This window comes from Pan paniscus, chromosome X (genome assembly GCF_029289425.2).
Source record: "Pan paniscus chromosome X, NHGRI_mPanPan1-v2.0_pri, whole genome shotgun sequence".
Classification (NCBI taxonomy): Eukaryota; Metazoa; Chordata; class Mammalia; order Primates; family Hominidae; genus Pan; species Pan paniscus.
The window spans coordinates 51,107,285-51,179,373 of NC_073272.2; the positions used below are offsets into that span (position 1 = coordinate 51,107,285).

At 41.1% G+C, this 72,089-nt stretch overlaps 1 protein-coding gene and 1 pseudogene across 3 annotated transcripts; both read right to left on the minus strand.

Moving 5' to 3' along the window:
• Nucleotides 1-1,135, minus strand: part of LOC100979861 (sal-like protein 1) — a 16,683-nt pseudogene extending 15,548 nt beyond the window's left edge.
• A 5,199-nt stretch (nt 1,136-6,334) lies between these two features.
• PAGE1 (PAGE family member 1) lies at nt 6,335-15,079 on the minus strand. 3 transcript variants are annotated; one of them, XM_055106451.1, is made up of 7 exons: nt 14,963-15,078; nt 14,752-14,798; nt 13,800-13,870; nt 13,194-13,296; nt 10,310-10,456; nt 9,023-9,148; nt 6,335-7,168 (listed from the first exon to the last, which is right to left on the minus strand). In XM_055106451.1, exons 3-7 carry the CDS (start codon nt 13,860-13,862, stop codon nt 7,146-7,148), a joined length of 462 nt encoding a protein of 153 aa, XP_054962426.1. In that variant the 5' UTR covers nt 13,863-13,870; nt 14,752-14,798; nt 14,963-15,078; the 3' UTR covers nt 6,335-7,145. The 3 variants fall into 3 exon arrangements, with proteins under 3 accessions (XP_054962426.1, XP_054962427.1, XP_054962425.1); XM_055106452.1 differs by lacking the exon at nt 14,752-14,798 and having other exon boundaries at nt 14,963-15,079; XM_055106450.1 differs by lacking the exon at nt 14,752-14,798 and having other exon boundaries at nt 6,335-9,148; nt 14,963-15,079.
• Between the last annotated feature and the right edge of the window lie 57,010 nt (nt 15,080-72,089).

Here is a 72,089-nt window from a genome sequence, read left to right on the forward strand (position 1 = left end):
TCTGCTACCTCATAAGCAGGGCACAAAATCTAGTGGGTCCCACCATGATTTGCCTCTTTGGAGCAGCCAAGATACCTGAGTCTCTGTACTTTGACATCAAATTCCACTTACATAAGGCAGCTCTGAAAAGTCAGAGGGTAGTGGGCCTGGGTCAACACTGTCTGCTTTCATCAGTCATATGCCTGAGACCCAGGGTGGGGAGATTCACAGTGCCACCATTCAGGCATGTACAGAAGGCTTCATTAACATGTGCTTCTTGAGTACAGGAAAGAATGGGGCAGGGACCCTTATGAGTCTTTAAAACATTTTTTTTCTAATTTTTAATTTTTATGCACACACAATAGGTGTATATACTTATGGGGTACATGTGATGTTTTGATAAAGGCATACTATGTATGGTAATCACATCAAGGTAATTGGGGTATCCATCACTTCAAGCATTTATCATCTCTTTGTGTTAGGAACATTCTAATCCAACTCTTTTAGCGATTTTAAAATATAAAATAAATTATTGTTGACTATAGTCACCCTGTTGTGCTATTAAATGCTAGATCTTATTCATTCTAACTATATTCTTTTACCCTCATCCCCACATTATCCTCCCTCCACTTGCTCCCCTATCCCTGCTACCCTTCCCAGCCTCTGGCAACAATCATTCTACTATCTCCTTGAGTTCAATTGTTTTAGCTTTTAGCTCCCACATATGAGTGAGAACATGTGACATTTGTCTTTCAGTGCCTGGCTTATGGTGCTTAACATAATGACCTCTAGTTCTATCCATGTTATTGCAAATGACAAGATTTCATTTTTTTTATGATTGAATAATATTCCATTATGTATATTTACCACATTTTCTTTATCCATTCATCTGTTGATGGACACTTAGGTTGATTTCAAATCCTGGCTATTGTGAATAGTGCTGCAATAAACATAAGAATGCAGATATCTCTTTGATATACTGATTTCCTTTCTTTTGGGTATGTATCTAGCAGTGGGATTGCTGGATCATATGGTAGCTCTATTGTTAATTTTTTGAGGAACTCCCAAACCTTTCTCCATAGTGGTTGTACTTATTCACATTGCCATCAACAGTGTACGAGGGTTGCCTTTTCTGTACATCCCCTCCAGCATTCATTATTGCCTGTCTTTTGGATAAAAGCCATTTTAACTGAGGAGAGATGATATCTCATTTTAGTTTTGATTTGCATTTCTCTGATGATCAATGATGTTGAGCACCTTTTCATATACCTGTGTGTCATTTGTAGGTCTTCTTTTCAGAAATGTCTATTGAGATCTTTTGCCCATTTTAAGGTCAGATTATTAGACTTTTTCCTGTTGAGTTGTTTGAGCTACTTATATATTCTGGTTATTAACAACTTGTCGGATGGGTAGTTTGCAAATGTTTTCTCCCATTCTGTGGGTTGTCTCTTCACTTTGTTGATTGTTTCCTTTGCTGTGCAGAAGATTTTGAACTTGATGTGATCCTACTTATCCATTTTTTGATTTGGATGCTTGTGCGTTTGAAGTATTACTGAAGCAATCTTTGTCCACACCAATGCTCTGGAGAGTTTTCCCAATGTTTTCTAGTAGTAGTTTCATAGTTTGAGGTCTTAGATTTAAGTCTTTAATCCATCTTGAGTTGATTTTTGTAATGGCAAGAGGTAGGGGCCTAGTTTCATTCTTTGCATATGGATATCCAGTTTTCCCAGCACCATTTATTGAAGAGACTGTCTATTCCCCAATGTATATTCTTGCTACCTTTGTTGAAAATGAGTTCACCAAAGATGTGTGGATTTATTTCTGGGTTCTCTATTCTGTTCTATTTCTACCATTTTAAGAAAACTACATTTGTGTGTGTGTGTGTGTGTGTGTGTGTAGTTCTGTGCCACTATCACAATCAAGATATAGAGCTGGCTCATCACCACAGAAGAATCCCTTCATGTTATCTCTTTTTATTCATTCCCCCACTCTTTTCTAGAGTCGCCACACCATTTTTCATTCCTATCAGCAATGCATCCTTCTGTGCATCCTCACCAACATTTGGTATTACCACTTTTTAACTGTTCTAATAGGTGCATAATGATATCTCCTCGTACTCTTATTTTACATTTATCTAATGGCTACTGATGTTGAACATCCTTTCATGTGCTCATTTGCCATTCACATCTTCTCTTTGGTGAAATATATGTTCATGTCTTTTGCCCAGTTTCTAATTGGATTGTTTGCTTTTTTATTGTTGAGTTCTGAGAGTTCTTTATATATTCTAGCTATAGGGCCCTTGACAGATATGTGGTTGGCAATTATTTTATTCCAGTCTGTGATATGGCTTGCCTTTTCATCTTCTTAACAGGGGTCTTTCACAGAACAAATGTCTTTGATTTTGATAAAGTCCAATTCATCAATTTTTCCTTTTAAGGATTGGGCTTTTGGTGTCAAATCTAAGAACTCTTCATCTAGTCCTAGGACCCAAAGATTTTTCTCTTATGATTTGTTTCTAAAGGTCTTAGAGTTTTACATTTTGCATTAAGTCCATGATTCATTTTGCACTAATTTTTGTATAAGGTATGAGGTTTAGGTCAAGGTTTAATTTTTTTTTGCTTATGGATGTCCAATTGTTCCAGCACAATTTGTTGAAAAGGCTCTCCTTTTTAAATTGGATTGCATTTCCATCTTTGTCAAGAATCAGTTGAAAAGCTAGATGTGGTGGTGCATGCCTGTAATCCTAGTTACATGGAAGGCTAAGGTGGGAGGATCACTTGAGCCAAGGAGTTCAAGTCCAGTGTGGGTAACATAGCAAGACCCCATCAAAAAAAGAATCAGTTGTGTGGGTCTATTTATGGGTTTTCAATTCTGTTCCATTGATGTATGTCTATCTCTTGGACAATGTGATAATTTCTTTGGTTACTATAGCTAGATGGCAAGTCATCAGGTAGAGCAATTCCTCCCAATATATTCTTCTTTTCAAAATTGTTTTAGCTATTCTAGGGTTTGTGCCTTTCCATATGAATTTTAGAATAAGCTTGTCTATGTCTACAAAAAACTTGATGGGAATTGCATTAAACTTAAAGATCTATTTGGGGAGATTTGACATCTCCACTATTTTGAGTCTTCCAATCCACAGACACAGTATGTCACTCCATTTACTTAGGTCTTTAATTTCTTTTATCAGTCTCTTGCAAATTTCAGCACACAGATCTTGTACATGCTTTTAGATTTATACCTAAGTATTTCATTTTCTTTAATGCAATTGTAAATGGTATTATGTTTTTAATTTCCAGTTTCCACAAGTTTGTTGTTAATATATAGAAGTGCAATTGATTTTTGTGTATTTATCATCTTGTATCCTGCATCCTTGCTGAACTCACATGTTAGTTATAGAGGGGATTTTTTGGGTATATTCTTCGGGATTTTCTATATAGCCATCTGCAAACAGGGATAGTTTAATTTCTTCTATTTCCATCTGTATCCCTTATTTTCTTTCTCTTCTTTTTTCTTTTTTTTGTCTTATTCCTCCGCTAGAACTTCCAGTAGTATGTTGAATAACAGTGGTGAGATACATACATCTTTGCCTTTTTCCTGGCGTTGGGGGAAAACATTCAGTCTTTCACAATTAAATATGATTTTTAGTTTTTTTGTAGATGAACTGTATCAAATTGAAGAAATTCCACTCTATTCATGGTTTGCTGAGAGTGTTTTTTTTAAAATCATGAGTGGGTGTGGGATTTTGCAGATGCTTTTTCTGCCTCAATTGATATCATTATTTCTTCTTGGTGGATTGATCTTTTTATTATGTGATGTCCCTCTTCATTTCTAGTAATTCGCTTTGCTCTGAAGTCTACTTTACCTAATATTAATGCAGTCACTCCCAGTTTTTTTTTTTTTTTTTTTGAGATGGAGTCTCGCTCTGTCACCCAGGCTGGAGTGCAGTGGCATGATCTTGGCTCACTGCAACCTCTGCCTCCCGGGTTCAAGCAATTCTTCTGCCTCAGCCTCCTGAGTAGCTGGGAGTACAGGTGCGTGCCACCACGCCCAGCTAATTTTGTATTTTTAGTAGAGACAGGGTTTCTCCATGTTGGTCAGGCTGGTCTCAAACTCCTGACCTCGTGATCCGCCCACTTTGGCCTCCAAAAGTGCTGGGATTACAGGCATGAGCCACCACGCCTGGCCCACTCCTAGTTTTTTAAAAATTAATGTTTGCATTGAACATGTTTTTCCATTCTTTTAGTTTCTATCTACCTATGTGGTCATATGTGAAATGAGTTTCTTGTATATGGCATATGGTTTGATTATTTTTTATCCACTCTGTTAATCTCTTTTAATTGGCCCAGGAATGAATATTTAAATTTTTTCAGTACTTATTAATTTTTTAAAAAATTAACAGACTTTTTTTAAAGAGAAGTTTTAGGACCACATCAAAATTGAGAGGAAGGTATAGAGATATCCTATATACTCCTGGGCCCAACACATGCACAATTCTCCCCATTATCAACATCCCCCAAAGGAGTGGTACATTTGTTACAATTGAGCCTGCAATGACACATCATTATCACCCACAGTCCATAGTTTACATTAGGATTCACTCTTGGTGTTGTACATTTAATAAGTTTGGACAAAGGTATAATGACATGTACCCACCATTATAGTATCATACAGAGTAGATTCACTGCTCTAAAAATCCTCCATGCTCCACCTATTCATCCCTTCCTGCTCTATAACCCTGGCAACCACTGATCTTTTTATTTTCTCCATAGTTTTGCCCTACCCATAATATCATATAGTTGGAATCATACAGCATGTAATCATAGCCAAGTAAGCCTTTTTAGACTGGCTACCTTCACTTAGTAATAGAAATTAAAGTTTCTTCCATGTCTTTTCATGGCTTGATAGTCCATTTCACTTTACAGCTGAATAATATTCCACTGGCTATCTGTAGACAGTTTATTAGTCCATTCACTTACTGAAGGACACTTTGCTTTCTGCCAAGTTTTGGCAATTATGAATAAAGGTGCTTAAACAAGCAATCATGCACACTTTTGCAACAAGAAAAAACAGAAAGTCCCGCCACAAAAAAAGAATATTTAAAGAAGAAACAAATGGAAATTTTAGAAGTGGAAGATATGATAACCAAGGAAAAAATTCCCACTGAATGGGTTCAATAGCAGAATGGAGACAAGCAAAGAGTTAGTGAACACAAAGATAGATAAAAAGAAATTGTTCTATCTGGCCAAGAGCTGTGACTTACACCAGTAGTCCTAGCGCTTTTGCAGGCTGAAGTAAGACAACAGATGGCTGGATGCTAGCAGTTTGAGACCAGCCTGGGCAACATAGTGAGACCTCATCTTTATAAAAAACAATTAAAAATAGCTTGAGTGTGATGGCATGTGCCTGTAGTCAGCTACTGTGAAGGCTGAGGGAGGAGGATCCCTTGAGCCCAGGAGTTCAAGGCTGCAGTGAGCTATGATCTCACCACTGCTCTCCAGCTTGGGCAATAGAGTGAGACCCTGTGTCTAAAACAAAACAAAAAGAAATTGTTCAGTATGAACAAGTCAGAGAAAGAAACTGAAAGAAAAAGGAATACAACCTCGTGGACCTGTAAGAAAATACTAAAACATCTATCATTTGTAGCATCAGAATCACAGAAGAAGTGAAAATATTAGGGAAACAGGAGCCTAGGACAGCCAGAGTGAAACCACTTGAAAATCAACTCCATCTTGAAATTAACAAGGCACATTCCTTGCCAGTCACAACCCATGGTCCTAGGATGTTTGCAGTTGAGAAAACAGAATAAAGATACCTACAAGGACATACTCCCACAGCAGCGGAAAGTGCAGGGGTCCCAACACCCATAACAATATATGCGTTCAAAATAATTATAGTTATGCTTTGATGTACTTACACATTAGAAAGTCAAGGATAGTTTTCTTTAAATCAATAGAACGATAAATTTCATCATGCTGTTAGCCCACCCACACAAACGTACAGGTAAGTTGAGTCTTTACATAGACAAGACCCTTATGTAAGAAAAACGTGGCCAGGCCAAGGCTCACACCTGTAATCCTAGCACTTTGGGAGGCTGAGGTGAGCAGATCACCTGAGCTCAGAAGTTCCAGAGCAGCCTGGGCAACATGACAAAATCTTATCTGTACAAAACAATAGAAAAACTAGCTGGACATGGTGGCATGTGCCTATAGTCCTATTCAGGAGGCTGAGGTGGGAGGATCCCTTGTGCCCCGGAGGTCAAGGCTGAAGTGAGCTGTGATAACACCACAGCACTCCAGCCTGGGTGACAGAGTGACACTCTGTCTCAATTTTTAAAAATATAAAACAAAAAAGTACAAATTTATCAATCTAATTCACTACTTTAACAGATTAATGAAAAAGTGCGGTGATAATCACAATAGATGCAGTGTTTGATGAAACTCAACATATATCCAAAATGAATACTCTCAGCAAACTAGAGCAGAGTGGAATGACTGACTGTTGAAGTCAATCTACAAAAAAAGTACGGTAAATATTATGTTGAAATGTTGAAATTTTTCCATTTCTGATCAGGGATAAGACAGGGATGTCCACTATCACCATTATACCAGTGGGTCTGCCCAATGCCCCTAAAATCAGAAAAGGAAATAAAAGTGTTTAAAATGGCAGCAACAGGCCGGGCGCAGTGGCTCATGCCTGCAATCCCAGCACTTTGGGAGGCCGAGGTGGGTGGATCACTTGAGCTCAGGAGTTCAAGAACAAACTGGGCAACATGGCAAAACCACGTGTCTACAAAAAATACAAAAGAAAACAGAAAAAAAAAGTGGCAGAAACAAAATTGTTCTTATTCAAAGACGATATGATTCTGTATGTTGAAAACTGAAAAGGATCTAGAAGTAAACTTTTAGAATTAATAAGCATATTTAACAAGGTTGCTGGATAGAAACTCAATATGTAGGAATTATGCCTCTACATACCAGCTCAAACAGCTAGCATATAAAATGTCAAAGAATGATACACATTTCAGAGCATCAAACACCTGGAAATAAAATTAACAAAAGATGCACAAGACTTCTTTGCAGAAGGCTGTAAAGCTTTATTGGGAGAATTTTAATGGTCAAATTTCCAACACAGGAGCAGCCTGCACCATTTCAGCGTGTCTTCTTTTAAGGCTGTGATTGCCCTTCATCTGTAACAGAAACATAACTGTTAGGAACATGATTTAGCAGCAGATTATTTAGATGACCCTAAAGGCACACAAAGGACACTACAATTTGGGTTTTATAAAATGGACTAAAAATAGAACTCTAAGGGAGATCCTGTGTCTTATAGCCAACTAAACCTCTGTATAAACTTTGAGGGTAGACCTGTAGAATTTAAAGGTAATTAATTCCGTAAACATCAGGTGCTTCCTTTAAATCCAGAAGCACTTATAATTAACAGTCAGCAATTTGGAAAACACATGTGTAAAACATACTTCGGTGGATTACTCAGAAAGTACTGGAGTCATGGTCTTTGAACTTCAAATCTTACCAACTGATGCCTCAAAATCTGAAACCTACATGCAACATTTGATATGGTTAGAGATCATGTATGTGTCTACAGTCTTACTAGAAATAGTGGCTCATGAAGACTGACAGTGGGGCAGGGAGTGTGCGTAGCACAGGCATCTTACTCACACCCATGCTGAGCATCACTGACCTACATCCCACAGAAAATAGAAACTAAATGGTCTCTCACCATTTGATTATTCACTCACTCAAGGTTTCCTTGGAGAAAGATTTAAAAAGCACTTATTCATTAAGGGCCAGAGAATCCCAGCCTGGGCAACACAGTGAGACCTCATCTGTATAAAAAATTTTTTTTAACAAAACAACATCAGTCAGGCATGGCAGCTTGTGCCTGTAGTTCCAGCTGCTCAGGAGGCTAAGTTGGGAGGATCACTTGAGCCTGGGAGGCTGAGGTTGCAGTGAGCTGAAATCGCACCACAGCACCCCAGTCTGGGTGACAGAGTGAGACTCGTCACTCTGTCAGAGCGACAATTCAAAAATTGACAGTACCTAAGAATAGGCATTCAGGTCTCCACACAGAAAAACTAACATGAAGCAGAGTGCCCGCTCCCTTTCTTAGTAGCAATGAAATCTCAATTCAGAGGTTTTCAGATGACTCAGGCCAGGGTTTCATGATTTATGATAAATAAATCATGTAAAACAGATGATCTCTGTATCCTATGCATTCTATGCAACAGGATCAGAGTATGAAAGAACCAGAATGGAAAAGGATTTTAAAATATCTGACTTAAACTCACTATTTTTATAAGACCAAAGATAGGTTTAGAAGGTAAGGGATTTGCTCAGAATCTCACCAATGCTGTAAGAGCTGGTATTAGAACCTGCATCCGTGCTTCAGCATATTTCACACCAACTGATGGGTGTTACAAATGTGTTATGTATTGATTAAAAGCAGACCTTTACAAAAGCATCTGAAAATCATGAGCTATTGGTTTAAGGATTTATACTCAAAAGTTATAATTCAATATGGCTTTGACTCAGTTTGTTTCTGTATCTGACAGTCTATAAGTTGGCTGCTGGGACCTGAACTACGTTTCAAATAACCTTTATATAAGAATTCTATTATTAAGGAGGCAGTATTGTTACCCCTGTGTTATTAAAAACATAATACTGGGTCAGGTGCAGTGGCTCATGCCTGTAATCCTGGCACTTTAGGAGGCTGAGGTGGGTGGATCACCTGAGATCAGGAGTTTGAGACCAGCTTATGCAAAATGGCGAAACCTCATCTCTACTAAAAATACAAAAATTAGCTGGGCGTGGTGGAGCATGCCTGTAATCCCAGCTACTTGGGAGGCTGAGGGAGGAGAATCACTTGAACCTGGGAGGCAGAAGCTCCAGTGAGCCAAGATGGCACCACTGCACTCCAGCCTGGTTGACAGAGCGAGACTCTGTCTCAAAAAAATAATAATTATTATAATATGATACTGTGGAAACAGACACCCTACAATTTGCATGCCTAATGGATTGCCTACCTTCCTCAGGTGTTTTCATCTCCTCTGGATTTGGCAGGCCCAACTCCTGGACATCAGGACCATCTCCGTGCTCACACCCAGTCTTCGGGTGAACCTGTTCCTGGCTATCCGCTTCAGGCTCTGGCCCTTAAAAAAAAAAAAAAAAAAAAAAAAAAAAAAAAAAAAATATATATATATATATATATATATATATAATCAATTTAAGCAGTAAAACATGAAATATGAACAAGAAAATAATATTCATGCTCTCAGTGTTATTAAATAAAAGCTTTCACTAGTGTAATAATAAATGTGTTGATAAGAATCCCAAGAACATGATTTCAGGAGTCTGTTGGCAGAAAACAGGAAAACAGGGTTTTCCAAATATTACCCTCTTCCTTTCCGAAGACTGCCCTCAGACAACTTTGTTGCTGCCTTTGCACTTCTTTGTTATTCTACTTCTGATTGTCCTTATCATATTAAATGACTCAAGACTGAAACCCTGTCTCTCACAGCACTTACACTCCTGGCACTTAGACTCCTACATGGCATGAGTAGCCACCAATAAACGCTGAGTGAAAAAAGTTCTTTAAAAAATACATGAAAAATCCCCCCAAATCCTGAACATTCTGCACACCAACTTGTCTATCCTCTTCAAAAATGTCCGTATCCTGAATGACAAAGAAAAATTAAGGAAACATTCCAGATTAAAGGAAACTAGAAACACATGACAAGCACATGCAAGACGTGATCTTGAACTGGACTCTGGATCAGAAAAAGAAATTCTATAAAGGAAATTATCTGGGCCAGGCATGGTGGCTCACACCTTTAATGCCAACATTTTGGGATGCCAAGGTGGGCAGATCACTTGAGGTCGGGAGTTCAAGGCCAGCCTGGCTAATGTGGTGAAATCCCGTCTCTACTAAAATACAAAAAAAAAAAAAGAAACATTTATTTGTCAGGCACTGTGGCAGGGCTGTAACCTCAGGACTTTGGGAGGCTAAGCTGGGTGGATCATCTGAGGTCAGGAGTTCGACACCAGCCTGTGCAACATGACAAAACCCTGTCTCTACTAAAATTACAAAAATTAGGTGCCTGTGGTGGCATACGCCTGTAATCCTAGCTGCTCGGGAGGCTGAGGCAGGAGAATCACTTAAACCCAGCAGGTGGATGTTGCAGTGAGCCAAGATTGAGCCACTGCACTCCAGCCTGGGTGACAGAGTGAGACTCCATCTCAGAAAAAAAAAGAAAATTATAATACTGTGGAAACAGACACCCTACAATTTGCATGCTTAATGGACTACCTACCTTCTGCGGGCAGTTTCATCTGCTCTTCATTTCGCAGGCACACCCTCTTGGTATCAGGACCATCTCCAAGCTCACACCCAGTCTGTGGCTGAACCAGTTCCTGGCTATCAGCTTCAGGCTCCTGCCCATCAGCTTCAGGCTCCTGCCCTTAAAGATAAAACAAAATTATCATTTTAAGCAGCAACACATGAAATATGAATAAGAAAATAATATTCATGCTCTTGGTCTTATTAAATAAAAGCTTTAGGTACTGTAATAATAAATGTGTTGATAAGAATCCCAAGAACATTATTTCAGGAGTCTGTTGGCAGAAGACAGGAAAACAGGGTTTTCCAAATATTACCCTCTTCCTTTCTGAAGACTGCCCTCAGACAACTTTGTTGCCTCCTTTGCACTTATCTATTATTGTATTTCTGATGGTCCTTATCATATTAAATGACTCAAGGCTGACATCCTGTCTCTCATTAGCATTTAGACTACTAGCACCTAGCAAGTTATATGGCATGAGTAGGCACCAATAAATGGTGAGTGAAAAAACAGTCTTTAGAAACTACACAAAAAAGCCCAAAGTGCTAAACGTTCCGCAAACCAACTGGTCTATCCTCTTGAAAAATGTCAGTATCAGCCAGCCGGGCGTGGTGGCTCACACCTGGAATCCCAGCACTTTGGGAGACCGAGGTGGGCGGATCATCTGAGGTCAGGAGTTAGAGACCAGCCTGGCCAACATGGTGAAACCCAGGCTCTGCTAAAAATACAAAAGAAAAAATAAATTAGGCAGGTGCGGTGGCCATTGCCTGTAGTCCCAACTACTCAGGAGGCTGAGGCATGAGAATCTCTTGAGCCTGGGAGGCAGAGTTTAGAGAGAGCCGAGATCTTGCCACTGCACTCCAACCTGGGCAACAGAGTGAGACTCCGTCTGAAAAAAAAAAAAAAAAAGAAAGAAAAAAGAAAATTATCTGGATAACTGGCAAAATCTGAGTATACTCTGTATATTAAATGACTGCAGGTTCTCATTGTTAAATGTCCTGAGTTTGATCATTGTGCAGTGATTATCCAAGGAATGACTTTTTCTTTGTTCTGAGGATATATCAACACTCTCAAGTACTTAGGGTAAAGGGCCATAATAGCTGAAACCTTATCTGAACAATGCAGCATTAATAAGAGTAAACATAATATCCGTAAGTGTGTGTGTGAGTGTGTGGGCAGCAGGGTAAGAGAGGGAGGGAAGAGATATGAAAACAATGGAGCAGAAGCTATTAACAATTGGTGAATCTAGGTGAAAAGTATATGAGTTCATTGTACTATTCTTGCAAGTTTTCTACAAATGTTATGTCTTGAAAATATATAAAGTAAAAACTTGTAAGAATATATGACAACTACACTGAACTTTAGGAAGACAGAAGTTTTTTTTTTTAATTGTGGTAAAAAATACACATAACATAAAATTTACCATGGTAACTAATTTTAAGTGTTATGGTTCAGTAAGGAGTTATGGTTGCAACATTACCAGCAGCTAAGAACAAACTTTACATGTTTGTTTTCCTATATAATGAAACATTTATTTATTTATTATTTATTTATTTATTTATTTATTTATTTATTTGCGATGAGGTCTCCCTATGTTTCCCAGGCTGGTCTTGAACCCTAGGCTCAAGCGATCCTCTCACCTCAGCCTCCCAAGTAGCTGGGACTATGATTGCACAGCACTAAGCCCAGTTTGAGACCTTTCTACTAAATGACAATCTAAGGATAAACCACAGGACATGTATAATACTTATATTCGGCCATAGAGTACCAACAGCAGTGTGCATCAGCTGAGAAATCTGAAGTCTACATCATGGATAGGATTTCAGTTACAATTACAATGTCAGTTTCTGAAGGATTGAGTAGCTGGATGGATTTGAGGACTATGGAAAATCTTACAGTCACGACACCCATTGTCTACTGGGGTAAACAGAAACTTAACTTTGTTCAAATAAAGTTATATTTAGGTCCAAAGGTCCTAAATGTAATATTCCATAAATGAACCCCATGTAGAACAAAGCACCAAAAATAACACTATTTGTGAATTACAGCAAATATACTGTCTCACGCTGAGAACAAAGGAATGGGTGGACAGCAATTAATGGGCATTGTTGTCAGTCTTATTCTAGATACCTTTAACAGTGAATCCTTAGAATAATCCATGACCTGAGTTAGGTAATTGTTTTGCTTCAAAATATTTTATCTCGGAGAAATTATTTCCATCTCATGTTAATCTCAGGATAATTCCTTTTTTTTGGTTTTTCTAACCATAAAAGGATTTAATCACCTCCTAAAAGCCACTTAAAAAATCATACTACACCAGCTACCTGTATGGCAGTATCCTGAATTCTCCAGCTTTCAACAAACTTACCACATAAAAATATCAAAGGAAATGGTGGCCAGCAATCAGCAACTCAGTTTTTGGAGTTGCTCCTGCTCCTCTGAACTGGGTCTATTCCTGGGCCAGTACTAAGCTACATTACAGTAAAGCATTTGAGTTTTAAGCACTTTCAGCAAAATCATTTACTATTGTTACAGCAACATAGATGGTAGGAAGACACAAACTTTGGAACAAAACACAAATTTTGTATTCACCAGTCAAGTGTTCTTGGACAAAACACAATCCCCGGGCCTCCATTCTCTCATTCATAAAGTGGAGAAATTTTATCATAGTGAGGGATTTATTTCCCCAAGGTAAGCTGCAAACTATATCCTCTTCACTTTTCCAGTCAATTTCTAGGCATCGTTTGCATGGCTTTCATTCCTCCTGTTCCTGGTATGTGACAATGCATGAGACACACACACACACACACACACACACACACACCCCAACAGGCATTCTTCTTCCCTTTCCCTTCACCTTGAGCTGCAGATGCTCCCTCATCCTCTCTCTCTTCAGCAGGTGTAGAATCCTGACTTTGAGTTGGTGATTCCACTTCGTCAGGTTGCTCATCACTGGACTCCTTGTGGTAGGGAATATGTGTGTGAGTGTGCAAAGACAAAAAGTTTTGTTATTAATACATGTCAAAAAATATATACATATACACACAGAGAATGCATAGATGTTTCTGATCATAACTAAACCTAAAAATATTTCTCCAACTTTATTCTATATGGTTAATAAGGCTACTCTACCCACAGAAAGGTTACTGCGAGAAAAGTTACCCACAAGGACTTTGGAAGCTATTGCACTCTATGTTGGAATAGATGTGTATAATCTATGTGTCATTCACAAGCAAAGCATGAGAAGGAAGTCATGGCCAAAAGTTGGAGAACACAAGAGAAAAAAAAATCCTCCTGAATCAATATTTCCTTCATGAGATGCCAGAATCTTTTTTTTTATCAGCATGAACTACCTTTATTAGTGTATCTATACTAATGCAACAACACTATCACAAAAATTAATTTCTGCTAATAGAAAACATCGAATTAACGTTAAAGCACTCAACAGCATAGGCCCAATTACCTCAGAAGATTCTACATAGATCATTGGTCTACGCCGATAGATTAATCTTCTTAGAAAACCCATATTTCACACTGAAAAGAGAAAATTGTGATTGGGAACATGCACTTGAGAGGACAGCTATATTCGATCACTTCCATGGCTAAATGTTAACTTGTCATTTTAATTTTGAAAATACTCTCAAAATAAGTCCCAGAGTTAAGTGCAAGTGTGTACGTTTTCTGAGTGCTTGCAAAGCCACTTATGCTCCCCAAGCTGGCAGAGCAGTCATCTTAAGGCATGTGGCAAAAGGCAGAGGACATTATTTTAAAATTTCTTTTAGACACAGAATCTCGCTCTGTTGCTCACGCTGGAATGCAGTGGCGTGATCACACTTCACTGCAGCCTCGACCTCCCGCTCACGCGATCCTCCTGCCTCGTCCGGAGTAGCTGGGACTACAGGCGCGCACCACTGCGCCCCTCTGACAGAGGACGTTTCTGATGAGGTTTAGTTTCACAAGCGGACTCCACATGAAAACACTAGTGAATCACAATTCCCGTGACTGCTGCTTTTGGCACACTCCCACTTACTAGAGCCATTCACCCCCCTCAAATCAAGTTTGGTTGGGCCACACAGCCTCTCCCAGTCCTTCCCATTGTTTCCGGACCTTCTATGGCAGAGGTGAGACCTTGCCACGCTTCTCACTCGGGTGTTTCTCACTCGGGCACTCCCCACTCCACACCGCTGGGGGGCGCTCACCAGCCCACAGCCTTCCCAGGTTCCAGGCCCCTTCTTTACCGCCATCTTCACCACCCACCTCCCGCCTCGGGGCCGCATTCAGGACTCAGGAATGTGCCCTGTGTCATGGGTTCCTACCACCTCGGGACTTTGACCCCTCCAACAGCACCCGCACAGCACTCGCCTCATTTTCACCTGAGCCCCTGACCGCTTCCCCTTCATGGCCCACTTTCCTACCTGTCCTGGCCCCTTCACGACCACAAAGCCAATGGCGGCGTCGCAGCCTGTGAGGAGAAGGAGAACGAGCTCGAGGCCCTTCTCTTTTGGAGGCCACTGAGGCCCTTCTCCCTCAAAAGCCACACACCACCAGACCGAGGGGCCCACCGAACCTGCCCGAAGCCCACTGGCTCCGCCTGAAGCCCATTCGCTCCTCCTCACCCTCACTCACACTTCAGCCCCTGGGAGGACTGGCCTGCGGATCTGCCAGATGAGTCTCAGTAGAGGAAAAAAGTGTCCGGACAGCAGGAACGCGACTGCACACTCTCACAGCTCCCTGGCGTTCTCCACGTGGGCGAAGGGGCCGACGGGAAGGCACCCAGTGAACATGCGCACTGAGGCTAGCATCCAAAGGTGGGGAGGGCTGCAGTTCCCAGCCCCACACCCCACACCCCCGATTTTCATCCCCGTGAAGATAATGGAATCCGACCTCCCTCTGCTGTTTCATATGCCTCGGGTACTCAAATACCTCAAATAGTGCTCCCCTCAAAACTCATTCCATCTTCAACTGAGCCCCCCTCTCCTCCAGGGCCCTCTCTTGCTCTGGCCCTGCCATAGGGACAAGGACCATGGTGGCTGCCTGTGAAGTGAGGTAGACGACCTGCTAAAACAGAAATAGTAACATACCTCATAGCATTATACAAGACTAAGAGTCTCATAACTAAATATTAAAAATGTCTAGCATATAATTCAAAATTACTCAGAATATGAAGAACCAGGAACATAGGGCCACTGAAATAGGGAAAGACAATCAGCAGACATCACTGCTAAGATAGAGATGTTGGGATTATGTGGGAAAGCCTTTAAAGATGCTATTTTATAAACGCTTAGGCTGGGCGCGGTTGCTCATGCCTGTAATCCCAGCACTTTGGGAGGCCGAGGCGGGTGGATCACTTGAGGTCAGGAGTTCGAGACCAGCCTGACCAACATGGTGAAACCCCGTCTTTACTAAAAATGCAAAAAATTAGCTGGGCATGGTGGTGCGCACCTGTAGTCTTAGCTACTCGGGAGTCTGAAACAGGAGAATTGCTTGAACCCAGGAGGCAGAGGTTGCAGTGAACCGAGATCACGCGACTGCACTCCGGCCTGGGCAACAGTGAGACTCCATCTAAAAAAAAAAATGCTTAAACAAGCAATCATGAACACTGTTGAAACAAGTAAAAACAAAGTCCTGGCACACACACACACAAAGAATATTTAAAGAAGAAGCAAATGGAAATTTTAGAAGTGGAAAATATGATAACGAAGGAAAATAATTCTCACCAAATGGATTCAATAGCAGAATGGAGACAAGAAAAGAGTTTGTGAACTCAAAGATAGAGAAATAGAAATTGTTCTGTGTGGCCAAGAGCAGTGACTTACACCAATAATCCTAGCACTTTTGCGTGCTGAAGTAAGAAGATAGATGGCTTGAGGCTAGGAGTTTCCAACCTGGGCAACATAGTGAGACCTTGTCTCTACAAAAAAACAATTAAAAATAGCTGAGTGTGATGACACATGCCTGTAGTCCTAGCTACTGTGAAGGCTGAGGCAGGAGGATCCCTTGAGCCCAGGAGTTCAAGGCTGCAGTGAGCTATGATCACACACTGCAGTCCAGCCTGGGCAACAGAGTGAGACCCTGTGTCTAAAACAAAACAAAAAGAAATTGTTGAAGTGTCTCATAACCTGATATTCAAAATGTCCAGCATATAATTCAAAATTACTCAGAATACAAAGAAGCATGAAAGTTAGGCATCTTGGCCAGGTGCAGTGGCTCATACCTGTAATCCCAGCATTTTGGGAGGCTGAGGCAGGTAGATCACGAGGTCAGGAGTTCAAGACCAGCCTGGCCAAGATGGTGAAACCCCATGTCTACCAAAAATACAAAAATTAGCTGGGTATGGTGGCGGGCACCTGTAATCCCAGCTACTCGGGAGGCTGAGGCAGAGAATTGCTTGAACCCGGGAGGCAGAGTTTGCAGTGAGCCAAGATCGTGCCACTGCACTCCAGCCTGGGTGACAGAGTGAGGCTCCATTTCAAAAAAAAAAAAAAGGAAGTTATGGAATTTCAAATGGAGAAAGACAAACAACTGACACCAATGCAAAGACAGAGATGTTGAGATTATCTGGGAAAGCCTTTAAAGATGCTAGTTTAAAAAAGCTATAAACATCCATGTCCAGACACAAGTTTTCAACTCCTTTGGGTAGATACCAAGAAGTACAACTACTGGACTGAATAGTAAGAGTTTGTTTAGTTTTGTAAGAAATACTGCCAAACTGCCTTTCAAATTGGCTTTACCATTTTACATTCCCACCAACAACGAATGAGAGTTCCTGTTGCTCCACGTCCTCCCCAGAATTTGTTGTTGTCAGTGATCTGGATTTTGATCATTCTAATAGCTGTGTTTTTGGTGCAGTTTTCATCAACCCTGGCTGCCCATTGGAATTGCCTGGTAGAACATTTAAAAAATGTTGATTTTCGGCTGGGCACAGTGGTTCACACTTGTTATCCCTGCACTTTGGGTGGCCGAGGCAGGTAGATCACCTGAGGTCAGGAGTTCAAGACCATCCTGGCCAACATGGTGAAACCCCATCTCTACAAAAAGACAAAAATTAGTCTGGGCGTGGTGGCTCATGCTTGTAATCCCAGCACTTTGGGAGGCTGAGGCGGGCAGATCACCAGGTTAGGAGATCGAGATGATCCTGGCTAACACGGTGAAACTCCATCTCTACTAAAAATACAAAAAATTAGCCAGACGTGGTGGCAGGCGCCTGTAGTCCCAGCTACTTGGGAGGCTGAGGCAGGAGAATGGCATGAACCCGGGAGGTGGAGCTTGCAGTGAGCCGAGATTGCGCCAGTGCACTCCAGCCTGGGCGACAGAGCAAGACTCCATCTCAAAAAAACAAAACAAAACAAAAATTAGCTGGACATGATGGCAGATGCCTGTAGTCCCAGCTACTCGGGAGGTTGAGGCAGGAGAATTGCTTGAACCTGGGAGGCAGAGGTTGCAGTGAGCCGAGATCGTGCCATTGCACTCCATCCTTGGTGACAGAGTGAGACTCCATCTCAAAAACAAACAAACAAACAAAAAAACCACAAAGATATCGATTATCAGCCTCCACCCCAGGACAATTAAGCTGGGTCTGGGGCTTAGTTATTTATTCATGAGCATTTAAAAAGTATTTCTCAGGTTATTTAAATGCGTATCTGGTGTTGAGGATGGCTAGTTTAGAACATGTATTACCAATAGGCCTTTGACGAAGTGTTCAGAGCAGTGAGAAAGGTAAGATGTAAAGCTTTTACCATCTTAAAGTCAACCAGCTTATTGGAGATGGGTTGATCAGACACTTTTGGAAGACCCTGCTTGAGATAAATCAAATATAAGCAAAGTAGTAGTAGATATTGAAGCAGAGACAGCTAAAGGGACATTAGAGCTGCAATTTAGGGCCTTCCAGGGTTCCCCCAGATGATTAAAACTAACCAGAGGCCATAACAATCATCTTTTCTAAGACTATAGAGAGAATAAAAGCAGAAGGAAAGGGAGAAAAAAACCATAACTATTTTTTAAACCTTTCCTAAACCCTTAGCATATTTTGTAGTACTTACTCTATCACCTGAATTAGTCTATTTTATAAAGCGGCCTGGATAACCTTTAAAGTCCTCTATGTGGGTCTCTATCAGCATTTGCCAGTCATAACTAATGGACTGAGATAGAAGACACTGAAGCTGTGTCTGTAGAAGAACATAAGACAATGACAAGAGACCAAAAGCAGGTCCATTTTGTACAGCTGCCTGGGGGTGTACATTTAGGAGGACTGCAAAAGTTAGAAGACATACCTTACTTATTAAAAGTGGTGACTAGAAAATGTACCCCTAAGGAAAATCAGTATTTTTTAAAGTATACCATTCAGTATTTTTAGTATATTCACAAAAGTTGTGCAACCATCAGTACTAATTCCAGAACATTTTCATCACCCCTAAAAGAAACTCTATTTTCTGTCTTTATGGATTTTCCTATTCTGGACATTTCATGTAAATGGAATTATACAATATGTAGCCTTTTGTGTCTGGCTTCTTTCACTTTGTATAATGTTTTCAAGGTTCAACCACATTGTACCATGTATTAGTATTTCATTTTTTATTATTGCTGAATAATATTCTATTATATTGATGTACCACATTTTGTTTACCAATTCATCAGCTGATGGACATTTAGGGTCTTTCTACTTTTTTGGTCACCGTATATAATGTTGCTGTGTATATTTGTGTGCAATTTTTTCTATGGACATATGTTTTCATTTCTCTTGAGTATACAGCTAGGAGTGGAATTGTTGGATCATAGAGTAATTCTATGTTTAACTTAAAGTGCCAAACTATTTTCTACAGTAGCTTCCCCGTTTTACATTCCCATGAGCAATGTATGAAGGTTCTTCTTTCTCTGCCTCCTCAGCAACACTTGTTATTTTCCATCTTTTTGATTATAGCCATCCTAGTGGGTTTGAAGTAGTATCACATTGTGATTTTGATTTGCATTTACCCAATAATGAAAATGTCAAGCATCTTTTCCTGTGCTTGCTGACCATTTGTATATCTTCTTTGGAGAAATGTCTATTCAGGTCCTTTGCCCAACCATCACCTCTGCTGCAACCTTTATAGCAGGTTAAACTACCACCTCTGCAACAGCTATCTTGGGAATTCAAACCACAATCTCCGCAGCAGCTGGCCCAGAACAGTCAGATCTTCATCAACAACTGCCCTATATTTTTGCCCCAGCTTCCAACTTACATCTGACTGGAGAAAGCCAAATCTGCTCCCCAGACCAATCACATAACATGTCCAACTCCTAGTTAGCCCACCAATAGCCTCCAACCAGGGCATACCTGAAGCTCTTTCCCACTCCCCTGCCTGCCTTTGAATCTCTGCCAACCACAAATGATGGTGGCTGACTTTCTTTCTGTAGCAAGCTCTGAATAAATAGCCTCTGTTTGTTCTCATTTGGGTGGTCTTCATTTATTTCCACAGTAAGGTTGCCAGATAAAGGATAGGAGATCCAGTTAAATTAGAATTTTAGATAAACAGCAAAAAATTCTTTAACATAACTATAGTCGTGCATCACTTAACAACAGGGATATTGATATAGTTTGGCTCTGTGCCCCCGCCCAAATCTCATGTGGAATTGTAATCCCCATGTGTTGGAGGAGGGGCCTGGTGGGAGGCGATTGAATCATGGGAGCGGATTTCCCCCTTGCTGTTCCTGTAACAGTGAGTGAATTCTCACGAGATCTGATGGTTTAAAAGTGTGTTGCACTTCCTGCTTTGCTCTCTGTCTCTCTCCTGCCATCACATGAAGGAGGTGCTTGCTTCCCCTTCACCTTCTGCCATGATTGTAAGTTTCCTGAGGCCTCCCACTCATGCTTCCTGTATAGCCTGCAGAACTGAGTCAATGAAACCTTTTTTTTTTTTTTTTTGAGACGGAGTTTTGCTCTGTCGCCCAGGCTGGAGTGCAGTGGTGCAATCTCGGCTCACTGCAACCTCCGCCTCCCAGGTTCAAGTGATTCTCCTGCCTCAGCCTCCTGAGTAGCTGGGTTTATGGTGAGAATGGACTTCATCATTGTGTGAACATCATGGAGTGTACTTATACAAACCTAGATGGTATAGCCTACTACACACCTATAGGCTATATGGTATAGCCTATTGCTCCTAGGCTACAAACCTGTACAGTATGTTACTGTACTCAATACTGTAGGCATTTGTCCCACAATGCTAAGTATTTGTGTATCTAAACATATCCAAACATAGGCAAGGTAATGAGTTGTACTATGATGTCATTATGGCTATGACATCACTGGGTGATAGGAATTTCCATAATGATGTCACTAGGTTATAGGAATTTTTAGCTCTATTATCATCTTATGGGACTGCTGTCACATATGTGGGGCATTGTTGACTGAAATGTCCTTATAAGATGCATGACTGTATGTTTCAAATATTGCACAATTGTGATTTGCTATACCTGGAACTCTATGCATATATAAAAATGCAAGCTCATACAGAATTCTGAGAGGTATACTGCTTTCTTAACAAAAGGCAGCTGGATAGTTCTGATCAGTTGAGCTCTGTGGTTTAAGTGACAATTAAATGACATTTCTGTTTTGTTGTGTTGTGTTTCTGTACCAGGCCAGAGCTTATCTGCCAACCAATACATGCTGTGATGTACCTTTATCAAGCTGGGGGACTTTCACATTATTGTCTCGGCTTTAGCTCCAATACAAGACATTTCGTTTTAAAAGCCTTTTGCTCCCTGTGTGTTAATTAAAGTCATTTCAGTGGTCTCTGCTGCCAGTTTCCTCTGCTCTTCAATCTGAGTAATGTTAATTCAGTCCCAGAGTCCCCTGGAGATTCATTCAAGCTTCATTCCTGATTTATTTCTGTCCTGACCAGATGGCTCCAGGTTCCTGCGACTGCATGGGCATCTTTTGGATTATTCTGTTTATCTTTCCCAGTGCCCAAGATAAGGGTAGAGTCTAATGGAGTGCATTTGTCAGCAGGATAAGCCATTCACCACCACTGCTGCTTGAACACCATAACCAAAGTTATTAGATTTAATATATGCTTTCGTAAACTCCGTAGCAAAAGCTGGTGAAGGGTTGTTGATTTGTTTTTTGATCTTTTAGAAGATGCAGCCAATGGCGGGGCAGTAGCTGGCAGGACTGAGCAGAGAGGAAGGGGGACTCTACAGGGAGCTCTGAAGGCTCCTGAGTCCTTCTCTGCCTTTAAGGATGTGGAAAAGATAGACATGTCATGAAAAAGATAGACAGAATATCTTTAATGAAGCTAATAAACATGCAAAAGAAGATGTGATATTTAAAGAAACAGTACATCAAAACTGACAAATGCAATCTTTCACTGTGAGATCGAATTCAATTCACCCAAAGGGCACACTTGACTTTTGTTAAAAAATACTTGCCTTAGATTTCAACACAGTGAAAGCTCTCATATAAGCCAAGGCTAAAGCTGAATATGCTCTGGTTAGTGGGTTTTGCAACCCTGAAAAACATGCAGGAAGCCACACAATACAAAGATTTGGCATTTGGACTTGCACACATGTGCGCATGCGTGGACGCACACCAGCAAACATACAATCCAGTAATTATGAATTATCATCATTAGGGATTTCAGCCACCAAAAGTGTTTGTTGTTCAGAATGCCGTAAGGATGCACAATTCACACATATTTTCAGATTGTTGGTTCTGATTCCTGGATCAGTTCCTCTTATGGCCTACCCATGCATACAATGCATAATCCTGGTGGGCTCTAGAAGCAGGGGTTGCTAATTGCCCTTTATCCTAGAGAACCCAAGTGAAGAATTTCTGGCTTTTGGTTCTAACTAGCCTACAATGTACCTTTTTTTAGGCTGGCCGTAGGGAAAGCAAAGGTTAATAAAGCAGTATGCTTGCCTCAGAAGCCAATTAGAGGCTTTTGCCTATAAAAGCAATTGTAATGCAATGCTGTCTGTGAAGAGTGCTATAAAAGGTAAAAACCTTGCAATCGAGTGGTGAGCAAATTAATCTGGGAAGTCTTTGCAGATTTAATCTAGACCTTGAACACTGGAAACGGCAGTGGCAGGTTGATGTGTTCTGTGTAGGTTTGGAGGGTAAAGGTGGAGGGAACGGGCTGTAGTACATTCAGCATAAACAAAGGTAGAAGCCAGAAAGAGCAAGGAATCTGTGAAACTGGGAGCAAAGTGGTATTTTCTAACATGGTTGGAAGAGAGGATGTGAGAGAACAGAGACTAGAAAGACAATGCCAATAACAAATAACTGAAATAATAATAACTATTATATTTTGCCTGCTTTGTATTGGCACTGTGCTAAGTGCTTTTCACCCATTATCTCATTTAAAGCACACAACTCTTGCAAGTAGGTATTGTTATTTCTATTTTATAGATGAGGAAACTGAGGAACAGATAATTTATATAACTCAAGATTTCAATCTGGGGCAGGGGTGAGGGTGTCCAATCTTTTGCCACATTGGAAGAAGAAGAATTGTCTTGGGCCACACCTAAAATACACTAACACTAACGATAGCTGATGAGCTAGAAAAAAATTGAAAAAAAATCTCATAATGTTTTAAGAAAGTTTACAAATTTGTGTTGGGCCAAATTCAAAGCCATCCTGGGCCGCATGTGGCATGAGGGCCATAGGTTGAACAAGCTTGCTGTATGGTATTGCCTATAACATGTGCTGAAGAACTCTGTTGGGGCACCAGAAGGGAGCTGAGATGGAGGGTTCTGATTACCTGGTGGGCCTGACTCTGCTCCTCCTTACCTTCATGCACTCTTACATTAACTGTCCTCGCCCTCCTTTGTCCTTCTGCAGTTTATTCAAATTGTGAAGTCCCACCATAGCCATGTTCTTGACGTATTGCGCCATGCGTGTATTTTATCTCTCTGACTCATCTTCTGTTTCCTTAAAGGAAGGGATCTTGTCTGTCCTTTCATATCTTCCCCAGGGCGAGGAACTGAAAACACATATGATGGTTAATTGATTGATTAGGATTTCACTAAGCATTCCACTTAGGCACTTACCTACCTGTAATGCTTGTTGACTGCTTGATTGAACACCTTCCTCATTAACTCCATCTGGACAGGCAACTTTTCTGCATATGTGCCAGATCCAGTGCTAGGCACTGTCACTTTCATGATTTCACTTAATTCTCTCTAGATGTGTACTGTGCATTCCCATTTCACAAGATGAGTAAACTGAGGTTCATTGAGGTTAGGTGGCATGTTTCAAAGAATAACTCAAAGGCATATTGTTAGTTATTATCAAGCTAACTTACTTGAATACAAAATACTAATAACAGATTGATTTCATCTAACAAAGGATTTATCTACAAGGAAGAAGAAGAGAGAGGTAAGAAGGAAAACCACAGGCATATTTGAAAATGGTGAACCCTGCTTTCCTCTTGCTGGGCGAACTGGTGACCAGCAAGGGGCCAAGTGGGCTGTTCTGCCCTTGGACAGCAGACTAGGTCCTCAAAGAAAACAAATTCGGTTGTTTATGGGTTCCCCATAAGGCCTCGGAAGTTTAGCTATGAGCAATGTGTGACAGGCTGTCTCTGTGTTTTGGCTGTCACTGTCTTTAGTTAACACCTTCATCTCAGCTATGTCATTTGGGCACCAGCTCCCTTCCAGAATTTCTCAACTACTGCCTCAGTCACTCAGCAACCAAGCTGGGCTGACTATGAAGGTTTCAGGTTCCTTTTGACTCTGATCATGGGTTAACTGTTGTTTTGAGATCCTGGCTGTGCAGCCACATTTAGGCAGTTGGAGTTAGACGGTGGAGGAGGGCAAAAAGCCTGAGTTCAATCATAATAATAAATATCGAAACTCACTTCATGTCCAATGTTTTAGTTTCCCAAAGCCCAACCAGGAGAGCAATTTGGGCTTTGTCAAACTTGCCAAAGGATTAGTTTGGCCAATATTAGATAAGCAAGTGGCTTTTTCATTCATTCATTGATTTATTGCCCCATTTCTCCTGAAGTATTTATCCAGACATAATAAAATGTGTCACCCATTGCCCCGACTTCACCTTGGCTTGTGAGCAAATAAAAATTCTAAGACTCCAGCTTGGCTGGTGAGCAAATAAAAATTCTATCTGATAGATTTACGCTTAAATGTTCTGCTTCTAATGCTTGAGCTATTTCATTTGCTATTTGAGCCAAAGTCTGATATAAATTGTGGATAACATGATCTATTTCAGGAACTCCTGTTCAGAGTATAAATCCTTGCACAAATCAGTAAAATACAGTATCATGGATACCTCCTGGTAAGGTAACATGTCAAAATATTAATAAAATAAGATCACTGGGAGGTTCTGTTTTGAATGTTTGGAAAGGCTGAATGAATATACTGAAAGTGTACAGCATATTTTAATGCAGCAAGTATAGAAAATCCATTTTATTACACCCAAAGAAAGTCCCAGAAGTGCACATTGAGAAGGCATATATGTGTTGTTTATGGTAGGTACCACTTATTGTCTGAATTTAATAGATCTGATTGTTGACGAAAACACTCTAGAGTTAAATAAATCATTTATATAGTTTTTGTTTAGATTTGTGGTAAAATAATTGGACTATAGTTTGCATCATTAGTCTCATGCCTATCCTATTCTTGATATTTCCCCAGTTTCTTTGAAAGTTCTTGGAAATATCAGAAACAACAGTTAATTGTTAATGACCTAGTGTCAAGTTAAGGCATATAGATGTCTCAAGGTTAATATTTCTGTATTGAAGATAGAAGGGAATGACATGGTCAGTCTTAGGGTGAAATCTGGTACCATTTAGTCCTATAGGCATGGGTATAAGGGTCTTACTAGAACATCTGGGGCTGGATGAGAAATCCAGCAGCTGAAAAGATTGGCTGTTGTTGCAGTTGTTTGAGAAAGGCAAATTCACAGAGTTTCTGGAAAATGAAAGTGTCAAAAAAAGGAAAAAAAAGAGTAGGGTGACCATTTTAACAATCTAGTATCTTGAGATACCACAAAATAAAAACAATAAAGGGAAAAAGAGGAGTCAAATAATAAAATGAGGGTCTGTTGCCCTGATTCTGGATCTTAACTAGAAGGTCTTGGGAGAGGGCTCTCCACTTCAGGAAGTCTTTGCTTATGCAGTCCTTTTTGATGACTCTCAGAGTTAAGTCTCTAGTGGGACTGGAGAGATGTCTCAGTGGTAGGATACTTAACACACTGACACTGGCTTGCATGTACCCATGGCTACACACTCTGGAGTTAAAATGTAGTACTTGTAGTTAAAAGGACCTGAAATGGTATTTTCTAGTCTTCTTCTTCTTCTTCTTCTTCTTCTTCTTCTTCTTCTTCTTCTTCTTCTTCTTCTTCTTCTTCTTCTTCTTCTTCTTCTTCTTTTTCAGAGACAGGGTTTCATTCTGTTGCACAGGGTGGAGTGCAGTGGTGTGATCATAGCTCACTGCAGTCTTGAACTCCTGGGCTCTAGCAATCCTCTGCCTCAGCCTCCTGAGTAGCTGAGACTACAGTACACACCATCATGCCCAGCTAATTTTTAAAGTTTTTTGCTATGTTGTCCAGGCTGATCTTGAACTCTCGGCCTCAAGTGATCCTCCCACCTTGGCCTGCCCATCTAGTACAACCAACTTTCATCAGTTTCTCTTCCAGCATCTCCAGTCTCCTGACTACAAATCATGTAAGGGTATAGCTGGTAATATTCTCTTTGAAAATGCAGCTTGCACCTGTTGGGCATATGATGTCATTTTTGACAATATTTGACAAGCTTGAAGTGTTTACAAGGTGGAATCCGATAGAGGAGGAGTCATCACAGTCTCATGGGTCTTCCTGGAATTGTTTCAAGGGGAGAGCCCGTTAAGATTTTGAGATGAGATGACTATTGTCTATCGTTACAGCTGATGGTTAGAGTTTAGGTCAGGAGAGATTAAACTCTTCTGAGTATTATGAGAGATCATTGGCCCATTCTATTTTGCAAAAACTTAGTGAGTGGATCAATGTGAGCAAGGAAGTTTTTGTTTTAATGGGAGTACTTTACACAGTTTCTTAAGTATTTCCACCTGTAAAGTGAAATTTTCTATCACTAGAGAGTAATATATGTACTCTCTCTATCACTAGAGAGTAATGCAGGTGGGAAAAAACAATATCTATCAATCTATTATCTATCTATCTATCTATCTATCTATCTCTCTCTCTCTCTCTCTCTCTCTATATCTATCTATCTATCTATCTATCTATCTATCTATCTATCTATCTATCTATCTATCTTTTCACCTTTTAGCAAGGGAAAACTTTAATCCAAGTATAAACCTAACGCACCATTATAACTGAATGAAATCCATTTGGAAATGTTCAAATGGTTTTTGAGGCAAAGGTTCTGAACTTTGCCTTTTTCTGCAGCTTTTCCTGGGTCATGATAACAACAGAGAAGGCAAGATTTGGCCACCTGTCTCAAGGAAGATTTTTCTCAGTGAGATTTTTGAAAAATTTGAGCAATTTGTCATTGTGAATAATTTCACAGAGAAAGCACTAAAGGTCTGGAGATGGCCTCTGGTGACATTAAGCACTCATCCTGGCAATGCCAAAGCCCATTATTGCACATGTGACAGTTTGGAGAAGGCCACTATTTCTTTTCTTCTGAAGTGGCAGGTTATCATATTTGAATAAGTCATTCAGGATTCATTAAGTCAGATTGAGTAAGTGTCTTTAGAATACCTACTGTAGCAAGAACAGAAAGGACTGCTTATTTTACATAATAGTCAGAAATTCCCTTTTGCTTTAAAAGTACTACCTTTAGAATGAGTTTCTCCATTTCTAATCTATACTTCATTTGGATGTTATATTGCCTCTAATAAATTACTTTTTTTTCCATTTTAGTTGGGGTGCCTGGTGAGATTAGAAAACCTCTTTGTTTTCATAATGTACTAAAAAAATCATGAGAAACTCCAAAGATACATCTATTTGTATAGATGTGTACTCAAGTGTTTAGCAAGGTGACATGCTGGTGATGTAACTGTCATTCAGCTATTTGAGTGGAGTGAGCTATTGATAAAGAACAGCTATAATAGCAGAATAGTCAGAACTTATGGCATAGCCAGCACAAAATATGCTTCGCTTATTCTCAAGATATGAGCTATCAACAAACATCATATCAGAGTTTTCTAGCCAGTGGTTCTCAAGGTTTTCAACCTTTAGCATGCGTCAGAATCACCTGGAGGGCTTGTTGAACTACACAATGCTGGTTTCCACTCCCAGAGTTTTGAATTCAGAAGATCTGGAGTGGGGCCCAACAATGCGGATCCCAGAAAAAGTGCCAGATGATGCTGAGGCTGCTGGTCTGGGGACTATACTTTGAGAGGCATTGCTGTAGAAGAGCATCAAGTGTCAGGCTGAAGAATACTGAGAGTTGAAATATCTGCTAGACATTCATGACATTCAGTCATTCAAAAGAGGAAGTAGGATATCAGCACTTAGATTAGAACAATATTTAACAGTTTTGGGTGAAGCAGAACATAACAGAACTTCATAGAAGGCAATGAGACTGGCTGACAACCATTGAGTGTTATTCTGAAGTAATAAGATTTCTACTCCTCAGGAATCTCTAGGTTGAGGGAGAGGCAAAGAAGATATCTGCTGGAGCTTCCACCAATCTAGCTGCTGCCCCATGGCATATAAACAGGGGGGACAAGCCTCGGCCACACGGCCAGAGACATAAGTGATGATCTTATGATAAGCTCCTGATTTTTGAGTAAGCTCATCAAAACGAAGTCTTGCCTTTCGTAGGAAGAGCTTAGCAGAGTTGGGAATGCTCAAAATTGGGTTTGTTGCAAGGCTTGCTTAAGGGACGAAAAGCCCTGCTGTGATCTGAATCCCAAAGCAGGTTCTCTAGAATACTGGATTTGTAGGGGAGGAAAACTAATTTTCTCTCTACCCTTTGTTGACAAAAAGAGTCAAACTGTGTAAAATATTTGAAGAGATTTATTCTGAGCCAAATATGAGTGACCGTGACCTGTGACACAGCCCTCAGGAGGTCCAGGAACATGTGCCCAAGGTGATAGTGGTACAGTTTGGTTTTATATATTTTAGGAAGACATGAGACATCAATCAAATACATTTAAGAAATACATTGGTTTGATTCAGAAAGGCGGGACAACTCAAAGCATGGGGGTGGGGGAGGGGGAGGGGAGGGGGAGGGGAGGGGGACGGGGGGTAAGGGGGTGGGTGGGGATTCCAGGCTATAGATAAATTTAAACATTTTCTGATTGACAGTTGGTTGAGTTTGTCTAAAGACCTGGGAACCTGGGATCAATAGAAAGGAAACAGTTTTACAGTGGCTGCCCTTAGAGACAATAGATGAAAAATAATTCCTATTCAGATCTTTAAAAGGTGGTAGACTTTAGTTAATCTCTTTAGGATTGGGAAGGCCTGGAAGAAAAAGATCTAGCTATGTTAATAGAGATTCTTTACAGATGCAGATTTTCCCCCACAAAGGACGGCTTTGCAAGGCCATTTCAAGATATGGCAGAGAAACATATTTTGGGGTAAAATATTTTGATTTTCCTCCTTGTCTCATAACGTTATGCCAGGGTCAGGTTGGAAAGTAAGCCATGATATATAGGGTTAAATAAAACCCATCTGATGAGAATTTATGGTTTGTAGGGCATGATTCCCCAGGCCCCTTAAATAGGAATTTAGGCAAGATTAAAAAAAAAAAAAATCAGAGCTTAGTCTTCACCTTCATAATTCTCAATTGGGATGGACCCCTGTAAAAAAAGACAGATGAACAAGAGAAAAACAAACAGAAGTTTATTCACATGTAAACCTCATGTATATATGAGAGATACCCAGAGAAATGAATAATCTCCAAGAGGTGGCTTAGAGTTTAGTCTTAAATGCCATCTTCAATTAAAACAAAGAAAGAATGGTGTTGGGGAGGCCAGTTATGAGGAGATGACTAGGAAAAGCAAGGAAAACAAGGGCAAGGGTTGTTATACAGATTTAAGTCTATGCCTTCCCCATTGATAAGAATCTCTAGTGATTTACGGTAATCATTTTCTTCCTGGTACTGAGAGAGAGAGAGACACCCTTGCAAATTGAGATTTCATTTATACATGTAAATTTCCCTTATAAAGCAGTAACTTCTACTCTGTTTTCAGAGCTTTTCCTGTGTCTGCAATTTCTCAAAATAATCAGCTCAAAATAATCATTATGCTAAAGAGGTATATTCTGTAGTACCTGACTATAAGATGTGTCTTCAGCAGCTGTTTTTTAAATGATGATCAGTGTTTTCTTCCAGTATTCTGATCATTAAACTCTAATGTAAGTGCCTTAGCAGGTACTGATATCATAATATTAACCAAACAATAATTAGGATGTATTCTCTGTCTTTCAGTATACCAAATATAATATACTTGTGAATGGAGGCATGTCATATATATGAATCCTTCACTTATGTGAAGTACATCTTCCAACAATACATTATATTTTGCTCTACATTAGCAGAAGGTATTATTCACAGTTCCAAGCCCTTTTCTATAGACACCCATTGCTTTTAAAGTAGCCAGCAATATAATCACTAATTTTATTTGGTTTACTTAAAAAAATCCTTTCCCTCAGCTACTCAACAGCTATTCCTCACTCTTCTGTCAACATGCCTATTTCTAAGAGCCTACTTCATGTAATTGCTTCTAATTTGCTATAGGAGGAGATTAGACAACAAGCTTGTTAGTGAGTGTTGTGTAAGGGGAGGAATTCCAAAGTCTGAATGAGGGCTCAGGGCAATGAAATAGGTCAGCTTTAGAGCACTGGCTTTGTTAATGGCTGTTTTCTGTGCTCCTCTGCCTTTTTTGCATGATTCCTGCCTTTTGCCTCTGCCTTTGTGGAGGTGGCGGTCAGGCTGACACCTTAGAAGGATGTTACTGCAAACATAAATTCCACACAGAGTCTTATGCAAGATCCTTGTTTGGATATAACAAAGAAACACATGACTTAATTCTTGGGAACTTGATCTAATTTTAGATAGTAAATCCTCATAAGAACAAAGCAACAACATCACAGATTTATCACACATAAAGTGGTTAAGCACTAAAGGAATACATCATGAAGATTTTCTGGAAGAGATATGTATTAAATCAATTTTTCTTTGAAAAAGTGAGACATATGCTTCGGTGAGAGTCAGAGAAGGCTGTAAAAAGATAATTTTCAGAAAAAGGTAAAATCATGACTCTCATAAAGATAGAAAAATGAACTCATGTTAAATAATTTATTTTACTCCTGTCAAAGAGAACCAGAGCCTTACAGACTGGCACTTTGACATGCCAAGAGGCCTTAGGGGCTGCTTCAGAATCAAGGTTCCTCTAACCTTCTCCTGTCTCCCTGTTGCCAGAAAGGAGTCCCGATTCAGATCCCAAGAGAAGGTTCTTGGATCTTGCACATGAAATAATTTGAAGCAAATTCATAAAGCGAAAGCAAGTTTATTAAGAAAGTAAAGGAATAGGGCTGGGCATGGTGGCTCACGCCTGTAATCCCAGCACTTTGGGAGGCTGAGGTGGGTGGATCACGAGGTCAGGAGTTAAAGAGCACCCTGATCAAGGTGGTGAAACCCTGTCTCTTCCATTTAATAAGGAGATTGCATCATTGCACTCCAGCCTGGGCGACAAGAGTGAGACTCTGTCTCAAAAAAAAAAAAAAAAAAAAAAAAAGAGAGAAGGGAGGGAAGGAGAGGCACAAATGAGATACTGGTTTAATGGGATCCTTTACCACTCAGCTATTGACTCGATTTTCCTCTCCACAGCCACCAACTCAGCTTTTAACGTATGAAACTTCTAGGGTAGTTTCAGACAGGGGAATGTTAAGGCTCAGAAGGAGATATCCTAAAGACTAGTGCTTTGACATGCTGAGAGGCCTTAGAAGCGCCTTAGAATCAAGGTCCCTCCAACCTTGTCTTGTACCCTCATCCTCAAGCACAGGAAGTAACTCTCTCTATAATTTTTTTTTACTTAACCAAGAAAGGCTTCTTTGCAAAAGAAACACAATTGCCTTCTTCCCCTCCCTGAAATCTCATTATCTATCATGCAACCACATCTGGATGGACTTTTCCACAAAATAATGCCTGCCTCTTGGGCTCATTTAAGTTTCAAATAGAATAATTTACAAGTTAATTTCTATTTATTCATTCTCCCTAATAATTATATGCTGCCCCTCAAAAGAATTCTCTACATTCCTTATCTGCTTTCTCCCTCTATGAAAAAGGGTATATAAGCTTCTGCTAGAATGTGCCCATATTAATTTTGCTCAAAAGCTTCCTGAATGCAGCCAAGAATCTTTGCTACCCCTTTTATTAAAAAATAACTTTGTAATTAAAAAATAATTTAAATATTTTCTTCTGTGGTAGAATTCCCAGGAGAACCTTCAGTTTTGTAGGATTTGGGGGGAGATTTATGAAAAACCACTGGGTCATTTTTAGTTAGGTGACATTTGTCCTTTCATTTTTTGTGAATAGTGTAGTAGAAGCAACATGAAACTAAGATACAAATCCAGAAGGCTCAAATGCCACATGCGTGTCTTTGGCTCCATTTAGACCATAGTCACAGAGTGCCCTTGGAGTTTAGATGACGCCCTATAAATAGTGTGGTCAGCTACAGTTTGAGCTCAGACCTGACAAAGACTCACTCCTTGGCCAAACTTTAGACAGGCTCCTTTGAGTCCTTTTTGCCTACTAGGCCTTGGGTCCTGTCTACCGCCTGCCTAGGCTATGTAGGGGAGGAAAACTAAACTTTTTCCTCTACACATCTTAGATTCATTGTCTAGGGCCCCATAACTTTGACCATCAAAAAACAGATTAACAAGAGAAAAACAAGCAGAAATTTGTTAACATGTACATCTTATATACACAGGGGAGCACTCAGTGATGAGTAACTCAAAGGGGTGGCTACAAGTTAGGGACCATATATACCCAACTTAGTAGGAGAAAGGGAGGAGGGAGAAAGGGTGCTTATAGAAAAGCAAATAACTTTTTGGAAATATAAATGGACCCTTAGGAGAATAGATGGGAGATATGATAGTCTTGTGATGGTGTGTGTTTGAGTGTGGTGCTGACTTCTTAATTCTGAGAAGTTTGAAGTTGCTCTTGGGCAGGGGATTTATGACAATTGAATTTTGTTGAGTTTTTTTTCTTTTTTTTCTTTTTTTTGGAGACTCTGCTTTTAGGCATACAAGGGATTTCAGAAACTCAAATATCTTCAGCTCAAAATAATTTGTGTGCCAAAGTGGAATGTTTTGAGGTGGCATATACTGATCCACTTCATCCAGTTGTAGCAAGAATGCTACTAAGTCAGTTTAGTGAGAATTCTCCCACCCTTGGTACTGATCAACCTGGCCTGCCTTTGGCAAGATTCTTGTTCAATTGGTTTATCAAGAATTCTCCCTACCTTTGAGATCTCCTCTTAGTAATTTTCTACCCACTGACCCCCTCACTCTGCTCAGTGGCTATAACTCCCCAGCTATCTTTGCAGTATTTATAGTTCAGCCCAATCTCTATCCCCTATTAAGATAGTGCTGACTCTATCACAACAGTCCTGAATAAAATCTTCCTTACCATTTAGAAAAATGTCAGAATAATTTTTTCTTTAACAGAAAGGATGTTAACAGTCTATAAGTTACCTATTGCTTCAGCATCTTCCTTTTCATTAAAAAAATCCTTTTATTAAAAAAGCCTATTTTCATACAATGTGGTTCAGGACATGCTACCCCAAAATATGGCACATTAGCATATTAAATATTTTAAGATGGAGGAATTTCAGAAGTCCACGGAACCAGGAAGTTCACTCTGACCTCCCCCACACTCCTGCTCTTCTCGCCTGAAGCAAGGCATAAAACCTAGCAAGGACTATCTTTAGTAAAACGGGGTTTCACCATGTTAGCCAGGTTGGTCTCGATCTCCTCACCTTGTGATCTGCCCGCCTTGGCATCCCAAAGTGCTGGGATTGCAGGCGTGAGCCACCACGCCTGGCCAGTTCTTTTTTAAATGGTTGGTAAAATTCAGCAATGAAGCCATTGGATCCTGGCCTTTTCTTTGCTGGGAGACTTTTTATTACAGCTTTGATCTCATTACTTGCTATTGGTCTGTTCAGGTTTTGCATTTCTTCATGGTTCAAGTTGAGTAGGTTGTGTGTATTTTTTATCAATTTTTTTCTAGGTGTTCCAATTTATTGGCATATAGTTGCTCGTAGTAGCTTCTAATGATTAGAATTTCTGTGGTATCATTTGTAATGACTCCCTTTTCATCTCTGATTTTATTTATTTGGGTCTTCTTTTTCTTAGTTGGTCTGAATAAAGTTTTGTTGATTTCGTTTATCTTTTCAGAAAACCAGCTTTTAGTTTTGTTGATCTTTCATATTGTTCTTTTCATTTTAAGTTCATTTATTTCTGCTTGATCTTTCTCATTTCTTCTACTAATTTTGGGTTTGGTTTGCTATTGCTTTTCTAGTTCTTTTATATCATTAGGTTGTTTGTTTGAAGATTTTCTACTTTTTTGACGTAGGTTCTTATTGTTAAAACTTTCCTCTTAGTACTGCTTTCACTGTATCCCATAGGTTTTGGTATATTGTGTTTCTGTTTTCATTTGTTTCAAGAAATTTTTTCAATTTTCTTCTTAATTTCTTCACTGACCTGCTGGTTTTTTTGGGAGCATATCGTTTAACTTCCATGTGCTTATATAATTTACAAAATTCTTCTTGTTATTGATTTCCAGTTTTAGCTCCTTTTTGTATTATTTGCTTCTTTTGTCTTGCTGCTTTTAGGATCCTTTCTTTATTCTTGACCTTTGGGAGTTTGATTATTAAATGCCTTGAAATAGTCTTCTTTGGGTTAAATTGGCTTGGTGTTTTGTAACCTTCTTGTACTTGAATATTGATATCTTTCTCTAGGTTTGGTAAATGATCTGTTATTAATTATTCCTTTGAATAAACTTTCTACCCAAATCTCTCTCTCTCTACCTCCTTTTCAGGCCAATAATTCAGATTAGCCCTTTTGAGGCTATTTTCTAGATCTTCTAGGTGTGCTTCATTCTCTTTTATTCTTTTTTCTTTTGTCTTCTCTGTGTTTTTCTTTTATTTCCTTTCCTTTTTTAGATGGAGTCTTCATTCTGTTGCCCAGGCTGGAGTGCAGTGGCACAATCTTGGTTCACCACAACCTCCACCTCCTGGGTTCATGTGATTCTCCTGCCTCAGCCTCCGGAGTAGCTGGAATTACAGGCGCCCTGCCACGACATCCAGCTAAATTTTTTTTGTATATTTAGTAGAGTTGGGATTTCACCATGTTGGCCAGGCTGGTCGTGAGCCCCTGACCTCGAGTGATCTGCCTGCCTCGGCTTCCGAAAGTGCTGGGATTATAGGCATGAGGCACCACGCCAAGCCTATGTATTTTCAATTAGCCTGTCTTCAAGCTCACTAATTCTTTCTGCTGCTTGATCAAGTCTGCTGTTAAGAGACTGAAGCATTCTTCAGCATGTTGATTGTGTTTTTCAGCTCCAGAATTTCTTCTTGATTCCTTTAAATTATTTCAATGTCTTTGTGAAATTTATCAGATAAAATTCTGAAGTCCTTCTGTTATCTTGAATTTCTTTGAGTTTCCTCAACACAGCTATTTTGAATTCTCTGTTTGAAAGGTCAGATATCTGTTTCTCCAGGATTGGTCCCTGATGCCTTATTTAGTTCACTTGGTGGGGTCATGTTTTCTTGGACAGCCTTGATACTTGTTGATGTTCGTCAGTATCTGGGAGTTGAAGAATTAGGTATTTATTGTAGTCTTTGCAGTCTGGGCTTGTTTATACCTGTCCTTCTTGGGAAGGTTTTTCAAGTATTTGAAGGGACTTGAATATTGTGGTCTAAGTCTCTGGTCACTGCAACCATAGCTGCATTTGTGGTCCCCTAAGCCCAGTAATGCTGTGGCTTTTGAAGACTCACAGAGGTACCATCTTGGTGTTCTTGAGTAAGATTTGGTAGAATTATTTGCATTACATGGAAGAGACTTTTGTTCTCTTCCCTTCCTTTCTCTCAAATAAATGGAGTGTCACTCTCTGTGCTGAGCTGTCTGGAGCTGGGAGAGGGGTAACACAAGCATCTCTGTTGAGAGACAGGAATAGCTGGATTTCCTAGGCTGACTAAGAATCCCTAAGCCTAGCTGGGAAGGTGACCACATCCACCTTTAAACATGGGGCTTGCAACTTAGCTCACACCCGACCAATCATGTAGTAAAGAGAGCTCACTAAAATGTGAATTAGGCAAAAACAGGAGGTAAAGAAATAGCCAATCATCTATCACCTGAGAGCACAGTAGGAGGGACAATGATCGGGATATAAACTCAGAGATTCAAGCTGGCAACGGCAACCCCCTTTGGATCCCCTCCCATTTTATGGGAGCTCTGTTTTCACTCTATTAAATCTTGCAACTGCACACTCTTCTGGTCTGTGTTTGTTATGGTTCGAGCTGAGCTTTCACTCGCGGTCCACCACTGTGTTTGCCACCGTTGCAGACCCACCACTGACTTCCATCCCTCCAGATCCAGCAGGGTGTCCACTGCACTTCTGATCCAGTGAGGCAGCTCCCATTGCCGCTCCCAATCAGGCTGGAGGCTCGCCATTGTTCCTGCATGGGCTAAGTGCTCAGGGTTCGTCCTAACTGAGCTGAATGGAGCTATAACATTCACCGTATGGCCCAAGATTCCATTCCTTGGAATCTGTGAGGCCAAGAACCCCAGGTCAAAGAACAAGAGGCTTGCCACCATCTTGGAAGCAGCCTGTCACCATCTTAGGAGCTCTAAGAACAAGGACCCCCCCCTCCACCCCCCGCCCCCGTAACACTGTGGCTACCACCACTGGGACAGCATTGGGTCAGACCCAAAGCCAGCACAGCACTGGGTCTTGTGCAAGGCCCATGGTGACCACTTCCTGGTTACCACCTATGTTCACCCTAGGCCCAAGGGCTCTACAATCAGCAGGTGGTGAATCCAGCCAAGCTTGTGTCCTTTCTTTCAGGGTGGTGAGTTCCCTCTAGCCTTGGGTGGGCCAGAAGATGCCATCTGGGAGCCAAGGACTGGAGTTTGGAAACTTAAGAATATACTTAGTGCTCTATTCTACTGTGGCTGAGCTGGCATCCAAGCTGCCAGACAAAAATAAATGGGACTTAATTAAACAAAAGCTTCTACATAGCAAAAGAAATAATTAGCAGAGTAAACAGACAACCCACAGAGTGGGAGAAAATATTCACAAACTATGCATCCAACAAAGAATTAATACCCAGAATCTTTATGGGACTCAAACAGATTGACAAAATAATAATAATAATAATTATCCCATTAAAAAGTGGGCAAAGGAAATGAATAGAAAATTCTCAAAAGAGGATATACAAACAGCCAACAAACATATGAAAAAAAAATGCTCAACATCACTAATTATCAGGGAAATGCAAATTAAAACCACAATGAGATACCACCTTATTGCTACAAGAATGGCCATAATTAAAAAGTCAAAAAATAATAGGTGCTGGTGTGGATGTGAAGAAGAGAACACTTTTACACTGCTGGTGGGAATGTAAACTAGTACAACCAATGGGAAAACAGTATGAAGATTCCTTAAAGAACTAAAAATAGAACTAACATTTAATCCAGCAGTCCCACTACTGGGTATCTACCCCAAGGAAAAGAAGTCATTATATGAAAAAGACACACACATGCATGTTTATAGAAGCACAATTCACAGTTGCAAAAATATGCAACCAACTTAAGTGCCCATCAACCAACAAGTAGATAAAGAAAATGTGGCATATGGAATCATACTCAGACATAAAAAAGAATGAAATAGTGTCTTTGGCAGCAACTTGAATGGAGGCCATTATTCTAAGTGAAGAAACTCAGGAATGGAAAATCAAATATCATATGTTCTTACTTATAAGTAGGAACTAAGCTATGAGGACACAAAGGCATGAGAATGATATAATGGACATTGGGGACATTGGGGACTGGGTGGGGAGGGCACGAGGGATAAAAGACTACATGTTGGGCACAGTGTACACTGCTTGTGTGACAGGTGCATCAAAATCTCAGAACTCACCACTAAAGAACTTTTCCATGTAACCAAAAACCACCTGTACCCCAAAAACTTTTTAAAAAAACCCCAACAGAGCATTTCTGTATTGGTCAGTTCTTGCATTGTTATAAAGAAATACCTGAGACTGGGTAATTTATAAAGAAAAGAGGTTTAACTGGCTTATGTTTCCACAGGCTGTAAAGAAAGCGTGATAGCTTCTGGGGAGTCTCAGGAAACTTATAATCATGGCAGAAGGCAAAAGAGAAGCAGGCACATCTTACATGACCAGAGCAGGAGGACGAGACAGAGAAGGGGGAGGTGCTACACACTTTTAAACAACCACCTCTCATGAGAACTCACTCACTATCATAAGAACAACAAGGGGAAAATCTGCCCCCATGATCCAATCCCCTCCCACCAGTCCCCTCCTCCAACATTGGGGATTACAATTCCACATGAGATTTGGGCAGGGACATAGATCCAAACCATATCAATTTTCAACTGAAACAAAAAGACCGTCTTTCCTACCCTCTTCAGTGCCTCTTTCCATGATATGATGTTAAAACCAGGCACTGTGATCACTCATCTTATTTTTGGTTCTTATGAAGGTCCTTTGTTGTGTGTGGATAGTTGTTCAATTTGGTGTTCCTGCAGGATGGACAATAATTGGAAGCTTCTACTCAGCCATCTTGCCCTACCTCCCCTCCTCAAGGGCTGTTTTTGAGCACCTGCTTGCCAGTCCTTTTATGAGGCATTGGGGTTAGAGTTGTGAATGAGACTAAAATGGTCCCTGTCCTTCATAGTCCTTACAGTCTAGACTCCAGACAAATAAAAGCCTGGGCTTCCATTCAGGCCATCTCTATGGGCAGGTGCTGTGTATTGAGATACAAACATGAATGGAAGCTTTTCCTAGCCTTTTAGGAGCTTCCCCTGGAGGGAGGTGATAAAGAGTCTCTCTCCTTGACCAAACTCTACTCAGGCTCCTTTGAACTTTCTTCTCATTGAGGCCCTGACTGTTAGGCTTCTGTGTTTGTCTCTGCATAGTCTAATTTTGTCCAGGATCATGGTAAGTAAATTTAGCCAGAATTTCCCATTCTTGATATCCAATCATCCTTGCTATCTGATCGGGTTCCTCATTCTCCACCATCCCCCAGGTGATGTCTGATCCCCCTGGCCTGTCTTCAGCAAGAATCCTGTTAGGTCAGTTTAACCAGAATCTTCCCTTACCCTTGATATCTCCTTTTAGTAATTTTTCATTTACTGGCCCCCCATGCCACCCGTTGGGTATAAATTCTGACTTTTCCTTGTTGTATTCAGAGTTACATCCAACCCCTCTCCCCTACTGCAAAACTCCATTGTAGTGGTCCCCCTGGATAAAGTCTGTCTTACCATCTTTAACAAGTGTCATGAATAATTTTTTGTTTAACAGGAGGCAGACCCAGACTGACAGATGGTTTTATTATATTAGGATAACATATTAAAGAAATATATAAGAAACAGATATATATATAGATATAGATACATAGATATATATAATTTTTAGACCCAACTCATAAAGGAGGTGATGCTTAAGATTGATAAGTGGAAAAGTAAAAAAAGAATGGAAAGCATATTCTAAAGGGCAAGTCATAAAAAGACTTGGAGGAAAGAAACAGCAGAGTGTGTGGGGAGAAATATAAAAATTCCAGGATAATCGTTAAAATAAATCACACAGCAGGAAGTTTCTGGAGATGGTACTGAGAAGCAGGGAATGCAAAGCCCTGGCAGTTCTTGTGTGCCAGGCTTAGGCTTTCACTTGTAGGCAATGAAGAGTTCTCATCACAGGAGTGACCAGATTCCAGGTTAGCATGGTGGATGAGTTATTCTGGCTATACTGTTGTGGACAAAAAGAGTCAAACTCTGCCCTTAGAGACAATAGATGACAAAATTTTCCTATTCAGATCTTTAAAAGGTGCTAAACTTTTAGTTAATCTCTTCAGGATTGGAAGGGCCTGGAAGAAAAAGAGCTAGCTATGTTAATAGAGATTCTTTACAGATGCAAATTTTCCGCCACAAAGGACAGCTTTGCAGGGCCATTTCAAGATATGGAAAAGAAACGTTTTATGGTAAAATTTTGTATTTTCTTCCTTGTCTCATAATGTTACACCAGAGTCAGGTTGGAAAGTAAGTCACAATATGTAGGGTTAAATAAAACCCATCTGATGAGAATTTATGGTTTGTAGGGCATGATTCCCCAGGGTCCTTAGATAGGAATTTGGGCAAGATAAAAAAATCAGAGCTTAGTCCTCACTGTGCAGGAGGAATTTAAAGGAAATGTGTTGGTTATCCTTTCTGTACTCCCCCAGACCAATTTTCTGCTCTTTCTTTGCCTTTCTCCCTGCCCAAAAGGCTAACCCCCTAACAGGCTGCATCATGTGGGCTTTCAGATTTCTGGTTGTCTACAGTTGTATAACAAACCACCTCAAACTTAATGACATAAAGCAACATAACTGAAACTGCCTTTGCAAAGTTACGACTGAGACAATGAAAGAGATTTAACTTAACTGACTCCATCTAGCTTCTAACCTCCAAGCCGTCCTTGTTCATTCCTAGGTGTAGGCAGAACTAACTTTGGGAGGAACTTGTTTATAGTTTATAGCTTAAGCAAAGACAGTAACAGCCCTTTCCCAAAGCAGACCTCCTTCTTGCCTGGGGACTAGACTGCCTCTGTAGGACTAACATTAGCTACAAGATTATAAATTATGTTTTAGGAGTCATGCAGCTGGAGGCTACAAGATTCTGACCCTCCCTAAACTGCTCCTAAGATCAGTGCTGGAGATATTTTGTAGACCCTGCACTTGATGGATCAGCTGGTGCCACCCAGATCAATAAACTAGCTCATCTGATCTTGTGGCCCACACCCAGGAACTGACTGAGCACAAGAAGACAGCTTCAATTCCCTATGATTTCATCTCTGATCAATCAGCACTCCTGGCTCACTGGCTTCCCCCCACCCACCAAGTTGTCCTTAAAAACTCTGCTCCCTGAATGCTTGGAGAGACTGATTTGGGTAATAATAAAACTATGGTCTGCTGCACAGCTGGCTCTGCATGAATTACTCTTTCTCTATTGCAATTCCCCTGTCTTGGTGAATCAGCTCTGTCTAGGCAGTGGGCTAGGTGAACCCCTTGGGCAGTTACATAACCATTTATTATTATGATCTCTCACAGATCTGGGGGTTGACTGGGCTTAGCTAGGCAGTTCTCAGTTGAGAGTCTCTCATGAGGTTACAGTCAGACAGCAGCTGGGGCTGGCATCATCCTGAAGGTATTCTCACTCACTTGTCTGGTGTTTGATGCTGGCTGTCAGCAATCACCTGAAGGATACTAGAATATGCCACCCCAAAATATGCCTCTTTGGCACATGAATTATTTTGAGCTAAAGTCCATTGAGAACTAACAGATGCAAGAAAATCTCTAGAAATGGCACAAGTTTTTCTTTTGTAAAGGCAATTTACATTTATAAGAGAAGTTTCTATTTGTGAAAGGTGCCTCCCTCTCCCATACCAGGAAGAGGAGGATTCTTAACTCTTATCAACAGAGAATGTAGACTTAAATCTGCATTACTAACCTTACTGAACAACCCTTGTTTACTCTACTTTTCCTGGTCATCTTTCCATAACTTGCCTCCCTTGCCCAGAAGCCCCAAACCCCTTTTCCTTTGTTTTAGCCTAAGATGGTATATAAATCCAGGTTCTAACCACCACTTTGGGTTACTCATTGCTGGGTAGTCCCATGTGTACATGTGCAATGCATATGTTAATAAAAACTTCTATTTGTTTTTCTCTTGTCAGTCTATTATTGGCGAACGTGATTTACAGGGCCCCATCTGGAGAACCTAAGATACATAGAGGAAAGGATTATTTTTCTCCCCTACAGACCTCTGCAGGGGCTTTTGGCCAGAATACTTACTTACACATGTCCTCTCCAAGTGGCTTAGGCTTCCTCATGGCTGTGTTCCAAAGGAAAGCATCCCGAAAGTGAGAGCCAGGCAGAAGCTGTATTGTCTTTTATGGATTAGCCTTAAAATTCATGTAGCATTACTTCCACTACATTCTATTTGTTAGAGATGAGTCCTTAAGTCTGGCCTATATTTAAGTGGAGGAGAATTAGACTGCACCCCTTGATGAAAACAATGTAAAAGAATTTGAAGGCATGTTTTAAAACCACTATTCCTCTAACTTCAGGTTGAATTTGGACCATGTGTGTGTGTGGTGAGGGGAAGGGTGGGGTGGGAGGAAGTGGGCCCCAGCAAATCAGAGTGTGGTTAGCAAGAAATTTTGTGGATATTTATCCATCCCTCCCTCCTTCCCTGCCTGGCTGTGGTTCCATCAGTGGCTGTAGTTCCTTATAGCCTACGGCTCCTATCTGGTGGCCCCTCTTCTACTGTTCCAGTTGTAGTCCCTGGGTTCTACTAATACAACTTCCTCCCCTTGCTCCTCACATCTAGGGATGGTAATGGCTTCTTCATGTTGCTATTCCCCAAGTGTCTTATCATCGGTTTCTTTAACTCTGCCAAAACCTTTGGGAATGGCTCATTAATTCAGCTCTTTAAATTTGAACACATTAACCATCTTTTTTTATTGCCATGAAGCTGACTAAATCAAGGGACCAAAACAGAGGCAGAGAAACTAGTTGGGAGTGAGTTATTGTTAAAGAAGACAGAATCTTTCTAACCCAAACTCACTATGCCAAAGTGAAAGTTAAGCTTGGGAACTGAGTCACACAATACTGCCTTCCTCTCGCTCCGTCACCCAGGCTGGAGTGCAGTGGTGCAATCTTGGCTCACTGAAACCTCTGCCTCCCAGGTTCAAGTGATTCTCCTGCCTCAGCCTCCCGAGTAGCTGGGACTACAGCTGGGACTACAGGTGTGTGCCACCATGCTTGGCTAATTTTTTTGTGTTCTTATTAGAGACAGGGTTTCACTATGTTGGCCAGGATGGTCTTGAACCCCTGACCTCAGGTGATCTTCCCACTTCAGCCTCCCGCAGTGTTGAGATTACAGGCGTGAGCCACCGCACCTTCCTTTTGTTCCCAAACAGATAGCTGTAATTTTACAATCCTGTGTAATAGTGTAACTGCCCAGTGGGTTCACCTTGCCTGCTGCCTCGACAGAACCGATTTATCGAGAGAGGGGAATTGCAATAAAGAAATAGTAATTCACACAGAGCTGGCTGTACGAGAGATTGGAGTTTTATTATTACTCGAATCAGTTTCCCCAGACATTTGGGGAGCAGAGGTGTTTGTTTGTTTTTTTGTTTTTTTTTTTTTTGAGACGGGGTCTTGCTCTATCACCCAGGCTGGAGTGCAGTGGCACGATCTCGGCTCACTTCAACCTCCGCCTCCTGGGTTCAAGTAATTCTCCTGCCTCAGCCTCCCAAGTAGCTGGGATTATAGGTGCCTGCCACCATGCCCGGCTAATTTTTGTATTTTTAGTAGAGATGGGGTTTCACCATGTTGGCCAGGCTGGTCTTGAACTCCCGACCTCAAGTAATCCACCCACCTCAGCCTCCCAAAGGGCTGGAATTACAGGAGTGAGTCACTGTGCCCGGCCTGGGGAGCAGTTTTTAAGGAAAACTTGGTGGGTGGGGGGAAGCCAGTGAGCTAGGAGTACTGATTGGTCAGGGATGAAATCATATGGAATCAAACCTGTCTTCTTGCACAGAGTCAGTTCCTAGTTGGGGGCCACAAGATCAGATGGGTCTCTTTATCAGTCTGGGTGATGCCAGCTGATCCATCAAGTGCTGGGTCTCCAGTACTGATCTTAGGAGCAGTTTAGGGAAGGTCAGAATCTTGTAGCCTCCAGCTGCATGACTCCTAAACCATAACTTCCAATCTTGTCGCTAATTTGTTAGTCCTGCAAAGGCAGTCTAGTCCCCAGGCAAGAAGGAGGTTTCTTTTGGGAAAAGGCTTTGTTTTAAATTATAAACTATAAACTAAGTTCCTTCCAAAGTTAGTTCAGCGTATGCCCAGGAAGGAACAAGGACAGCTTAAGGGTTAGAAGCAAGATGGAGTCAGTTAGGTTAGATCTCTTTCGGTGTCTCAGTCATAATTTTGCAAAGGTGATTTCAATAGCCTCATCTCTAAGGCAGGTTCCCACAGTGACAGAAGGCCACATATCCTCCCAAATGGCCTCCCTCACAAATTGCTCACAAGGAATTTCCTTGTGAGCTCTTAAATCTTTCAGGATACCTGTCTCCCTTATAAACTAGCCCTTAAACTAAGTTGTGTTGAATTTCACCCTGACAATGTCAATTACCAGCTTATCGTCACAAGTACAGGACAAGGACAAGACCAGAAATCATCCCTCCACCTACCCTGAGACAAAAGCGTAATTGACTTTTTCCTCTACTCCCTCTTTTCGCATGCCAAATATAGACTTACTGAGTGCTAATCAGAGCCTCACAAGCATGTAACTGTTTCCCTCGCTGCCTAACTTCCCTCTCTTTTCCTCCCTCTTGCTTGCTCTTTCCTCTTCAAATACTGAATTTCTCAAAACTGTCTTTGGAAAAGCACAGGTCACAGATGCTCCTGTGTCCTGTGTATTGCCCAGGCATACCCTCAAACTTTGGTTAAATACACCTCTATTGATTGAGACAGCTGTCTCAGTAACTTTTTGGTTAATGTCTTAAAAGTATAAGACAGAGATGATAAGGGCCTGAAAATAGTAGATGGATTCTAGATGGATTATTAAGAGAAAATTTGCAAAACTTTTTGGCAGATCATAGATTATGGGAGTAGTTACCATAGATCAAATCTATAAGAGGTCAATTTCAGAAGGAGCAGATAGAAGATTGGGACAGACCAGGCAGTTACCAGAGATCCAGTGGGGTATAGGTCAATCTTTTGTAGGTCACAGGGCAGAGCTAATGACCCCAGGAGCTAGGAATGCCCACATGAGAACTGATCCTAATACAGAAGTTGTTTAGCTCAGTCTTGTCTACTTGTTAGAGTGGAATGAATTCAACTAAATCACACAAAAATGCTCTGAATATTACAAAGAACTATACATGTATGAAAGTCAATGGGAGTTAGTGTTATAACTATAATAATTATACTTTTCGCTGGGTATTTGTATACCTAGATTAGTACATTTGATCATATACAGAAGAGAATCTGAGCTCAATTGAAGAAGTGATAGAAATGGTATTTCCCCATGTTTTACAGTTGGGATGTGGTTTGTTTGTCCCCAGAAAATCTCATATTGAAATGTGATCCCTAGTGTGGCAGTGTTGGGAGGTGGGGCCTAGTGGGAGGTATTTGGGTCATGGGGGTGGATCCCTTATGAGTGGCTTGGTGCCATTTTCGAGGTAGTGAGTGAATTCTCATTCTTGTGAGACTGGATTGACTTTTGCGGGGAATGGGTTATTATAAAGCCAGAATACCTCTTGGGTTTGGTCACCCCTCTTCACATGTGCCCACTTCTTCTTTGACCTTCTCTGCCGTGTTTTGATGCAGCAGAAAAGCCCTCACCAGAAGTCAAGCAAATGCTGGCACCGCACTTCCTGTACAGCTTGCAGAACCATGAGCTAAGTAAAACCTTTTTCTTTATAAATTACCCAGCCTCAGGTATTTTGCTATAGTAACACAAAATGGATTAAGACACCATGACTCTTCTGGTTAAACTGGAGAGACTCTAATTAAGCTCCTCTCTTTCTCACAAATGCTCATTATTGTGTCTCTGTCTACGCATTGTCACTACTTAGTGTTCTTTACCTTTAAAAAAGTTCACAATAACACAGATGATCCTCTACAGTCATGTTAGTGCCCTTGCAATTTCCAAATCTCATTCTGTGGGGTGGATGCTGCCTCTGAATGATGGTGACTAAGCAATTTGACAGGGTGCTATCAAAGGCAAACCACAATTGGACAGTAATTAAAGTGGCAAAAACAAATTTTATTCAGGACTATTGCAATAGGAGACCTCATATAGAACTGAGCTCAACTTTGAATATATTGATCAGTTCTAAGAGCCTTTTGGAGGAGTCTTACGGTTTTCTAGGTATATGATCATATAATTGACAGCAGTCACAGGCTGTTCAAAGCAGCCACTGCTGTCACTCCAGCTGCAGTGGGGTGGTGTGGGTGGTGGCAGTGGGAGTGGCTGCGGGAGCAGCAGTGGTGGTGATGGGACCTCTGCGTCCCATGTCCCCTGTGCCCCATGTCCCCGAGGCAGCTGACTACACTGCCCTTACCCTCACAAAGCCAGGAGGGGCCCACTCCCAGGCCCAGAGCCTCCTCTGCTCTGGACCCTGGCCCCATGTGACTGCTCTTGCTCACCACCACTGTGGGGAGGGTGTGGCAGGGAGGCCGACACTACCTGGAACCCACCCTTGGGAGCCCCTGGAACCCACCACCCTAGGGGCCACTGTGATGGTGCTCAGTCAAGCTGCCTGCCAGCTGCAGAACAGTGTGGTCGGACATGGAGGAGTGGCCAGAGCGGGGCCCACTGAGGACCTGGAGCCCCTCCCCACCACAGCTGCAAGGAGGCATGGCCGGGGCTGCATGCTCCTTGGAGCTGGTGGGAGGCAGGGACAATCAGGAACCCTGCTGTTTCTGAGTTGGCAGGGTGGGAACTCCCTGGTGCAGCTGCAGCTGCCCTGCCACAGCTGCGGATGCAGGCATCTATGCACTCTTGGGAGCCTGGGAAGACCCTCTACCACACTGCAGGCTCAGAAGTGCCTGCTCCTGCTGCCTGGCTTCTCCCCACTGTCAGTGCCAGCTCCAATTCAGAGCAAAGTCAGGGCCAAGCCTGGGTGCTGTTGCAGCCCAGCCGGGTGTGCACACAGCCAGGGGCAGCACTGACATGCCAGCCCCCTGCTGCCTCTGCCCCCTCCAAACTTTGGGTGCTGACAAGCATGGGAGGGAGGCTGAGGGGGTACTGAGGACAGTCCAGTGCTTGTCTGCAGGTGCCCCTTGGCATGAATAGCCTGGGTGCCTGAACAGTGGCAGGAGGCAGACAGACTTCTGGGTGGAAGGGTTTGGGCTCCTGGTGAAGCCCCACCTTCAATCCAGGGAAGTCCTGAAGCCTGGGGACTGGGCCGCCAGTCCCACCGACTGGAGGGAGAACTTGTGGTGCTTTTCCCTGGGCCCACCCATGGCTGCCCATGGACCAGTCAGCATGCACATCCTCCTCTCTGAAGCACACAAAAACCCTGGACTCAGCCATACTCAAGCAGAGGACAGAAGACAGAGAAATGATGGGGAGATGACAGGATGACCAGCTGCAAAGAGGAGCTACCCCCTCTGCTGAGAGCTGAGCACTTGTTGGGGCACCCTAGCTATGGAGAGGAACTGCTTACTATGGAGAGGAACTGCCCACTATGGGTCTTCTCTGAGCTATTCTATTGCTCAATAAAGTGTCTCTTCGTCTTGCTCACCCTCCACTTGTCTGCATATCTCATTCTTCCTGGACACAGGACAAGAACCCAGGACCCAGGAAATGGCAGGGCTGAAAGAGCTGTAATACAAACAGGGCTGAAACACATCCCTTGCTCACCACATTGCGGGTGACAAGGAGGAGAGAAGAGAGGAGCGAAGGGGAGAAGACCTGTAGCCCTCTGGGGAACCCAGACCTGGGAGCTCCCTGAGTCAGGGCTGTGACTCTTCTTTGGGGCCCTGTGGTTCCTGGAGTCTCCAAGCATCTGAGTACCACTCCGTTCCCCGGTGCCAGCTGTGGAAGCTGCTTGCAATGCGCCTAGTCCAGCCGCAGCCTCACAGTGAGCCAGTACCCATGCTGGCACCTAGAGCTGCCTGCCCCGCTGCAGTAGCTGACGTGCCTCACTGTGTGCAGCGGCTGGACCCCACGATTGGCTCCCTGGCTCACATACCCCTCACTGCTCTGCTTCCGTCTTTTTGGAGGTGTGGGATCCAGGCCAGTAGCACGAGCTGAGCACAGCCTGCCAGGCTGAGTGGGCCCAGCAGGCCCAAGCAAAACTCATGCAAAGGTGCCACCAGCTACAGAGCTTTCTGGCCAGAAAGACGATACCCCCAAGGATCCCATAACATTATCAGCAAACAGTGACAGTTTGACTTCCCCTTTACTGATTTTGATGCCCTTTATTTCATTCACTTGTCTGATCGCTCTGGCTAACACTTCCAGTACTATGTTGAAGAAGAATGATGAGAGTGGGCATCCTTATCTTGTTCCAGTTCTCAGGGAACAACTTTCAACTTTTCTCTATTCGGTAAAATGTTGGCCGTGGGTTTGTCATTGATGGCTTTTATTACATTGAGGTATGTCCCTTGTATGACAGTTTTGGTGAGGGTTTTAATCATAAAGTGATGCGGATTTTGTCAAATGCTTTTGCTGTATCTATTGAGATGATCATGTGATTTTTGTTTTTCATTCCATTTATGTGGTGTATCACATTTATTGACTTGTGTGTGTTAAACCATCCCTGCAACCCTGGTATGAAACCCACTTGATCACTGTGGAGTATCTTTTTGATATGTTGTTGGATTTCTTTAGCTAGTATTTTGTTAAGGATTTTTGCATCTATGTTCATCAGGGATATTGGTCTGTAGTTTTCTTTTTTTATGTCCTTCAAGTTATTTTTTTTTATTTCAGTTATTGTACTTTTTAACTCTCGAATTTCCATTTGGTTCTTTTTTATGATTTCTATTTATTGATGTTCTGTATTTGATAGGTCATTGTCATAAAACTTTAATTATTTAAACATGGTTTCCTTTTAATTATTTGAACAAATTTATAATAGCTCCTTTGAAATCTTTGTCTGCTAAGTTGTACACATGGGCTCCCCACTTTTTTTTTTTTTTAAGGCATGGTCTCGCTCTGTTGCCTAGGCTGCAGTGCAGTGGCATGATTATGGCTCACTGCAGCCTCAACTTCCTGGGCTCAAGCAATCCTCTTGCCTCAGCCTTCAGAGTATCTGAGACTACAGGTGCACATCACCATGCCCAGTTAATTATTTTATTTTATTTTTGTAGAGGTGAGGTCTTGCTTTGTTGTCCAGACTGGTCTCAAACTCCTGGGCTCAAGGTATCCTTCCACCTCAGCCTTCCAAAGTGCTAGGATTATAGGCATGAGCTACTGCACCTGGTCAGCACATGGGCCCCTTGAAAGCAATTTCTGTTTTGTGTTTTCTTGTTTGAATGATACAAGAATCATTATCCCATTTCTTCCCAAGACTCATAACTTTTTGTTGAACACTAGATATTTCAGATAATATAGAACTCTGGATTCTTATTTATTCTGTACTCCCTCTGAGGCTTAGTGATATCACAGATTTGTGTTAGCTTATTTGTTTAGTGTCTTGCCTAGACCAATTCTATGAAGTATATTTCCCTCTCAGTGTGCAGTCTCTGACAACACTACTCAGTTTGTTTTTTCTCCTTGGTTTTATTTTTTAAGCCTAATTGCCTAGGAGTTGCCCCTGGGTCAGTATGGCTTAGTGTTCAATCAATGATTATTCCAAGGTTGTACTTATGCTGTGTTATGATCCGCATACTTTCTTCCAAATTCATCTGTTGAAACGTAATTGCCAATGTGATAGTATTAAGAGGTGAGGCCTTTAGGAGGTGGTTAAATCATGAGTGCAGAGCCCTCATGAATGGGATTGGCAACCTTATAAAAGGGCTGGAGGGAACTAGTGTTCATTCCTTCTGCCCTTCCCTCCCTTCCACCATGTGAGGACATGAAGTCATCCCTTCTGGAGGATGCAGCAACAAGGCACCATCTTGGAAGCAAAGAACAGTCCCTGCCAGACACCAAATCTGCTGGTGCCTTGACCTTGGGCTTCCCAGCCACCAGAATTGCAAGACATAAAATTTCTGTTCTTTATGAATCACCTATTCTCAGGCATTTTGTTTAGCTTTGTTTTGTCTTGTTTTGAGACAGAGTCTCGCTCTATTGCCCAGGCTGGAGTGCAGTGGCACCATCTTGGCTGACTGCAACCTCTGCCTCCAAGGTTCAAGCCATTCTCCAGCCTCAGCCTCCTGAGTACCTGAGATTACAGGCATGTGCCACCACACTTAGCTAATTTTTGTATTTTTAGTAGAGACAGGGTTTCGTCATGTTGTTCAGGCTGGTCTTGAACTCCTGGCCTCAAGTGATGCACCTGCCTCAGCCTCCCAAAGTGCTGGGATTATAGGTATGAGCTACTGTGCCCGGCCCAAGCATTTTGTTATAGCAGCACAAGTGGACTAAGATATGCTCCTTGAGCCAATAAGGGTTCAAGACTTAGCTGATGCATCTGAGTAGCTTTGGGGATGCTTTCAATTCTGCCACATGTTCTAGTAGGGACCAGTAGCTTTCAAATGCCTGCTTCAGTTGCTCATAGACTGGAGGACTTATCCCTTAGGATCAGGGAGGCTGTGTGTATATGCCAGGATGCACCTACTAGTAAGTGCAGCCTGGCATAAATACACAGCCTCCCTGATCCTAAGGGATAAACATGATTTTAACAGGGTACTTTTTCGCCGTCCATTCCACTGGTTCCCTTTGTGAGAATTCTGGCTGATTTGCTGTTTTGTCTGTTGGTATTGGTTTCATGGAAATATTAATCTTCTCTTAATTGCCTGACATGAAAGTTGTTCTTGTTTTTCACTACACCTTAAGGCATGGGTTCCTCCATACTCTGTTCCAAATAAAACCAGCCCCTCACTAGAGCTGTGGAGCTATGAGTCCTCCAGTCTTGCCCCTCCCCTTGGGCAGAACCTCTGTGCATTGCACTAGAGATACGGCTGGGGCAGGGATGGTGGCCTACATCCCCCAAAATGATGCCTCTACTCTGCAAATTGGAGCTGAAAGGGACTGTAGCTCCTGTCTTGTGTGATTGCCCTTCCCTATATGGAACCTCTTTCCTATGAGTGGGATCTGGAGTGGGTATTGCTACTGGGTCCACAGCATTGCCTTGCCTGGGGTACAACCTCTACTCTGTGAATGGGAGCTGGGTGAGGGGAAGGGAGCTCTCATCTTCTTTGTAGTGGAATAGACCTTGTGTAACACAGAGCTGGTGGTGGGGGGTAGGGGGATGAGAGATGCTTGTGACCTTTCCCTCCACAGGTGAAACTGTAGTGCCAAAACTGGGATCTGTGGGTGAAGGGAGCCCTCATGTTCTTGGCCACACTCTCCTGAGGTTATAGCTTCTGTAACATGGAGTTGGGAGGGTTGAGGGGGAGGGGTGAAAGCAGGTTCTAGTTCAAGTGCCATAGACTTGTGCTGTTCTTACCAAGATGTATTAGGTTTTCTTAAATAAATACCTTTTGATTTGCTGTATGACCTTAGATTGACCTCCAAAAACTTTAAATGGCTGTGTTTAATACTTTTCACCAGTTAAATGACTGGTTTACTGTAGAGAGGTCCACCAAGCTCCTCACACTGTTTTAGAAGTCCCATTCTGTCTCACTATTCTTGCTGAAAATTACCATGATCCATCAAAATGACTTAACAGACCAAATGCAGCAAATGTAATGTTCAGAAAGCCCATTTTCTACAATTGTGTCCATGCCTCAGCTGTGCCTGCCAATGCAGGTCTGTGTTCCATTGGTGACCCATGTTCTCTTTCATCCTTGGATGCTTGAAAGCCTTAGTTTAAGACCAGAACAACCTAAGAGGAGTTGTCCTGAAACTGCCTATACGTGCACTCTTGCCTCTACAGCAACAGCCCCTTGCTTGCTCATGGATAAAACTGTCATAAGCTATAGTCACTGGTCGAGGACAAAGCACCATGGCCACCTTAAAGCCTTTCACATAGGACAGAGCTGAATATTCTCCTCCAGCTTTCAAGGCTAGAAGGCTTTAGCTACTCACTGATGGTCCAGCCCAAAGCCTATAGGTTCCGGCTTCAACAAGAGTCTCAGTCTGCTATAGTTTGAATGCTTTTGTACCCTCCAAAACTCATATGTTGGAAACTTTTTTTTTTTTGTGAGATGGAGTCTTGCTCTGTCACCAGACTGGAGTGCAGTGGTGCAATCTTGGCTCACTGCAAACTCCGCCTCCCAGGTTCAAACGATTCTCCTGCCTCAGCCTCCCGAGTAGCTGGGACTACAGGCACGTGCCACCACACCTAGCTGATTTTTGTATTTTTAGTAGAGAAGGGGTTTCACCATGTTGGCTAGGATGGTCTTGATCTCTTGACCTCGTGATCTGCCCACCTCTGCCTCCCAAAGTGCTGGGATAACAGGCATGAGCTACTGTGCCCGGGCATGTGTTGGAAACTTAATCCTCACTACAACAGTATTGAGATGTGAGACCTAACTGGCAGTGTTTAGGTAATGAGGGCACCATCCTCATGAATGGATTAATGCTGCTATAAAAACAGGAGCTTGCAGGAGCTGGTTTTCTCTCTCTTGCTCTTCTGCCATGTGAGAAACAGCAATTCTCCCCCCCGGAGGATGCAGCATTAAACATGCCATCTCAGAATCAGAGAGGCCAGGCCCTCACCAGACACCAGATGCCAGCACCTTTATCTTAGACTTCTTAGCCTCTAGAACTATGAGAAAATAAAATTTTGTTCTTTATAAATTATCCAGTCTCAGATATTTTGCTATAGCAGCACAAAATGGACTAAGTCACAGTTACTTTATGAATTTTTACTTCCCCAAATTCTGGTGTTTAAAATTTTTATATTAATGTTCCCAGATGATATACAAAAACTATTGAGATCCTAAGCTACTTTCATCGAAATACAGCTCTTCCCCACCTCAATTCCTCTGTGATTTTTAAGGCACGCAAACCCTGTCAGAGAGGGTTTCCCTCTGTCTTCTTTTAGGTATATTCCCGTTAGTGTTATTGATATCATTTGCTTGATCCTGAGGCCACAGTGTTTATCATCCCTGCAATGAAACAAACAGATCTCAGGAAGGATGCTGAAAAGATTATGCATTTATATGGGTTATAAAAAGCCTGTGAGCATTTCTATTCACAGGGGTCTCTCCTAGTAAATTCTGCAGTTAAAGATGCTTCTGACTGTATGAATTACATTTAAAAAATTGCTGGCTGGGCATGGCGGCTCATGCCTGTAATTCCAGCACTTTGAGAGGCTGAGGCAGGAGGATCACTTGAGTCCAGGAGTTTGAGACCAGCTTGGGTAACATGGTAAAGGCCGGTCACTACTAAAAATACAAAAAATTAGCTGGATGTGGTGGCACATGCCTGTAGTCCCAGCTACTTGGGAGGCTGAGGTGGGGGAATCACCTGAGCCTGGGAACTCAAGGCTGCAGTGAGCTGTGATTGTACCAGTACACTCCAGCCTGGGCGACAGGAGTGAGACCCTGTCTCAAAAAACAAAAAATAAATAAAAAAATAAAAATTTGCTGGTGAATAGATGGGAAATAAAAGATTCATTAGAAATTTCTAATATTGTCCATTGACTCTTGCTGAGAAATATTTGTCACAAGGCAGTTTTGTAATTGATAAAGTTAAAACAATTTTCAGAGGTAGTTTTAGGCCTTTATTTCTTTGTTGACTTTTCTAAACAGTGGTGCTGTGATTATGTTTTCACTTATTCCTTCCCCACAGATGAGGGTCACAACCTCTTGTGCTCAGAGCATGCTGCCAGCACACATTACTACTGCTTCCCCTTATTCTGATGGAAATGATTCCTTCTTTGCCTGCAATGTTGGTATTGACTATTTTCATAACTTCTGTGTTGATTACTTTTATGTGTCACCTAGACTGGGCTAAGGGGTTCTCAGATAGCTGGTAAAACATTATTTCTGGGTGCCATGGTTTAAATGTGTCCTCTCCAAAATTCAGGTGCTACCCATGTGATAGTATTAACAGGTGACTAGGTCATGAGGGTTCCTCCCTCATGAATGGGGTTAAGGTCCTCATAAAAGAGCTTCATGCAGTGTTCAGCTACTTGCCCTCCCCCCCTTCCACCATGTGAGGACACAGCGTCCCTCCCCTCCAGAGGATGCAACTCTCACTAGACAACCAAACCTACCAGCACCTTGATCTTGGATTTCTCAAACTTCAGAACTGTGAGCCAATAAATTTCTTTCCTTTCTAAATGATCCAGTCTGTGGTATTATGTTATAGCAGCAAAAACAGACTAAGACACTGGGTGTGTCTGTGAAGGTGTTTCTGGAAGAGATTTACATTTGAATTGCAGACTGAGTAAAGAAAAATGCCCTCCCCACAATGGGCAGGCATCATCCAATCTATTAATGGCCTGAATAAAACAAAAAGGTAGAGGAAGAGAGAATTTACTCTCTGCTTGAACTGGGACATCCATCTTCTCCTGTCCTCCTGCTTCTCAGGCCTTTGGGTTTAGATTGAATTACACCACCAACTTTCTTGAGCCTCCACCTTGAAGATGGCAGATCATGGGACTTCTTAGCTTCCATAATTGCATGAGCCAATTTCTCACAATAAATCTCTTTCTATATATTTATATATATCTGATTGATTCTGTTTCTCTGCAGAATGCTGACTAATACAGCTTCTCGTTGGAGGTAAGGGGGAAATGGTAACTGAAGTTCTTGATTGAAATCCTCCAGATTGAAGCCTTATATTTCTACCCAAACAGCCGGCAGGCATAGAAGTATTCCCTAGGCTGAACATCTTAGTGGTCACCATAGTTTTGGGAAGGCCTGAGGCAGGGTTTGTCGATTCTGCATTCAGAACAGTAAGGCTTCTTAGAGGCAACTCGAGTTTATATTAGAACACTAAATATAGATGTTCAACCACATAGCAGAAGAGAACACTGCCATGAAATAATCAGCATTTTATAGCAGTATTTATTATTGTACAGATTCAGTATTGCTTGTTCACAAAGTCATTCTTAACCACCTACAATCTGGTAAGACTGCCAGGCATACAAGAGAAGCAGAGACAGAAGTGTTTAAAATCTGAAGTAGAGAAAAAATGGATACATATAAAACACATTATGATGAAAGACTATGTATAATTATTAAATTATGGAGGTTCCTTCAAATGCAACAATACTGTGTAATAAATGATTTCTCATGTACCAAAGTTGCTAGAGGAAGTGATAGTTCAGAGTAGCTCATGGATTCCCAGGAGCTCATCTAAGAGTTCTTTGCCTGCCTGGGAGTCCATCCACCCCAGATTAAGAAACTTTAAATTAGCTAGTGTCTAGGACCCTTTGTAGCTCCAAAATACTCGGAGCTTGGGCTCCTAGGCTTAGTATCAACTTCAGCTCCTTCCTATTTTTGCAAGCATGTTCTCCACTTGCCTGCCTCATGGATCTCCTTCTTTTGTCAGGAAGACAACCCAGTGTGTTCAGTTTCACCCGTCCCTTGCTCATACCATATTTCATCTGTTCAATGGCTCAGAAAATACCTGTGGTGCAACCACGAAGCATGGGCTCCATGACACAGCAGGGAGGCTCCCAGACAAAGCCCCGCTCCTGTGGATTGACACTCCATCTCCTAACAGAAATGGCTTTTCCTTTACTTCTTGGCTTCTCAGCTAGCTGAGTCAACCTAGCTGACCATTTTCCCTGCTTCTAAAATTCTGCATTTCCTCAGATGACGACTGAATGTTCAGCCTTCATTACGAGATGTTTCTGCAGTGAGTGAGCTTACCTGGGCTCAGTCATCGCTTCTCTACAGCTTGATGCCTGTCCTTCAGTGAAGGGATCCTGTCACGTTTCTTTTTTTTTTTTTTGAGACAGAGTCTCGCTCTATCATCCAGCCTGGAGTGCAGTGGCGTGATCTCAGCTCACTGTAACCTCTGCCTCCTGGGTTCAAGAGATTCTCCTGCCTCAGCCTCCTGTGTAGCTGGGACTACAGGTGTGTGCCACTACACCCAGCTAATTTTTGTTGTTTTAGTAGAGACAAGGTTTTGTCATGTTGGCAAAGCTGGTCTCAAACTTCTGGCTTCAAGCAATGCACCCACCTCGGCCTCCCAAAGTGCTGAGATTACAGGTATGAGCCACCCTGCCCAGCCCTGTCACGTTTCTTTACCATCTCTAGGCACCTGTTAGATTTTGGTTTTGAAATTCTGTTTGACTGATTATCATATGTGTTATTCTGCCCTAAAACAGTGACTCCAGACAGAACCTTAAGAAAATACTTTGCATTTGTATGGCTCTTTAATCATTTGTGTTAAGATATTATTCTGAGACATTCTCACTATAGCCCTAGGATTTGATGAGCTAACTAGGTATGGACATTATTTCCCATTTTACATAAGGGAGGGTTGATCCCACATGAGGTAATTTCAAGGATTTGTTCTGAGTCACAGATCACAGAAATCACAAAGTAAGAATGGATCTGAGATTTACTGGGTCCTAGGCCTAGTGTCTAGTTCCTTCAACAGGACTCTAGGACTAGGAAACACCCTCCCATCAAAAGCAATCAGCATCTCAGGTTAGAACAGAGTTTGGTGTGCTGGGAATTCTATCACTTCGGATGGAGCGAGAGACATTCAGACATTGTTGACTGGACTCTACAGGTGACTTGCAGACTTCCATTTAATTTCAGTATCCTCCTCAAAATCAGTGGCTAGCTGCACAAATAGGGATTCTCTTTAATCCTCAATTTATAATTGCTGACAGACATTCTGGCTCCACTGCCAAGCTGTGTGGATTCCCACTTTTGGGGCCAACTTTCTTTGTGACTTCGAGGAAGTCACCAAATTGACTTTTTAGACCTAGACTTTCCTATGTGTAAAATGGAGGATAATTCCACTCTCTCTACTTATGCTTTAATAAATCATAGCTTCTAATATAGATGTGCTGGAATAATACACATTAACCTAAAAGGTGAAAAGATCTCACTATATCCCAAGCTCTGACAAGGTCATTCCACCAAGGTGTGGAGTGACTTTTTTGCTCTGTAGTCTTATGGAGGACTTCTGTCTCATCTGTAAATTTGGTGCATATCATTTATAGCCTTATGCTGATCACAGCCTTGTTTCTCTTTCCTTATTGGATTATAATAATATATTTGTATAGTCCATTGTTTTCAAAGTAGCGTCTTCCACATTGTTTCACAGAATTACTAAAATAACTTGTGACTTAGGCAGGTCAGGTGTCCAAATTTCCATTTTTCTCCCTAGCTTCTTCACCCCATCAGTACCAGCCCCCTCATGGAGCCTCACTTTACCACCTCCTTCAGGAAGTCTGCCCTGATTGGAGCCTGAGAGAGCAAACACTCTGCACAAAGGAAAGGCCTGAGAAACACTTGAATAAATACATGAATTTGTGAGCCCCCAGTAGCATCACGACATAGCCTGAGAAACACTTGAATAAATACATTAATTTGTGAGCCCCCAGTAGCATCACTCTAACTTGGCAATGAAAAATAAAGGTTCTGACCTTTTTTGTTTTTCTGCTTTACCTGAGTGCAAACACTAAAATTTAGAAATGCGAGCAGAGCTGACATTTGGGGAATGGGCACCATAAAAACTCTTACCATGTTGTAACCTCATTATTATATCAGCATCATTTTTTTTATGCAAAAGGGAAATAATGCACAACTGAAAAGCTTTTTATTTCTATTTAAAGCATAGATGCTTTTAAGCAGCACTCACTACATTTTTTAAATGTGTTGAGAGGATGGAAAGTTTGGAGAGCTGGAGGCTATTTTTCAGCTTTGATATGGATGGACTATGTGGTACTCTCTGAGATTTTCTATGTTTTTTTTTCCCCCAGGAGGTTAAAATGATACCTTTTTGTATAATGTGAAAGGTGTGTTTGAGGGAACTTGGGGAGCAAAGGTAATTATTCCGATGATTCAATCCAAAACCCATTCTGTCATGAAGGAGGAAAACAAAGTGTATAGTTGGACCTGAGCTGTCCAGATTGCCAGTTGACATAACTCACATTCACAGAATGCATTATTCCTTTGCTTGTTTTGCTAGAGCACCTTTCAGGTGTGCCTATTAGTCTGTTAAGACTGATAAGTAAATCAGTGTCTTATAACCAAAGAATAGCAGAGATCTGAGAAGCTCTGACTCCCTGGAGTTGCTGGGTTTATAAAGCATTTCCACCTTCCAAAGGCATGCCCTAAACTAGCACTCAAGAGGAAGGGAGAAGAAAAGGAACACTTGTGTGCTGAACATTGTGTTGGGTGTTTTACAGGACTTCTTCCCTCTTTTAATTCTCACAACACCACTCTGAGATCAGAATTTACAGATGACAAGACTAAAGCTTTAATAGATTAAGGTGCCCACAAAGAGTGGGCCAACCTGAGATGAGAACCTCAGAGACTGCAAATTCCTGATGTCCTTGAGCCATCGACTACAATTCCACCTGCTTCTGGAGCATTCTAGGTGTGATTCAAGTTAGTGCATTATTAGTCAGATTCATTATTGAGCACCCACAATGTGCAGGCATAATACCAGGAGCTGAAGACACTAAGATGAATAAGGCAAGACCTCACCTGTTGAGGAATCGAGTATGGTACCAGGGGAGCCTGAAACACATCTTCATGACAGTAGCATTGCTGTGGGACTGCAAAGGAGGAGCTGATCAGCAGTTTCCTGGAAAAGTTCTTAAGGGCCACAGTAGGAGGGAGAAATCTGAAATCCTGGGGTCACCTGAACAAGAGTCTCTTCTCTTCTGCACTAGATCACATGGTTATATGGAGAACCTCACCAGAAAGACCCTGGCATTTGATCACAGGAAGACTGGGCCCAAATCCTAGCTGTGGTATTTATAATGTGTGCTGCATGGCACAAGTTACTTAACCTCTCTGAGTCTTGGGGCTTGCCTTTGTAAAAATGTTAGGATAAAAATGCCAGCTTTATGGAATTGTTGTGAAGCAGAAATCTCAAGATGCTTTTTGTATCTTAGTCCTTGTCTGTCTTCTTTCTAGTCTACAATATTGCTTCTTGCTGTGCACTAACCATTGTGAGGTTCTCTGTATAACCATGTAGCCTAGTGCAGAAGAGACTCTGATCCAGGTGACCCTGGAGTTTTAGATGAAAATGTGCCAATTTGCATCTAAGGTCCTCCAGACAGAGCACCCTCTGAGGACATAATCTATGGGAAAGCAGGCCAATAATACTCACTACTTCAGGTGAAAAGAGACCAGGCCCAGGAGGCAGACAGGCTGGGCACTATAAAATAAACTGGAGAAAGATCAGCACCAGGTTTTTGCCAGGATACTCAGGTGTAACACCTCAGTGACTTGGTGGAAAACAAATTGGGAATAACACTTGTCGATGATAATATTTGGGTGCCAATAAAGAGGGGCAGATGATTAATATTAACATGCTGGGGCTGAGAAGACAGACATAATATCTAACCTCCCCAGGAGGAAGGCTGGCCTTGGAATGGGTTACATTCCCCGAAAGCCCCAGGCTGCTAATGAGATAGATTACCCAGCTGCAGCTAATGAGAAAGGGGCTAATGAGTCTGCAGATCACTGGCCAGCCTTAGCCGTAGGTCACCAAGCAGGGAGACTACTGCCCTTTTTTATAGAATCATTCATTTGAAATAATAGGTGTGATGTGGCGTTTGCTTCTTGGCTCCTTAATAGTGACACTGTTTCTTTATCCTGGCCAGGTTGCCACAGGGAAGTTCTGTGATTAACTGATTGGAATGAGATGCCTCCTGGGAAGGCCACAGATGATTTGTGGGTGGGACAGGGAGACATGGACAGAATGGGGCCCATTGAGAATACAGACATTCTCTAGGCTCTGCAGTGTGAACCCTGGGTGAAGGGCACATCCTAGATTCCCAGATTTAGACAGATAGTGGGAGCAGAAGTGTATGAATATCTGAATTTTTGCCATGCAAACAATAGTCCGGCTTTATAAGTGACCTTGACCACAATCATGGTTTTGTTTGGGGGTCCCCAATACCACCTTCAGGTTCAATTATTTGCTAGAAGCACTCACAGAGCTAAGCAAAGCTATTGTACTCATGGTTATTGTTTATTACAGTGAAAGGATACAGATTAAAATCAGCAATGGAAAAAAGTGCATAGGGAAGAGCCCAGGAGAGACCAGGTACCAGTTTCCTGTTGTGGTCTCCCAATGAAATTTTATGAACAGCACTTAATTCTCCCAGCAATGATGTGTGAATATATATGGAGTATTGTTAACTGGTGAAACTCACTTGAGCCTTGGTGTCCAAGGTTTTTACTGGGGGTTGGTCATATAGGCATGGAATATTCATGTGACTGATCTTACCTTAATCTCCAGCCCCCAGAGTTCAAACTGATACACAAGCGATCCTCCGACCTCAGCCCCCCAAGTGGCTGAGAGTACAGGCACGCACCACCATGCCCAGCTAATGAGTCACATGGCCCAAGGCAATAAGTCACACTGTTAGCATAAACTATCTCACCTGACCTCTCAGATGAACAAAGACACTCTCAATAGGCAGGATATTCCAAGGGTTTAGAAGTCCCAGGAGCCTGGGTCAAAGGATCAAATATTTCTCGGGAGCTTACAGAGTTTGCACAACTCAGACCTTCTGAGTTAATTCTTTACTGCATGATGGAAGAAACAGAAGAGTGGTAGTCCCTCTCCTTTCTAGAGAACAGGATTGGTTTGGCGTGTGGCTTGAAATTTTAAAACATGTGTATGCCACTTTTCTATTGGACTGAAATCTCATTGGCATGCCATATTTGACAGGGTCTAAAAGTAGTGTTGTGAAGAGGCAAATGCATTGGAGTAGGAAGGAGAAATGTGAGTCACCTTGGAGCTCTATCTCTCCTGACTGTAGAACCACAGACAAGTCTGTCAGCCTCTTTGGTTCCAGTTTTATCCCATCATACACTACTGGCAACATTTAATCTACTTCCTGTGAGCAACATCTACCCTTTTGGGGAGTATCAAATTAAATAATAAATATGAAATCAACTTGAAATTTGATCACAATGCACAAATGAGATATTAAAATAGCAGTTTGCTATTCAATAGCTTTTACGGGAAGAAATACCACACGATTCCTGACTGAGAATGTTGGTTGGGGGCAGTGGTAATTTTTAATTTGTCTTTTTAGGTGCAGTGTTATCACTATTCTTGAAATATTGATTTGAAAACCTCAAAGAAGATTAAAAATGCTGTTAAAATCCCTAAAGGTTGGAGACAGAGGGCCTATTAATGCTACCCATCATATTCATTGGTTATATGACAAGCCCCCTTATCTAGCGGGCACCTCCATCTGCACTGGTTCAAACAGTTCTCTTTTGAAATTGTTATAGCAAGTTGGTCAGCATTATTCTTCCACCTGAGAGATCTGGAAGGGGCTGCTGCATAAGGCCGTGCCTGTTGTGAACTGCACTATTCATATAGGCTATGACATGAATCACACTCCTTAGAGCTGTGCAATGTGGAAACCCTCATTCTGGGAAAGATCAAAAAGAACATATGTAGGATTTTATAATGTTTAACCAAGCCTTGCTAAAATCAGATTTTTGTAGTTAAGGTCATTTTTGGATTCCCCTATGTCCAACAAGTGTGAAAAGCAGTTGACTACAAATCATTTGCTTTATTTATTTATTTATTTATTTATTTATTTTGAGACAGGGTCTCACTTTGTCATCCAGGCTGGAGTGCAGTGGTGTGATCTCAGCTCCCTGCAGCAACAACCTCCTGGTCTCAAGTGATCCTCTGACCTCAGCCCCACAAGTAGCTGGGAGTACAGGCACGTGCCACCATGCCCAGCTAATTTTTGCATTTTTATTAGAGACAGGGTTTCACCATGTTGCCCAGCCTGGTCTGGAACTCCTGCGCTCAAACGATCCACCCCCCTTGGCCTCCCAAAGTGCTGGGATTACAGGTGTGAGCCACCACGCCTGGCCCAAGTCATTTGCTTTCGAAAAAAGTTACTGATCATCTTCCTTTGGAATTATTTTCTGTATCAGTAATAGTCTCTTTGACAAAGATGGGTGGAAAGACTGTGACGCTTGATGTTTAGAACTTCAAACACAATGGCCTCAAATGAAAGATATGCTTAAGTAGGTGGCTGTTAGGCCTCAAATTGTACTGTCATGACTGGTCACCTATTTATCCTTCCAGAATTTTTCTTCTGCAGGGTTGACCTAGAGTGAGAAAAGGACAATGCTTTCTGTTTTCAAATGTGAATATGCCTTAGAGTATGTGGGAATGTTTCATTTTCATAATCCCCTTAACTCCTCATTGCCACCTAGCTGATGATGACATTGAAAATATTATGCTACCAAATTGAAGGCTGACACTCATTATGTCATTAAGTAAGCTGCACTTATTTAACTGATTAGGCAAAATACAAATGTGTAAAAATGCTTTAATTTTTTTTCCTTGTTTATACCTGCTAGTAAAGATTCTTAAGGCTTTACTTCAGTGGAAAGCATTCCATAAGCTGGGCTCTTCCTTCATCCTAAATACCTACTATGTCAAAAGCCCTTTTCACTCCAAAGTTAGGAAGAGGTGGCCCCTATCTGATCATTTTAATCTTGTCTATACAATCTTCATTTTTAGATAATTGCCATTGCTTTTATCTGTGCTTCATACATAGTTCTTGCCATGTTTTACTTTAGCTAGATTAAAGGTAAAGAGACCAACAAAAATGGCAACTTTTACTTTTCTCCTTCGAGAATGCATCAATATATTCCACAAAATGGAAACCAACAATGAGCAAGAGTAGCTATATTTATATCAGATAAAATAGACTAAGTCAAAACTGTAAAGAGAGACAAATAAGGTCACTAAATAATAAAAACAGGATCAATTTAGCTAGAGAATGTAACAATTGTAAATATATATGCACCCAACGCTGGAGCACCCAGACATATAAGGCAAATATTGGGATAAAACCCAATACAGTAATGGTTGTGGACTTTAACACCTCAATCTCAGCAGTGGCTGAATCATCTAGACAGAAAATCACAAAGAAAGATCAGATTTAAATTGCACTACCGATCAAATGGAATTAACAGGCATTTATAGAACATTTCATAAAACAATGACAGAATACACATTCTTCTTTTTTCTTTTTCTTATTGTCTTTTTTTAGTCAGAGTCTTTTTCTGTCTCCCAGGCTGGAGTGCAATGGCATGATCTCGGCTAACTGCAACCTCCACCTCCTGGTTCAAGCAATTCTCGTGCCTCAGCCTCCCGAGTAGCTGGGATTACAGGCACATGCCACCACGTCTGGCTAATTTTTGTATTTTTAGTAGAGACAGGGTTTTGCCATATTGGCCAGGCTGGTCTCAAACTCCTGACCTCAAGTGATCCACCCGCCTCAGCCTCCCAAAATGTTGGGATTACAGGCGTGTGCCACCACAACCAGCCCACATTCTTCTCATCAGCACTTGGAACATTCTCCATGATAGACCATATGTGAGGCCACAAAACAAGCTTCAACATGTTAAAAAATCGAAATCATATCAAGTATTTTTTTCTGACTACGATGTAATAAAACTATAAATCAATCACAAGAAGAACTTTGGAAACTGTACAAATGTAAGGAAATTAAATAACATGTTTATGAATGACCAATGGGTCATGGAAGAAATTTAAAAGAAAATTTAAAAAATGTATTGAAACAAATGAAAATAGAAACACAATATACCAAAACCTATAGGATATAGCTAAAATAGAACTAAGGGAAATTTATAGCAATAAACACCAACATCAAAAAAAGTAGAAGGTTAGAAGGAACAAGATTACATAAAAAAAGAAAAGAAAGCAGAAAAATTTCAAATAAACAACCTAACTATGTGCCTTAAGGAATTAGAAAAGCAAGAACAAACAAAACCCAAATTTGTAAAAAGAAAGAAAGAAAGATCAGAGCAGAAATAAATGAAATAGAGACTAAAAAAATACAAAAGATCAACAAATGAAAAGTTGGTCTTTTGAAAAGATAAACTAAATTGACAAACCATTAGCTAGACTAACAAAGGAAAAAGAAAGAGGATCCAAATAAATAAAATCAGAAACAAAAAAGGAGACATTACAACTGCTACCACAGAAATACAAAGGATCATTAGAGACTATTATGAACAACTCTATGCCAACAAATTGGAAAACGTAGAGGAAATGGATAAATTCCTGGACACGTTCAACCTACCAAGATTAAACCAGGAAGAAATAGAAAATCCGAACAGACCAATAACAAATAGTGAAATTCAGTCGGTAATAAAAAGTTTCCAAACAAAGAAAGGTGCAGGACTAGATGGCTTCACCTCTGAATTCTACCAAACTTTCAAAGAAGAATTAACACCAATTCTTCACAAACTATTCCAAAAAATCGAAGAGTAGGGAATTCTTCCAAACTTATTCGGAGGCTAGCATTACCCTGATACCAAAACCAGACAAGGACACAACAACAACAACAAAATAAAACTACAGGACAATATCCCTGATGAACATATATGCAAAAATCCTTAACAGAATCTTAGCAAACTGAATCCAATAGCACATCAAAAAGATTATATATCATGATCATGTGGGATTTATTCCAGGGATGCCAGGATGGTTTAACATGTGCAACTCTATACACATGAACAGAATAAAGGACAAAAACCATATTATCTCAATACATGCAGGAAAAGCATCTGATAAGATTCAACATCCATTCAAGATAAAAATTCTCAACAAATTAGGTACAGAAGGAATGTACCTAAACATTCAATAAATTAAGTACAGAAGGAATGTACCTAAACACAATACCCCACAGCCAACATTATACTGAATGTGGAAAAGTTGAAAGTTTTCTCTCTGAGAACTGGTACAGGACAAGAATGCCCACTTTTACCACTCTTATTCAGCATAGCACTTTAGGAAGCCCTAGCCAGAACAATTACGCAAAAGAAAGAAATAAAAAGGCAACCAAAGTGTAAAGGAGGAAATAAAATTGTCCCTGTTAGCAGACAGCATGATCTTATATATTGAAAAACTAAAGATTCCACCAAGAGACTCTTAGAACTGATGAATGAATTCAGTAAAGTTGCAGGATTAAAAAACCAACATACAAAAATCAGTAGCATTTCTGTATACCAATAACAAACTAGCTGAAAGAGAAATCAAGAAAGCAATTCCATTTACAATAGATAAAAAAAAAAAAAAAGCCGCCTAGGAATAACTTTAACCAAGGAGGTGAAAGATCTCTACAATGTAAACTGTAAAACACTGACCAAAAAAAAAAAAAAAAAAAAGGAATCCAGCACCACTGGACATGAGGAACAAAAATAAATAAATAAATAAATAAATAAATAAATAAATAAATAAATAAAATAAACCGAAGAAGACACACACAAAAAAGGAAAGACATTCTATGTTTATAGATTGGAAGAATAAATATTGTTAAAATGACTATACTACTCAACGCCATCTACAGATTCAATGAAATCTCTATTAAAATACCAATGACATTCTTCAGAGAAATAGAAAAAGCAATCCTAAAATTTATATGGAACCACAAAGACCTGAGATAGCTAAAGCGAGCTTGGTCAAAAAGTACAAAACTGGAGGCATCACACCACCTGACTTCAAAATATACTACAAGCCATAGTAACCAAAACAGCATGGTATTGGCATAAAAATGGACACACAGACCCATGGAACAGAGTAGGGAACCTAAAAAATCCATACATCTACAGTGAATTCATTTTTGACAAAGGTGCCAAGAACATACATTGGGGAAATAACAGTCTCTTTGATAAATGGTGCTGGGAAAAGTGGATATCCATGTGCAAAAGAATGAAAGTAGACCCCAATTTCTCACCATACACAAAATAAATTAGAGAATTAAATATGAGATCTGAAACTCTAAAATTACTAGAAAAAATAGAGGAAATGTTTCAGGATATTAGTTTGGACAAAGATTTTATGGTTAAGACCTCAAAAGCACAGGCAACAAAAGCAAAAATAGACAAATGGGATTATATCAAACCAAAAAGCTTCTGCACAGCAAAGGAAACCATGAACAGAGTTAAGAGACAACTTGAAAAATGGAAGAAAATATTTGCAACCTATTTATCTGATAAGGGTTCAATATCCAGAATATACAAGGAACTCAAATAACAGCAAAACCCAAATAATCCAATTAAAAAATGGACAAAAGATCTGAATAGACATTTCTCAAAAGAAGACGAACAAATAGCCAACACATGTGAAAAAAAGCTCAACCCCACTATTCATCAGGGAAATGCAAATTAAAATCACAATGAAATATCACTTTACCACAGTTAGAATGGCTATTACAAAAAAGAGAAAAAAATAAAAATAAAAAATACTGGCGAGGATGTGGAGAAAAGGGAACCCTCATACACTGTGGGTGGGAATGTAAATTAGTACAGTCTCTATGGAGAACAGCTTGGAGGTTCCTCAAAAAGCTAAAAATAGACCTACCATATGATCTAGCAATCCCACTACTGGGTATATATCCATAGGAAGTGAAATAAGCATGTTGAAGAGATATCTGCACTTCCATGTTCATTGTAGCACTATTCACAATAGCTAAGATATGGAATCAACTTAAGTGTCCATCAGTGGATGAATGGATAAAGAAAATGTGGTATACATATTCAATAGAATACTATTCAGCCATAAAAATAATGAAATCCTGTCATATGCAGCAACATGGATTAACCTGGAGGACATCATGTTAAGTAAAATAGGTCTGGCACAGAAAGATAAATACCACATGTTCTCACTCACATGTGGGAGCTAAAAAAGTTAGCTCATAGGAGTTGAATTGAGAGATTGAGAACAGAAGTAGAAGTAGAGAGTAGAATTGTGAGTATTAGAGGCTGGGAAGGGTAAGGGTAAGGAGAGGTTGGGGAGAGGCTGGTTAATGGATACAAAATTATAGCTAGATAGGAGAAATAAGTTCTAGTGTTCTATAGCCCTGTAGGGTGACTACTATAAAATACTGTATTTTTCCTTATAGCTAGAAGAGACAATTTTTGTTTGTTTGTTTTTTGCTTGTTCTTTGTTTTTTTTGAGACGAAGTCTCACTCTGTCGCCCAGGCTGGAGTGCAGTGGTGCCATCTCGGCTCACTGCCACCTCCGCCTCCCAAGTTCAAGTGATTCTCCTGCCTCAGCCTCCTGAGTAGCTGGGACTATGGGCATATGCCACCATTCCAGGTTAATTTTTGTATTTTTTAGTAGAGACGGGGTTTCACTATATTGGCCAGGCTGGTCTCGAACTCCTGACCTCGTGATCCACCCACCTAGGCCTCCCAAAGTGCTGGGATTACAGGTGTGAGCCACCACGCCCGGCAAAGAGATGATTTTGAATGTTACCACAAGAAGAAATAACAAAAGTTTGGGTGATGAATATGCTATTACCCTGATTTGATCATTATACATCGTATACATGTATCAAAATTTCACATTGTACTGCACAAATATGTACAATTATTACGTGTCAATTAAAAATATATATTAAAAAATTAGAAAAAAATTTCTGTCTCTAAGCCTGTGGTTGTAGTTGTGGTAAAAATTCACAAGCACAAATATGCTGGACAAGAAAACATAGCCTAAAATGAAAAAAATAAGGTTGTCAGAAAGGAATTTTTTAAAAATAAAAATCTGCTTATATGCTGTTTAATAAAAAAGGATGCATTGTTAAGAGAATAACATTTTCCCACATAATTAGCCTAAGAGGCAATGGGTTTGTTTGTGTTACTTGAAGAACTAGCAAGACCTTCAGAACACCTCAGTCATTCAGTTTAGTAAATAAGTTTGGTCACCTAACATTTTGTTTATTTTGTATATAGTATTTCAATTTTTTAAAATCATTGCTAATTCCTGGATATCTGTTCTCCTCCTCATGCTTTTGCTGTTGTATTTGCAGTTACCCCCTCCCCTATTGCTGGATCTTCTCTTCTTGCTGTTCTATTCACCTTGCGAATTTCTAATGGCCCAGAGCTTCTAATGCAGGTTAGGGAGCGCGACACAGGGAACCACTGAGGGTCAGGATCAGACCAACGAACATACAAATTTCTTTAGAGGGGGCATGTGGACAGCTATGCTGAACTCCCAGTCATCTGCCTCCACAGAACCTCTTTACACACACAAAGACAGGCAATTGCAGTATCTAAATGACCATATAAATTGCCATTTCTTTCCTTTTCTTAAAGACACATCCTGAGACACTTATGAAATCAAAGTGGAACATACGGTTTTTTTCCCTTTAAAAGCACTGCTTGTCCTCTGTCCCTCTCTGCCAACTCTCTTACATTCCCAACAACATTATCTAACAGTCTTTAAAGGACAAATGCTCACCTCCCCTCTCCACTCAGGGAACAGGAAGAGCCAGAGAAAAACAACTGATGGAGAAGATGCCCTAAGGTTGAATATTTCTTCCCTTGGGGGAGCTGAACGTCCAGAGAAAACAAATTAAATTATCCTCCTTATCCTTGGGCTGTGACATCAAAGTGGACATTATGTACCAATACCCCTTTGCTTTGTTTCATAACCTCAAATCAAAATTAATCTGTTGTCACATTTGTTTATGGTGACTAACAAAAAGCCTGAATTATTCAAGAAAAGCAGTTTGGGACACAAGAACAGGAAGAACGACCTAGCAACCACAGATCATTCTTTTCCTGCTTTCAAAGGAGTAACATCTCCCATCCTCTATTTCTGGAAGCCCTAGTAAGGCCTTCCACTCTGCTGTCTGAAGTCAAGTTTGAGTGCCTAGGGAGAAGAGAATCCTTGTGTTGCAGGTCAGTTAATCTGGAGCAGGTCCTGCACAGTCTCTCCTATGCATTTATTTAGCCAGGGAGCAGTTATTAAGCACTGATTTTGAGGAGTCCAGACCTTACCATACATTTTTTTTTATTCATACAGTTATTGGGAACTTGACTTTTGAATTGCTGGGAAGTCATTTATGAAAAGGTCACGGTCACTGCTTTTGAATAGCTTTAGTCCTGTCATGGAGGAAACAAATCAACAGCCATATATGTGACACAGTTTGGTGAGCACTATAAGGGACCTCCATAGGGTGCCATAGGAGTATACAGAAGGAGTCTCAAGGGCAGCCATAGGCAATCAAGGAGGAGGAGAAGGTGGCATCTAAACTGAAACTGGGGGAAGTGCATACAACAGGTAGGAGTTAGCCTGGTGAAGCTGGTGGGCAATGTCCTTCCTGGCAGGACAGCAGAGCAAAAGTTGGGAACTGTATTATGAGTGTAGAGAGCATTGGGAGGTGTCTTAGTCACCTTGGGCTGTTATAACAAAATATCATAGCGTGGGTGGCTTTTAAACAACATAATTTTTTTCTTACAGCTCTGGAGACTGGAAATCTGAAATCAGGGCGTCAGCATGGTTTTGGTGGGACCTTTTTCCGATTGCAGACTGCTGACTTCTTTTTGCATCCTTACATGGTGGAAAGGGCATGAGAGAGCTCTCTGGGGTCCCTTTTATAAGGACATTAATCCCATCCATGAGGGCACCATTCTCATCACCTAATCCCCTCCCAAAGGCCTTACCTCCTAATACCATCACATGCGGGTTTAGGATTTCAACATAGGAACTTGAGGGGATGCAAGCATGCAGTCCATTGCAGGAGGCAATGTGAAACCATTGAAGAGTTGTAGGGAAGAGCACAACCTGATCAGATTTGCATTTTAGAAAGCTGTCTCTAGCTACAAAAAGTTGACTATGAAAAGGCAAGCCTGGAGGCAGAGCAAGGTAGTTAGTGGTCTTCATGCTTCTTATAAAGGACGGTGGTGGCTGGCTGGAAGGTAATAGAGTTGATGAGGTAGAGAAATTAATGCCTTCAAAACATATTTAGAAGGAGGAGAAACAAGATCGGCTGGCTGATTAGATGAGGAGGGGCAGATGTGGGAAAGACAGAGGCCAAATACAGAGCTTCTGCCTTTCAGGAGCTTAGAGAATGCTTGAGAGAGCATAACCTGTAAATGTAAACCATGTACATTTCAGGCAGTTCAGTGTAGTGGTAAGAATTTGGGCTTTGAAATCAGTCAAACTTGCTTTGAATTCCTGTCATATCACCGATTAGCCACATGATATAGAAAGATTACTCGAATGCACTGCATCTCAGGTTCCTTATTCCTTACAGGTGGTTATGTGTGTTCACATGTGAAAAGTATGTGGCACCCAAGAGATGTTCTAAAAATATTAGTAAATCTTTCTATGGAATGATAATCATCATCATAATATACTTATTACTGTAACACTAGGAAAATAGTAGTCATTATTATATAAAACCATGAAAAACATTTTTTGGGGATCAAATGTACATTACAAAGTTATTTTTTTTTTCTCTTAAAAGTTTCCGAGTATCAGAAAACTCCCTCTATTGTGCAGTTAGGAAACTAAATAGAAATATGTATCATTTTTCTGAATATCTGTGGGTAATAGGTTCCATACCTCCTTGGATCAACAGTTTATACCTGTTGACGAAAAGAGTCAAACTCTTTAAAATATTGTAAGAGATTTACTCTGAGCCAAATATGAGTGACCATGGCCCGTGACACAGCCCTCAGAAGGTCTTGAGAACATGTGCCCAAGGTGGTCAGGGTACAGCTTGGTTTTATGTATTTTAGGGAGGCATGAGACATCAATCAAATACATTTAAGAAATACATTGGTTTCATTCAGAAAGGCAGGACAACTCAAAATGGGGAAGGCTTCCAGGCTATACGTAAATTTAAACATTTTCTGGTTGACAATTAGCTGAGTTTATCTGAAGACCCGGGATCAAAGGAAATGTTCAGGGTAAGGTAAAGGATTGTGGAGACCAAGTTTTATTGTGCAGAGGAAGCTCTCAGATAGTAGACTTCAGAGAGAGCAAGTTGTAAAGTGTTTCTTATCGGACTTAAAAGGGTGCTTGGCTCTTAGTTGATTATCTCCTGGATCTGGAAAGGAAGGAAGGAAAACAAAGGGGGAAAGGGATTCTCTATAGAAGGCGGATTTTTCCTACAAGAGACTTTGCAGGGCAATTCCAAGGTATGGCAAGGAAATATATTTTGGGGTAAAACATTTTGACTTTTTCCCTTGTTATGTCAGAATCAGATTGAAAAGTAAGCCATGATATACATGGTTAAATAAAACCCATCTGATGAGAGAATTTATGGTTTGTAGGGCATGACTCCCCAGACCCCTTAGAAAGGAATTTGGGCAAGATTAAAACAAAAACAAAAGCAAAAACAGAGCTTAGTCCTCATCCCTATAACGGTCTGGAAGTTCTTCCATGTATCTCACCACAATCCCTCTTGCTTTGTTTTAGCCTGTTGTGCTTTTGCTCCATTCCCTTAGATTTCTTCTTGCTGTTCTAAGAGTAGTTACTTTCTTGTCAGGGAATGGTTTATCAAATTATCTTGCACGTTTTTGTGCTGGGACTTTATATTTCTCTGATTTCCTGGTTCTGTCTAAAGAATATATTAACTTATTTCTTAGAATTGGCATGGTTTTCTCTATACACCGTGCTCATTACTTTTCTATTTAGAGAAAATATTTATTCATTTAATTTCTTTTTCAGAAGATTCCCTTCTGGTTTTATTTTGATGGCCTAACTTCAATTTGTCTCCTGGATCAAAGTATGTGACTTGTGTTTGTTTCCATGTAAAACATTGCCCAAGCCAGCATCAAGGAGTTCCAGGGAAGCCATTCCGGATCCTCGATAGGTGGGAATGTTTATTCTTGCTTTGTGTTACAGATAGGAACCTGAGACAAATAGAGGTGCCTGATTGATCCAGAATCACCTAGCTGTCAGATACCCACACAGAATTGATCAGACAGAGGAAGCTGGCTGCTCCAGGCATACTGCAATGGATGGAATGTTTGTGTCTCTCCAGAATTTATATGTTGAAACCCTAATCCCCAATGTGATGGTATTAGGAGGTGGGGCCTTTGGGAAGTAATTAGGTCATGACAATGGAGCCCTCATGATGGGATAAGTGCCCGTTTAAAAAATTGATACGAAAATACAGTTAGATAGTAGGAATAAGATCTACTGATCTGGTAGCACAATAGGGCAACTATGTTATGTTAAACAGTATTTTATCGTATGTTATGATAAAACAGTAATTTATCGTATACTTCAAAATAATTATAGAAGTGGATTTGGAATGTTCTCAACACAAATAAATGATAAATGTTTAAGGCGATGAATATCCCAATTACACTGATTTGATCATTACACATTATATACTTGTAACACATGTATTCCATAAATATGTACAACTATTATGTACCCATAAAAATTTTAAAATAGCATATTCTCAAAAAGAAAAAGAACAGACACGAGAGAACTGGCTTCCTCTCTGCACCATATGAGGATAAAAGAAGATGACCATCTGCAAACCAGGAAGAGAGCCCTCACCAGTAACCAAATAAGTTGGCACTTAGATCTTGGTCTTCCAGAACTGATAAATAAATGTTTGTTATTTAAGCCACCCAGTCTCTGAAAATTTGTTACAGCTGCTGGAGCTAAGATAGTGGACTGCACAATTTTCTATCTTTAGATGCCTTCAACCTCTTTCTCAGGGGGGTCTGCTAGCAGCCCTTGCTGTCTTCTATGTTTTCTTCTTCTGATCAAATCTGCCTCTGAAAAGGACCTGGTCTACTTTTGGTATGTATTTCAGAGAAGGTACTACTCCTCTCTGGGTTACATCCTTACGTGTGTTTATAAAATGGAAGGGGCTGTTCCCTGTGAAGGAAAAACAGGCACTAACAAGCTGGTAAGGCAGCTTAGTCGGGGGAATGGTCTGGGCCCTCCCAAGAGCTCTCCAAATGCTGCCATGTTGTAGCCATATATTCTGACTCTGTCCCTACAATCTCATACACACAGTGCATGAGGCTGTGTAGTCA

Coding starts and splice junctions, on each gene's coding strand:
- PAGE1 (XM_055106450.1), bottom strand. CDS start 13,862: ATGGGTTTTCTAAGAAGATTAATCTATCGGCGTAGACCAATGATCTAT. Junction 13,297..13,799: donor TCTATGTAGAATCTTCTGAG/GTAATTGGGCCT, acceptor CCCTACCACAAG/GAGTCCAGTGATGAGCAACC. Junction 9,149..10,309: donor GATGAAACTGCCCGCAGAAG/GTAGGTAGTCCA, acceptor TTTTTTTTTAAG/GGCCAGAGCCTGAAGCGGAT.